This window comes from Lolium perenne, chromosome 3 (assembly GCF_019359855.2).
Source record: "Lolium perenne isolate Kyuss_39 chromosome 3, Kyuss_2.0, whole genome shotgun sequence".
In the NCBI taxonomy this organism is placed as follows: domain Eukaryota; kingdom Viridiplantae; phylum Streptophyta; class Magnoliopsida; order Poales; family Poaceae; genus Lolium; species Lolium perenne.
The window spans coordinates 131,140,303-131,212,391 of NC_067246.2; the positions used below are offsets into that span (position 1 = coordinate 131,140,303).

Genomic DNA, 72,089 nt, shown 5'->3' on the forward strand with positions numbered 1-72,089 from the left:
ATACAAAATGAAGTGTTGCTTTCACGAATAAGAAAATGTCATGCTATAACACTACCCCTATGTCCATAGATAACCGTAGGAAATGAACCAAGTATCAAAATACCTTTTTCTCAAAGTGATAACGAGATCCATAAATCTTTCTACAGGAGGTGTATAGCATACCTCACTTCCACATCAGTATAAAGTTCCCCATTTACCTTCCACTTGGCAAGGTATAAGCAGAACATCATGTGCATTACATGATCATATAACCGTAGAACCTCTAGTGGATTGGTAATATTCTGGGCTTTCCACATTTCCACAATGCTAGATGTTTGCTAGCACAGCACCAAGTAAAATGTAGAGCTGGTAAATAAATTGCACATTGCATAATCACACAAAGTTGGTGATGGAGAATTTCCATTTCCACTCTGTATCTCCAAAACAATCGGTTCAAACATAACCCTATGACCACCCTGAGGCAAAAAAACGCAACAACGAGAAGGAAAACTCTCTCCATGTTCATGCGCACGTGCCCATGAACACAGACATGAAGCAACAAAATAAGGGAAAAAAAGTAGGGACTCGCGAGGGCCGGCCTGCTAGCAGGCGACTTCTAGCGTTTCCAAGAGATTCTGTTTTTTTGTCTCGTTCAAAGGCCCACAAGATATATGCATAAACACAAAATGCGAGGAATTTTTCTGTTGTGCCCCTTTTTAAGGGAACACAACTGCTTTATTAAACCATATCAAGGTTTGTACAATCAGTCTGAAGGTTGTGACTAAGAGAAAAGCCGGACAATCATGCTAGTTACCATTTTTCCATAAGGCATATTTGGTTTGTCGCATTACAGATTCTAAGAATTTTCCTATGGTCCGTCATGCATGCAGTTCTGTTGAACAATTATTGGGCTTTATATTGCTGGCCCATGTGGCCCATCTATGCACCCAAGAGCTGATGTATATATATGTGCCCCCTCACTCCAGAAAACCCTAAGGGAGAGACAGTTGTGCACCCACCTCCAAGGTCAGCCGCCACCTCTCTTCACAACATGGTATCAACTCTTGAGGGAAGAGATGGCGGGGCTGCCAAAGATGAAGATGGAGTGATTGGATCTATTGCAGGCTGCAGCGGATCTGGTGGTTCTGCATCAAGAGAGCACAAGGGGAGTTATGTGGCAAGACTGAGCCATGTCAGAGGACTTGGCCAAGGCTCTGGACAGGCTGGCGGAGCTTCTCACCACCAAAACTACAGAAGCTACTGCTGTGCCCAAGGCAGTAGATGGAGCTTCACAGGCTGAGGGAGTGCAGGAGCTGGAATTGACCCCAAATGAGGTCAAACTTGACGTGGTCAGCAATTACTTGAGCTGGTCAAGGAGAGGATTGTTGCTGCTGAAGATGAAAGCTTTGGAGGGATATGTTCTAGGGGAAGTTGATGAACCTGTAGAAAAGAAGAGTTTTGAGTGGAAGAAATGGAGCACTATTGATTCAGGTATACTTGCATGGTTGTTCAGTTCTTTATCTCCATCAGTTGCTGCATCAGTTGATGCACTCCCTACTGCAAAGGAGGTATGGGAAGCTTTGTCTCAGATGTATTCTGGTTCTTATGTGATGTTGGTTTCTCAACTTGAGGATAGAGTACATGATCTGACTCAAGGTGAAAAACCAGTGGTAACCTATGTAGCGGAGCTGAAACAGTTGTGGGTTGACTTGGATCATCTTGATCCTTTGGTGCTTGCTCATCCTGAGTGTGTTGTGGCAGTGAAGAAATGGGTTGAAGTTAGGCGGGTACTAATTTTTTTTGAAGGGATTGAACCCAAAGTCTGAGAGTAGAAGGGCAAGCCTGATGCATGAAACTCAGTTGCCTTCACTTGAAGCTGCTATAGCTGCTATTGGGCAAGAGGAGACAAGACTGAAGTCCAATGAAAAGGAAGAAATTACACAGAGGCTAGCCTACCTTATGTCTGAGAGGCAGGAGACCATGGACTGCAACAGTTGTGGAGTAAATGGTCACCTAAGCCATCAATGTCCAGCTCCACCTCGTCGTGGCAGAGGAGGTTTCAGAGGTGGTGCCAGGTACAACATGGGATACTACAGAGGTGGTAGAGGCAGAAATGGAGGAATTTACTATCACAACTCGGGTGGTTCACAAGGAGGGGCAAGAGCCAACATGACATTTATGGAGGGAGGTCAGTCTGCAGGAACTATAAATGAAGGAGAAGGGAAGAAAGTTGAACAACAAGGAGAAACAAGCTTTGGGCAGTTTGTCCACTTCGTCTACACCAAAGGTAACATTGACAATGTCTCTCTAGCTGCACATAAGCTAGATTCTGATTGGGTATTGGATTCTGGAGCCTCCAAACATGTTACTGATAATATTAGAGAGTTTGAGATGTACAACCAGTATCCATCTACATATCATCAAACCATTCAAACTACAGATGGTACCTCCCAACCTTCTAGCATAAAATTATCATCTGTCCTACATGTGCATGCATTCCTAGTGAACTTAATCTCACTGAGTAATTTGGTTGATCAGCTTGATTGCCGCATTATACTTAATAAGTATATGTGTCTGATTCAGGAGAGGAGGACTGGAAGGAAGCTTGGGGACGGAATCATGTGTAGAGGATTGTGGTACCTGGACCGAGAGCAACCACAGATGTTGGGATACTTAGTGGTGCTCGCAGCGGTCCAAGGTGACAAGGAGTGCAAGGCCATGATTCATCATTGTCGAATGGGGCACATTTCTTTTGATAAAATGAACAAAGTATTTCCTGATGTAATGAGTGGAGTAGACATGAGTAAACTGAAATGTGATGCATGTGAGTATGCTAAACATACTAGAACATCTTATGTGAGTAAGGGGTTGAGAAGTATAGCTCCTTTCACTCTTGTGCACTCTGATGTATGGACATGCCCCATTATGTCTATCAGTGACATGAAATATTTTGTAACCTTCATTGACTGCTATATACGTATGACTTGGGTGTATATTTTACACCACAAAGATGAGGTGTTTCAGTGCTTTCAGGATTTTTGTGCATATGTGAACACACGGTTTAAGGTGCAGGTGCAAGTGCTTAGAACTGATAATGGGACAGAATATGTTAACAAGAGATTTGGAGGGTTCTTATCACAGAAATGCATCATGCATCATACTTCCTGTCCAGATACTCCGTACAAAATGGAGTAGATGAAAGAAAGAATCGCCACATATTAGAGGTAACTCGCTCTCTCATGTACACTATGAATGTACCTAAATTTTTGTGGAGTGAGGTTGTTCTAACTGCTACCTTTCTGATTAATCGCATGTATTCTCGGATTATGGGCATGAAATCTCCATGTGAGCTACTATTTGGTGAAAACAAGTTCCCTGTTACTCCCAAGGTTTTTGGCTGCACCTGCTTTGTTAGAGATCACAAACCCATGGTGAGTAAGCTCGATCCCAAGGCGGTGAAATACATCTTCATTGGCTATCCTCCTGGGCAATAAGGATACAAATGCTGGAATCCAATTGATCGCAGAATGTTTGTGAGTATGGATGTTACCTTTCGTGAATCTGAACCCTTTTATGGTGAGAAAATAGATTTGAGCATGTTGTTTGAAGGTCTTGATCTTTTGTCCTCTACAACTAATGGTCAAGAGGGGGAGAGTACAGTCACACCAGCATCCGTTGCACCTCATGCAACAAATGGGTAACCTCCTTCTTTGACTATTCTTACCGCTCCTATTTCAGCCCCTGAAAGTGATGATGCCCGCACAATTGCACAACCACGAGGCCAAGAACAACCACTTCAAGTATACTCCAGGAGGAGGCGTCGTGAGAATGTTGCACCGGGGAGAATGTTAAACAAGGGGAGGGCAATAATCTGGTACAGCAAGAGCCACAAATGCAAGAGGAAGACCAATCTTCGCAAGGTAGTCCATCTAGTGCACCGATGGATGAGAACTCAAATGTCACAGAGGGTTCGATAGACTTATCAATTGCACTAAGGAAAGGGATTAGAGCAGCTACAAGTAGACCTGTCAGGAGGTATGGCTTTAATGTTCATGACATTAACAACTATGTGTCGTACAAAGCATTGTCACATTCCTACCGTGCATTTGTTATGTCCCTACATTTGGTGAATATTCCTACTGATTGGAAAGATGCACAACAAGATGTTAAATGGTGTGCAGCAATGAGAGAAGAGTTAGGAGCATTGAGGAAAAATCGAACTTGGGAGTTGACTGACTTACCTGAAGGAAAGAAAGAAGTTGGATGCAAGTGGGCGTTCACAGTAAAACAAAGTCCAGAAGGAAAGATAGAAAGTTATAAGGCAAGATTGGTTGCAAGGGGATATAGTCAAACATATGGAATTGCCTATGATGAAACCTTTGCTCCTGTGGAAAAAATGAACACCGTGAGGATCTTAATATCATGCGCGGCTAATTTTGGATGGACATTGCATCAGCTAGATGTGAAGATGCTTTCTTGCATGGTTATCTACAGGAAGAGGTGTATATGGAGGTGCCACCAGGAATGGCTGCAACTAAAAATGGAGGAAACGTATGCAAACTAAAAAAAGGCTCGCTATGGCCTGAAACAATCCCCTAGGGCCTGGTTTGATCGGTTTAGAAGGGTTGTGCGTAACATAGGATATGGACAGTGTAATGGTGATCACACTATGTTTTACAAACATTCAAATCAAAAGATAACTATTCTACCAGTTTATGTGGATGGCATTATAATTACTGGTGATGACGAAGCTGAAATATTCAGATTGAAGAGGTGTCTAAGTAAAGCTTTTGAGGTGAAGGATCTTGGTCAACTCAAATATTTTCTGGACATAGAAGTAGCACGATCTGAAAGAGGCATAGTGTTGACACAACGCAAGTATGTTCTAGATCTTCTGAACGAAACAGGGATGATGCAATGTTGAGGAGCGGTGATGGCGTGTATTTCACACGTTCGTTGGGCAACCCCAAGAGGAAGGTATGATGCGCACAACAGCAAGTTTTCCCTCAGAAAGAAACCAAGGTTTATCGAACCAGGAGGAGCCAAGAAGCACGTTGAAGGTTGATGGCGGCGAGATGTAGTGCGGCGCAACACCAGTGATTCCGGTGCCAACGTGGAACCTGCACAACACAACCAAAGTACTTTGCCCCAACGAAACAGTGAGGTTGTCAATCTCACCGGCTTGCTGTAACAAAGAGTTAACCGTATTGTGTGGAAGATGATTGTTTGCAGAAAACAGTAGAACAAGTATTGCAGTAGATTGTATTTCAGTAAAGAGAATTGGACCGGGGTCCACAGTTCACTAGAGGTGTCTCTCCCATAAGACGAACAGCATGTTGGGTGAACAAATTACAGTTGGGCAATTGACAAATAAAGAGAGCATGACCATGCACATACATATCATGATGAGTATAGTGAGATTTAATTGGGCATTACGACAAAGTACATAGACCGTCATCCAACTGCATCTATGCCTAAAAAGTCCACCTTCAGGTTATCATCCGAACCCCCTCCAGTATTAAGTTGCAAACAACAGACAATTGCATTAAGTATGGTGCGAAATGTAACTAGTGACAACATCCTTGAACATAGCACTAATGTTTAATCCCTAGTGTCAACAGCACAACACAACATTAGAACATTATGTCACAGTCCCAGGTGTCAATGCAGGCATGAACCCACTATCGAGCATAAGTACTCCCTCTTGGAGTTACAAGCATCTACTTGGCCAGAGCATCTACTAGTAACGGAGAGCATGCAAGATCATAAACAACACATAAGCATAACTTTGATAATCAACATAACAAGTATTCTCTATTCATCGGATCCCAACAAACGCAACATATAGAATTACAGATAGATGATCTTGATCATGTTAGGCAGCTCACAAGATCCGACAATGATAGCACAATGGGGAGAAGACAACCATCTAGCTACTGCTATGGACCCATAGTCCAGGGGTAGACTACTCACACATCACACCGGAGGCGACCATGGCGGCGTAGAGTCCTCCGGAGATGATTCCCCTCTCCGGCAGGGTGCCGGAGGCGATCTCTGGATCCCCGAGATGGGATCGGCGGCGGCGGCGTCTCCGGAAGGTTTTCCGTATCGTGGCTCTCGATGCTTGGGGTTTCGTCACGGAGACTTTTTATAGGCGGAAGGGCAGGTCAAGAGGCGGCACGGGGCCCCACACTACAGGCCGGCGCGGCCAAGGGGGGCCGCGCCGACCTATGGTGTGGCCCCTCCGTGGCCCCTCTTCGTCTCTCCTTCGGACTTCTGGAAGCTTCTTGAGAAAATAGGCCCATGGGCTTTGATTTCGTCCAATTCCGAGAATATTTCCTTACTATGATTTCTGAAACCAAAAACAGCAGAAACAAAGACAGCGGCACTTCGGCATCTTGTTAATAGGTTAGTTCCAGAAAATGCACGAATATGACATAAAGTGTGCATAAAACATGTAGATAACATCAATAATATGGCATGGAACATAAGAAATTATTGATACGTCGGAGACGTATCAGCATCCCCAAGCTTAGTTCTGCTCGTCCCGGCGGTAAAACGATAACACGATAATTTACGGAGTGACATGCCATCATAATCTTGATCATACTATTTGTAAAGCATATGTAGTGAATGCAGCGATCGAAACAATGTATATGACATGAGTAAACAAGTGAATCATATAGCAAAGACTTTTCATGAATAGCACTTCAAGACAAGCATCAATAAGTCTTGCATAAGAGTTAACTCATAAAGCAATAATTCAAAGTAGAGATATTGAAGCAACACAAAAGAAGATTAAGTTTCAGCGGTTGCTTTCAACTTGTAACATGTATATCTCATGGATATTGTCAACATAGAGTAATATAATAAGTGCAATAAGCAAGTATGTAGGAATCAATGCACAGTTCACACAAGTGTTTGCTTCTTGAGGTGGAGAGAGATAGGTGAACTGACTCAACATTGAAAGTAAAAGAATGGTCCTCCATAGAGGAAAAGCATCGATTGCTGTATTTGTGCTAGAGCTTTGATTTTGAAAACATGAAACAATTTTGTCAACGGTAGTAATAAAGCATATGCATCATGTAAATTATATCTTATAAGTTGCAAGCCTCATGCATAGTGTACTAATAGTGCCCGCACCTTGTCCTAATTAGCTTGGACTACCGGATCATCACAATGCATTGTTTTTACCAAGTGTCACAAAGGGGTACCTCTATGCCGCCTGTACAAAGGTCTAAGGAGAAAGCTCGCATTGGATTTCTCGCTATTGATTATTCTTCAACTTAGACATCCATACCGGGACAACATAGACAACAGATAATGGACTCCTCTTTTATGCATAAGCATATAACAACAATTAATAATTTTCTCATTTGAGATTTGAGGATTGTTGTCCAAAACTGAAACTTCCACCATGGAGCATGGCTTTAGTTAGCGGCCCAATGTTCTTCTCTAACATATGCATGCTTAACCATATGGTGGTAGATCTCTCTTACTTCAGACAAGACGGACATGCATAGCAACTCACATGAAATTCAACAATGAAAAGTTGATGGCGTCCCCAGTAAACATGGTTATCGCACAACAAGCAACTTAATAAGAGATAAAGTGCATAATTACATATTCAATACCACAATAGTTTTTAAGCTATTTGTCCCATGAGCTATATATTGCAAAGGTGAATGATGGAATTTTAAAGGTAGCACTCAAGCAATTTACTTTGGAATGGCGGAAAATACCATGTAGTATAGGTAGGTATGGTGGACACAAATGGCATAGTGGTTGGCTCAAGTATTTTGGATGCATGAGAAGTATTCCCTCTCGATACAAGGTTTAGGCTAGCAAGGCTTATTTGAAACAAACACAAGGATGAACCGGTGCAGCAAAACTCACATAAAAGACATATTGAAGACATTATAAGACTCTACACCGTCTTCCTTGTTGTTCAAACTCAAAACTAGAAATTATCTAGACCTTAGAGAAACCAAATATGCAAACCAAATTTTAGCATGCTCTATGTATTTCTTCATTAATGGGTGCAAAGCATATGATGCAAGATCTTAATCATGAGCACAACAATTGCCAGGTATCACATTACCCAAGACATTTATAGCAATTACTACATGTATCATTTTCCAATTCCAACCATATAACAATTTAACGAAGGAGAAACTTCGCCATGAATACTATGAGTAGAAACCAAGGACATACTTGTCCATATGCTACAGCGGAGCGTGTCTCTCTCCCATAAAGTGAATGCTAGGATCCATTTTATTCAAACAAAACAAAAAACAAAAACAAACCGACGCTCCAAGAAAAAGCACATAAGATGTGATGGAATAAAAATATAGTTTCAGGGGAGGAACCTGATAATGTTGTCGATGAAGAAGGGGATGCCTTGGGCATCCCCAAGCTTAGACGCTTGAGTCTTCTTGATATATGCAGGGGTGAACCACCGGGTGCATCCCCAAGCTTAGAGCTTTCACTCTCCTTGATCATGTTGCATCATACTCCTCTCTTGATCCTTGAAAACTTCCTCCACACCAAACTCGAAACAACTCATTAGAGGGTTAGTGCACAATTAAATTGACATATTCAGAGGTGACACAATCATTCTTAACACTTCTGGACATTGCATAATGCTACTGGACATTAATGGATCAAAGAAATTCATCCAACATAGCGAAAGAGGCAATGCGAAATAAAAGGCAGAATCTGTCAAAACAGAACAGTTCGTATTGACGAATTTTAAAATGGCACCAGACTTGCTCAAATGAAAATGCTCAAATTGAATGAAAGTTGCGTACATATCTGAGGATCATGCACGTAAATTGGCTTAATTTTCTGAGCTACCTACAGGGAGGTGGACCCAGATTCGTGACAGCAAAGAAATCTGGAACTGTGCAGTAATCCAAATCTAGTACTTACTTTTCTATCAACGGCTTAACTTGGCACAACAAAACACAAAACTAGGATAAGGAGAGGTTGCTACAGTAGTAAACAACTTCCAAGACACAAAATAAAAACAAAGTACTGTAGGTAAAACATGGGTTGTCTCCCATAAGTGCTTTTCTTTAACGCCTTTCAGCTAGGCGCAGAAAGTGTGTATCAAGTATTATCAAGAGACGAAGTGTCAACATCATAATTTGTTCTCATAATAGAATCAAAAGGTACCTTCATTCTCTTTCTAGGGAAGTGTTCCATACCTTTCTTGAGAGGAAACTGATATTTTATATTACCTTCCTTCATATCAATAATAGCACCAACAGTTCGAAGAAAGGGTCTTCCCAATATAATGGGACAAGATGCATTGCATTCAATATCCAAGACAACAAAATCAACGGGAACAAGGTTATTGTTAACGGTAATGCGAACATTATCAACTTTACCCAAAGGTTTCTTTGTAGAATGATCAGCAAGATTAACATCCAAATAACAATTTTTCAGCGGTGGCAAGTCAAGCATATTATAAATTTTCTTAGGCATAACAGAAATACTTGCACCAAGATCACATAAAGCATTACAATCAAAATCTTTAACCTTCATCTTAATGATGGGCTCCCAACCATCCTCTAGCTTTTTAGGAATAGAGGCTTCGCGCTCTAGTTTCTCTTCCCTAGCTTTTATAAGAGCATTTGTAATATGATGTGTAAAAGCCAAATTTATAGCACTAGCATTAGGACTTTTAGCAAGTTTTTGCAAGAACTTTATAACTTCAGAGATGTGGCAATCATCAAAATTCAAACCATTATAATCTAAAGCAATGGGATCATCATCCCCAATGTTGGAAAAAATTTCAGCGACTTTATCACGAGGCAGTTTCAGCAGTTTTAGCAGTTTCAGTGCAGTTTTTCGCGCTTTGCATTAGAAGTGGAAACATTGCTAACACCAATTCTTTTATTAGTATTAGTGGGAGGTGCAGCAACATGTGTAGCATTAGCATTACTAGTGGTGGTAATAGTCCAAACTTTAGCTATATTCTTTTCTTTAGCTAGTTTTTCATTTTCTTCTCTATCCCACCTAGCACGCAGTTCAGCCATTAATCTTATATTCTCATTAATTCTAACTTGAATGGCATTTGCTGTAGTAGTAATTTTATTATGATGATTCTCATTAGGCAAAACTTTTGATTTCAAAAGATCAACATCAATGACAAGACTATCGACTTTAGAAGCAAGTATATCAATTTTCCCAAGCTTTTCTTCAACAGATTTGTTAAAAGCAGTTTGTGTACTAATAAATTCTTTAAGCATGGCTTCAAGTCCAGGGGTGAACTCCTATTATTGTTGTAAGAATTCCCATAAGAATTACCATAGCCGTTGCCATTATTATAAGGATATGGTCTATAGTTGTTACTAGAATTGTTAGGTAAGCATTGTTGTTGAAATTATTATTTTTAATGAAGTTTACATCAACATGTTCTTCTTGTGCAACCAATGAAGCTAATGGAACATTATTAGGATCAATATTAGTCCTATCATTCACAAGCATAGACATAATAGCATCAATCTTATCACTCAAGGAAGAGGTTTCTTGACGAATTTACCTTCTTACCTTGTGGAGCTCTTTCCGTGTGCCATTCAGAGTAATTGATCATCATATTATCAAGAAGCTTTGTTGCTTCACCAAGAGTGATGGACATAAAGGTACCTCCAGCAGCTGAATCCAATAAATTCCGCGAAGAAAAATTTAGTCCTGCATAGAAGGTTTGGATGATCATCCAAGTAGTCAGTCCATGGGTTGGGCAATTTTTAACCAAAGATTTCATTCTTTCCCAAGCTTGAGCAACATGTTCAGTATCTAATTGTTTAAAATTCATTATGCTACTCCTCAAAGATATAATTTTAGCAGGGGGATAATATCTACCAATAAAAGCATCCTTGCATTTAGTCCATGAATCAATACTATTCTTAGGCAGAGATATCAACCAATCTTTAGCTCTTCCTCTTAATGAGAAAGGGAACAATTTTAGTTTAATAATATCACCATCTACATCTTTATATTTTTGCATTTCACATAATTTAACAAAATTATTAAGATGGGCAGCAGCATCATCAGAACTAACACCAGAAAATTGCTCTCGCATAACAAGATTCAGTAAAGCAGGTTTAATTTCAAAGAATTCTGCTGTAGTAGCAGGTGGAGCAATAGGTGTTCATAAGAAATCATTATTATTTGTGGTTGTGAAGTCACACAACTTAGTATTTTCAGCGTTGGCCATTTTAGCAACAGTAAATAAAACAAACTAGATAAAGTAAATGCAAGTAAACTAATTTTTTTGTGTTTTAGATATAGCAAACAAGATAGCAAATAAAGTAAAACTAGCAACTAATTTTTTTTGTATTTTGATTTAGTGCAGCAAACAAAGTAGTAAATAAAACTAAGCAAGACAAAAACAAAGTAAAGAGATTGAGAAGTGGAGACTCCCCTTGCAGCGTGTCTTGATCTCCCCGGCAACGGCGCCAGAAATCTAGCTTGATGGCGTGTATTTCACACGTTCGTTGGGCAACCCCAAGAGGAAGGTATGATGCGCACAGCAGCAAGTTTTCCCTCAGAAAGAAACCAAGGTTTATCGAACCAGGAGGAGCCAAGAAGCACGTTGAAGGTTGATGGCGGCGAGATGTAGTGCGGCGCAACACCAGTGATTCCGGCGCCAACGTGGAACCTGCACAACACAACCAAAGTACTTTGCCCCAACGAAACAGTGAGGTTGTCAATCTCACCGGCTTGCTGTAACAAAGAGTTAACCGTATTGTGTGGAAGATGATTGTTTGCAGAAAACAGTAGAACAAGTATTGCAGTAGATTGTATTTGGTAAAGAGAATTGGACCGGGGTCCACAGTTCACTAGAGGTGTCTCTCCCATAAGACGAACAGCATGTTGGGTGAACAAATTACGATTGGGCAATTGACAAATAAAGAGAGCATGACCATGCACATACATATCATGATGAGTATAGTGAGATTTAATTGGGCATTACGACAAAGTACATAGACCGTCATCCATTGCATCTATGCCTAAAAAGTCCACCTTCGAGTTATCATCCGAACCCCCTCCGGTATTAAGTTGCAAACAACGAGACAATTGCATTAAGTATGGTGCGTAATGTAACTAGTGACTACATCCTTGAACATAGCACTAATGTTTTATCCCTAGTGGCAACTGCACAACACAACCTTAGAACTTTCACATCCTTTGTCCCAGTGTCAATGCAGGCATGAACCCACTATCGAGCATAAGTACTCCCTCTTGGAGTTACAAGCATCTACTTGGCCAGAGCATCTACTAGTAACGGAGAGCATGCAAGATCATAAACAACACATAAGCATAACTTTGATAATCAACATAACAAGTATTCTCTATTCATCGGATCCCAACAAACGCAACATATAGAATTACAGATAGATGATCTTGATCATGTTAGGCAGCTCACAAGATCCGACAATGATAGCACAATGGGGAGAAGACAACCATCTAGCTACTGCTATGGACCCATAGTCCAGGGGTAGACTACTCACACATCACACCGGAGGCGACCATGGCGGCGTAGAGTCCTCCGGGAGATGATTCCCCTCTCCGGGGTGCGGAGGCGATCTCTGGATCCCGAGATGGGATCGGCGGCGGCGGCGTCTCCGGAAGGTTTTCCGTATCGTGGCTCTCGATGCGGGGTTTCATCACGGAGACTTTTTATAGGCGGAAGGGCAGGTCAAGAGGCGGCACGGGGCCCCACACTCTGAGGCCGGCGCGGCCAAGGGGGCCGCGCCGCCCTATGGTGTGGCCCCTCCGTGGCCCCTCTTCGTCTCTCCTTCGGACTTCTGGAAGCTTCGTGAGAAAATAGGCCCCTGGGCTTTGATTTCGTCCAATTCCGAGAATATTTCCTTACTAGGATTTCTGAAACCAAAAACAGCAGAAAACAGCAACTGGCACTTCGGCATCTTGTTAATAGGTTAGTTCCAGAAAATGCACGAATATGACATAAAGTGTGCATAAAACATGTAGATAACATCAATAATGTGGCATGGAACATAAGAAATTATTGATACGTCGGAGACGTATCAAGCGGCAACACCCATAGATCCGAAATCATAGGATAACAGTTGAATCTGGGGAATTGGTGCAAAATGAAAATTATCAGAAACTTCTAGGAAAGCTACTACATCTATATCATACAAGGCCGGACATTGCTTATGCAGTAAGCATTGTAAGTAGATATATGCATGAGCCTAGGACTCATCACTTGGATGCACATCAAGTTTTGAGGTACCTAAAGGGGACTCGAGGAAAGGGTAACTTAACGGTTGATGGCTACACTGATGCTGATTGGGCAAGTTGCCTTGATGACAGGAGGTCAACTTCAGGATATTGTGTGTTTGTTGGAGGTAATCTGGTGTCATGGAGAACTAAAAAGCAACTAGTTGTATCAAAGTCAACTGAAGCAGAATATCGAGCAATGTCTCAAGGATTGAGTGACATGTCGTGGGTACGAAATCTCTTAAGTGAATTGAAGGTGCTAAGAGATGAACATTTGAATGTTTGGTGCGATAACAAGTCAGCTATATGCATAGCAAATAATCCAGTACAACATGACAGAACCAGACATGTGGAGATTGATAGTTTCTTTATCAAGGAAAAAATAGATGCTAGAATTATCAAGATTGATTATGTGAACAAAGGACAACAAATTGCTTAACAAAAGGGCTGGGAGCAAAGGAATGCAACTTGACTTGTAACAAGATGGGGATGATAGATATCTATCACTCATCTCGAGGGGGAGTGTTGAACAGTTATTGGGCTTTATGTTGCTGGCCCATGTGGCCCATCTATTCACCCAGGAGCTGATGTATATATATGTGCCCCCTCACTCCATAAATCCCTAAGGGAGAGACAGAAGCTGTGCACCCACCTCTAAGGTCAGCAACCACATCTCTTCACAACAAGTTCCAAGGCAAAATCCATGGAGTCCAATCTCATAGAAAAATAATAATTGTTTCTATGACAACTATACCATATACCTAATCCTTAATCTAAGCTATACATTTTTCGTATTTCTTTGTTTGGAGGATTCAAACCAAAAATGTCATATGTTCTTTCAACGTCACATGCGCGAGAGTGACCTTGCACTCTTGCAGTACACAAATAATAACAGTCTGCATCTTAGAGCAGATACACAATGTTTAAGGAAAGAAAAATATACCAATATTACTACATATTCAGGTTCTTGTCTACTTGTCTAGGTTGTAACACATGGTGTGGCGGCGTTAATGCTCCGTCCTGCCCTTTCTAGCGTAGAACGGCCTGAAAGTGAACGTAAGGCCTATAACAGTGAACACGATCAGCATGAAGAACACCAGGTGGTCGCCTGTAAGATTAATTCGCAGCAGGTATCAGCACGGATTAGAGATTTATTAATTTACATTGTATTAACAACATAAAATATTTCCATGTTAAACACAAGCTCAATCTTCCTAGAAAATACATACTCCAGATCAGTGCAGAAGGATAGAAATTTTTGTACATGTAACAAAAAAGGAAGGTATTAAATACCTGGCAGAAATGGAGCTGTTTGACGCTTTTGAGCCCATGAGAATCTACAAGGAAAAAAATGCAATTAACATGATAAGGTGGAACACATTTTTTCATAAAAAATTGTAAATAAAGAAAAGGTGTCCAGTGATTGCATTGCCAATGAACTGAGTCACAAAAGATAAATACAACTATTAGGGGAACTGAGATAATTGCTGTTTGCAATAGAAAAAAATAAAATGCTTAGTAATCTAGGTATTCATGTGAAGTGCTATATTTTCCCCTATGTGGTTACAATACTTAGTAAGTTGGAGCATGGATACTTACATAACTCCTGCAACAGCTGGAGCGATAGTTTTAGAGATGGACATTAGTGTTATAGAAAGGCCATTGGCTGAAGCTCTTAGGTCTTGACTCTGTTATGTGTATCCCAAAGTTAGAGAACAAAATGATATTACCAAACTTCGTGGGAATGAATGAAAGATAGCTATTAATTTTACTCATTTATTAGAAATATCGTAACTTACCACAGAATCATTCATTAAAATGCTGAACACAGTCATGGTAGTTACCTGAAATGTTTTTGGGAGCACGAGTAAATTTTTGTAGGTAGTATTAAAAATGGCTGTCTTGGGTTGAAATATATAAGTCTCTAAGCATCACATATTAGTGATCAGTACGATAAGCAGAGAAACAGTTAAAGTATTTGTCAAAATATGAATAACTAGTACGTATTTGCATTTCCTCTACTATTTATTAACAAAGAAAAGGTGTTCAGCAACAATATCTACAGTTATGCTTAGCCAGCACCAAGATAAATAGACCAGACTCGAAAATTAGACTCGTGATATAATTTACAAAATTATGGACTAATACCATGCCCAAACTTGAAGATCTTTTTCCCAACAACAAAAAATGTAAGATCTTTGCACTCACAGCGAAAGAATTCTTCAGAAAAGATGCACAATTTACTGCCAACTGAAGAATGAACCCTGATAATGCAGGCATGAATGGATAGCTCGCAAGAAGTGGTATTGACAATACCTGCACATCAGAATATCTAATGAGTTTAACCGCTACAATATAACTAAGTTTATCAAACAAGCATCAGATAGTCTTACCGCAATTGCACGGACTAATGTGATGGGGTCTATAGACTTTGCAACCGATGGATAAATCAAAATTTGATATATCAGGAGTAAGAGACCTGACAAGTACAGTCAGTACAATAAACTTTGCATGTTACCAGAAAGCGCACAACACATAAAAAAAAACGCGAAAACGCAAAAGACTTGCGTTTCGATGCATTGATAGGTAAAGCGAAAGGTTATATGTACATGTCCAAGAGAGGACAAACACCCCGCACTACAACTCGACCCAAGAAAGGAAACCTAGTCTAGGGGAGGAGCTGGCGGACACCACGGGCTCCCGCGTTCGCCCACTGTTGCGCTTCGGTCTTGATGTCGCCGAGCAGGGAGGGCACTGAAGGTTGTGCGTTGTCAAAGATCGCAGCATTCCGGTGCTTCCATATCCACCACGCCGTGAGCATGATTATCGACGATGTACCTTTACGCAACTGGCGAGGGGCGGTACGCACTGCCTGCGACCACCACTCCACGAAGTCCCCCTCCGAAGAAGGAGGTTCGGAGGTGGATCGGATCCATGAAAGGACCTCGAACCAAACCGTCCTGGAGAATGGGCAACCAGTGAGAAGGTGTATCATAGTCTCATCGGATTGGTTGCACAGCGGGCATTCGGGCGCATGTGGTAGACCACGACGTGCCAGCCTCTCACCCGTCCAACACCTGTCAAGACATGCCAACCATATGAAGAATTTCACCCTGGGAGGCGCCCAGGATTTCCAGTTCAGCTCCCATGATGATGATATGATCCCTCCCTGAAAGAGGGCCTCATAGCAAGAGTGGGATGTGTACTGTCCATCCGTCGTCCAAACCCAAACCATCGTGTCCTGCTCCACCGAAAGCTGGACGTCCCTCAGCCTGCCCCATAATTGCACATATTGCCATAGTGCAAGGGCACTGGGTGCTCCTGCCATGTCGGGGATCCAGGTGTGGTCAACCAGTGCCTGGCGCACCGTGCGCACCTTCCTGCGCCGTTTAGGGACCAGCGCGTACACCTCCGGCGCCATCTCCTTGATGGAACGGCCGCCCAGCCATCGGTCCTCCCAGAAGAGGGCGGACTCTCCATTGCCAACCCTCATCGAGGTGGAGGCGGCAAAGATGTCCAGCTCCATCTTCGAGAATTGCATGTCCAGCCCACGCCACGGACGCAGGGGTCAGTGCGCATCCTCCACAGCCAGCGCACCCTTAGGCTTATGGCCATACGTGCCAGATCGGGAATCCCCAGCCCGCCTAGATGCAGCGGTCGACACACCCTTGCCCAGTTCACATGGCAGTGACCTCCATTGGCCTCTGCCCGGCCTACCCAGAGGAACCCTCGCAAAATCTTGTTGATCTGCTTGAGAGTCTTTTTGTTCAGTGCCAGGACCGTTATCTGATGCAACGGGATTGCCGCCGGCACGGCCCGGATCAGCGCCAAACGTCCAGCTTGCGGCATCATAGACGCCCGCCACGTCGGCAGCTTGTCAGTTAGCCTATCTACAAGCGAAAGTCTCGGCCGACAGACGCCTTGTAGATAGGGGAATACCCAAGTACTTCACTGGAAAAGGCGCTAGCTGGCACTCCATGTGCACCGCTGCCGCCCCAGCCTCCTCTTCCGAACACGCAATCGGGGATACCGAGCATTTGGCGAAGTTGGTGCGTAAGCCGGAGGCCTGTCCGAACAACTCCAGGATGCCCCGGACCGCACTCAACTCTGACTCGTCAGGGTGGCAGAAGATCACCACGTCATCCGCATAGAGCGACACAGAGGTCGCCAGGTCCCGCCGCGCCAACCGTCGCAGCACACCCAGCTCATATGCCTTGGCAAGCACCTTGTTGAGCGAGTTCATCACTAGGACGAACAAAGATGGCGATAGGGGGTCCCCCTGTCTCAGTCCCCTCCGATGCCATATCGGGGGTCCTGGCTCGCCATTGAGCAGCACCCGAGTACTAGCCGTGGCCAGCAGCAGAGAGACAAGCTCTCGGAACCTCGGGCCAAACCCGATCTTCTGGAGGACCTCCATGAGGAAACCCCAGGACACCGAATCGAAGGCCCGAGCGATATCCAGTTTCAGCATCACCCTCGGCTCCTTCTCCCTGTGCAGGAAGCGGGCTGTTTGCTGCACCAGCATGAAGTTGTCGTGAATGCATCTTTTGCGAATGAGGGCGCATTGGTTGCGGTCCACTAGCGACTCCATCCGAGGTGCAAGCCTAGTAGCCAAGATCTTCGCCACCAGCTTGGCGAAGATGTGGATAAGGCTTATCGGCATGTAATCACCCAGCGCCATAGCATCCGGGCGCTTGGGCAGCAGCACCATCAAAGCCTGGTTAAGGCCTTGAAACCTGCGCCCACACATCGTGTAAAGCTTGTCAAAAGCCGCCATGAAGTCAGCCTTGACCACCCCCCAGCATTTCTGCAGGAATTCAGCCGTAAACCCGTCGGGGCCGGGAGCTTTGCCCGGCGGCAGGTGCTTGATCACCTCCCAAACCTCCTCCTCTGTGAACGCCACCTCAAGCTCGGATAGATCCTCTGGAGTGACCCCCAGAAAATCTAAGTCCAGCGAGTGAGCCCTTGCCCCCGAGGTGCCAAGTAGGCCCTCAAAGTGTGCGAAGGTAGCTTCAGCCATGGCCGCATGGTCGGAGACAACCGCGTTATCCACCCTCAAACTGTGGATCACATTTTTCTGGCGCCTATAAGCCGTGTGCTGGTGGAAGAAGGCCGTATTGGCGTCCCCCTCCCGCAGCCAAGCGATCTTTGCCCGCTGGCGAGCCATCGTCCGCTCTAGCGAGGCCAACCCCAAGTAGGTCTGCTTGAGGTGTGCCCGTAGGCGACGTTCATCCGATGTGAGCTGTCGGGATTCCATGGCAATGTCCAACCTTAGCACGACCTCCCGCGCTATCATTAGCTGCAGCTTGATGGATCCAACCTTTTTATCGCTCCAGCTCATGAGCCGACGCGCCGTGAGTTTCAATTTAGCGGTGAGCCGCCTGAAGGGGTCAGTGTCCCCCTGGACTACCTCCCAGGCGTCCTGAACCACCTCATCGAACCCGTCAAGGCGCAGCCAGAACCGCTCGAACTGGAACCTTCGCCGCCCTCCCGACTGTGAGGTGCAGTCAAGGAGGAGGGGGCAATGATCCGCCACAACCGTCGCCAAGCAGCGCAAACTGCAGCTACTATGGAGTTCCTCCCAAGCCACCGTGACAAATACCCGGTCAAGCCGAACTAGAGTAGGGGTTTCACGTTCATTCGACCAGGTGTAGCGTCGGCCATGCAGGTAGATCTCCTTCAGCTCGCAGTCGTTCAGGAAGCGACGGAAACGTCCCATCATCCTACGGTTAAGGTTACCGTTGTTCTTGTCCTCAGCCCTATAAATCATGTTGAAATCTCCGCAGAGGTCCCAGGGGCCCCGGTGGATTCCGCGGACATCCCGTAGCTCATCCAGGAAGGCGATCTTGTCAGCCTCAGCCTGTGGTCCATATACGCATGTCAGCCACCACCATGGTTCCCCCCAGGGGCGCCACCCTCGCAGTGATGCTGTTAGCACCTATGTGGGCGCTGTCAAGCTGCACCACCCTGCTGATCCAAGCCATAATCATCCCACCCCGAGTATCAGTCGCCGGCAAGCAGAAGTAAGCATCAAAATCCGCGCCAAGCGCTTCCATAACAATGGCAGGGGTTACAACCGCAAGTTTTGTCTCTTGGATACAAACGATACATGCACCTGTGGTGCCTACCACACTCCTAACAGTCGTACGTCTTGCGCGATCATTGAGGCCTCGCACAATGGCCACCATAATCTTAGGTTCGTACAACATTGGACCGACTACGAGGCACACCCTAGGTAGTGGACATCAGGGTCAAGCCTCGACGAGGCGAGCACCCGGCATCCCCAGCATCGGCGGAGAACAGCCTCTGATCGTGGAAAGCGTCCATCCGTAGAACTCAGCGATCGCCTCAATCATGTCGTCCGTCAAGGGTAGCTCGTACATCTTGTGGTAAGCTTCGAGGGCAGCCGTTGACGTTGCCTCATCTCCAGAGAGTAGTCCAAGCTTGCGCATCAGGTTCCTCACCGCTTTCATCTCGGCGTTCATCCCACCCGGTTGCTTTGCGATCCTCGAGCTCCGCCGCGGCTGAAAGTTCAGCTCCACCAACCGTCGCCTAACGGCGAAGTGCGGAGGAGAGCGTCCGAGCGCGATTTTGCAGCTTCAAGGAACTCCCCAAGCGTCCTTGGTCGCGCCAAAGCCGCCGGTACCCTAGGCACCGGGGTTTGTCGCGTTCTCTGAAACACCATCGGTGGCGATGCAAAGCGGCACACAGACGGAGAGGGGGCGCAAGGGGTTGGTGCAGCGCAGCCCTCCTCTTCAGCACTCTGTGGGGCCGGGTCTGCCAGGAACTCTTCATCCACCGCGTCGTCCTCATCCAGGACCTTGCCACCGTCAGCGTCGAGCACCGGCCGCGACAGTGCCAGGGTTTGGCAGGACATCACGGCCCGCGACGGAGAGTCGCTCTCGTCTTGGCCCAAGGGCCCAGCAACGCCCAAACCTAGTCCTCCACTTTCCACAGCCTCAGAAGGAGGTGGGCTTGCAAAAGCGGCTAGGCCCAGGAGCAGCCTGGGGATGAAAGGCCCAGCCAGGTCCTCCAGGGTTAGCCTTTGGACAGAAGGGACCTCCAATTCCCGCTCGATGGCGTGCGGGGACGCGGGAGAGCCATCCAACGGAACGATCAGCCCCCCAACCTGGAAACTTCCCGCGCTGGCGCTGGACCCACCACCTGCCGCAGGGTTTGAATCCGCCGTATCTTTTGGACCAGACCCGTCCAACAGTGCCGACGAATTTGAATCGGGCACGTCCAACAGCATCTGGCCCCCCACCGGCCCCACCATGACTCGGTCCACAGCCTTGGACCGGCCTTTGACCGCAGCCAGGTCCACCAGCTAGCGCGTCGGCGTGTGGACCGCGATCCCATCGTCTCTGGCGCTGGGAGCAGCCGGCCTCTGCGCGTCCAAGGCGGCGGCGCTCACTGCCGCCGGCGTGCGCACCATGACAGCACCAACGGCCACCTCCATCGATTCCGACCCCCTGGCGCTACTAGCAGCCGGGGTCCGCTCCACCATGGCGCCATCGTCCAGCGCTGAAGAGCCCCTCGCAACCTCACTACGAACAACCACGGCGCCAGCGGCAGCCTCTCCGACGGTAGCTCCATCACCGGCGGCTAGTGCAGCAGCGCGTGCCCGCAGCTCGCGAACCTTGCGTCCCCCACGGCTCCTCCGCTTGGTCCGCTGCGATGGCACGGCCACCGACTCGCCCACGACGGCCCCAGAGGACAGGACCCTCGTAGAGCCACCATGGCTCCCGCCAGCTTGTCCGTAGGAAGCAGACGCCTCCTGAACGCCGCCTCCGCCGCTCCCAGGCAGGGTGTCAGGGATACCACGCGTGTAGCTGTAGTGGCGCCGTGTTGGCCACCCCGGAGTGCTTCCATCACCATCGTCCGCACGGCCGCCGGCGTTGTCACGCGGAGCGCCGCGGCGGAAGTCGACAGTTGTGGTCACATGGATGATCAACGGGTAAGCCAACGTGTTGATGTGCGGCGGCACAACCGCCTGTGCCGGCGCCGCCAAATCCTCGAGTGACGGTGGCTCATCCGGTTCGACGACGTGGAGATCAACCTCCTTCGGCATCAGCGCGGGGTCGAGGCACCAGGCCGACAGACGAAACGTACCCATGTCCGCACGGCTCCTCGTTAGCGGGTGCAGCCGTTCCACCCAGGCCGCCGGCGCCAGGATTGCCTCCGCCATCGATAAGCTCCAGGCGTTGGCGGGCACCCCCTCCACCTCGAGCTCAACGTGCACGCAGAGGCCGCCGGACACAGCGTATGTGCGGCGCGCCCATGGCCTGAGCAGCAGCCGAAAGAACGGAGACGCGATAACTTCTTCACCCAGCACCCTGTCTCGATCCTCTCTCCTAGCGAAGAAGATCAGGAAATCCTCAGGGCGGTGGCAGTGTACCGAGAAACTTCCTGCCGGCAGACCGTGGACATCCTCCAGCGCCATGGCCACCTCCTCAGTGGTGACCGCGCGGCGGACGCCGACGATCACGGCTAGCAGGGCCTTGGCGAGCATGTCTTCCGCTTCATTAATCTCAGCCGTGCGAGGTAGCACGCATGCAGCGCGCGCAGGGCGTCTTGCGAGCTCACCGCCCACCGCCGGAGCGCGCAGCGCCAAGGGGGCAACTTGCTGATCCGCACGGCGTGGCCTTGGCACCTCCATGGCACGGCGAGCCAGCGGCAGCACCGGCGCAACGGCGCTGTCACCCACAGGCACCGGCGCCACCGCGCGAGCGTCCCCGGCAGCACCAGCCACCCCACTGCGCACGTGCGCGTCGCGACGTCCCTTGGCTGCCCTTGGAGGTGGGGCGTCCCTCCTCGGCACCGGCACAGCAGCCCGGCGCGGCGCGGCGCCGGCCCTGGGCGGGGCTTACGCACGGCGCGGCGCCACCGTTCTCCGCTCCATCCCATCGGGCGCGGCGCCACGGCGAGCTGGAGGCTCCCTGGCAGCCTGGTAGGTCGCCGACGCACGCGCACGGCGATCACCGGCGCCATCATCCATGCGGCGGCCGCGGCCCCCATCGTACATCCTCTTGCGTGCCGCCTCCGCAGCATCCGTCGGCGGCGACCTTGGCCGCGCGGCCGGGGAGCGCACACTCCCGTGCCATGTGCCCTACCTCCCCACAGCGCAAGCACATCGGGCCGACGGTGCGGTCGGCAACGCGGTGGCCCGGCTGCGTGCAGAGGAGGCAGAGCCCGTGGTACTCATCGTAGGCGCCGACGACGCGCTCGCCGACGACGCGCTCGGGCCGCGCCGCCCGCGCCGCCACCTTTCTCCCTACTCGCCGGCCGCGCGCACGCTTGCGGACACATGCGTGGGCTCCTCCCACGGGTTCGGGTTCTCTTCCTCTTCGTCGTCGATGGGGTCGTCGGAGTCATCCAGCTCGTCAAAGGCGACGCCTTTCTCCTCCCGGAAGATCTCGGATCTCACCTCGCTGCGCGCCCTTGACGATTCCGGCCGGTCGCGATGCTCCGCCCGCCCGCCGCCACCGAGCCCCCCGATCTGCGACCGCGGAGTCTCCTCCGAGTCCGAGCCGCGGCCGCCGCGCCACCTGTCCTCACGGCGGTGAGGTCCCGACGACGGCGGCAAGGGCGGGGTCGGCGATGGGGTCGGCGATGGGGCGGTCGTTGTTGCCATGGCCAGGGCGCCGCCGCGAACCGGGGGAGGCCCTCGGCCCTCACGCAGCACTCCCTCTCGCTGCGCTCCCTCTCGCTGCCAAAGCGCACAACACATGAGACATGATTTTGTGAGTTCCTAGTGAGTTCTCATGATCACATGTTTCATTCAAATTATGGTTCTAGTATGTCTTATTTCTTCAAATTAAGCATATATTTATGCGCCACTTCAAAGTCTGTAGCTTCGAGAAATGCCACTGAAAGCTCGATGTTGTATATTTCCCGACAAGAAAGTTTAGTGTCATATAAATATACAACTGCTCACTTGCTCTAATTGTTCAGAACTTCAGATGCTATATGGTCGCTAAAAATTGGGCAATAGCATATGCATTTGCACTTGTATATATGTAAGTTTCCCTTCATAGCAAAATTCACTGCACCTATCTCAATGATGTTCAAAATTTTCAAGTCTCAATGAGTAAATCTACGGGCCATAAGCTGTAAACACACAATTCCTTGTGTCTAAAATACCTGAGATTGAAAGGACGCTACCCACATCTTGAGATGAAAAGCTTAGTCCACCATATTTTCTATCACTAACAGCCCAAAGAGAAAATACCTGCAGTTTATGTGTTTTCAGAATGAAATCCAGCAACAATAATGGCAATGTAAGCAATGCAAAATAATAATATGCTAAACAACCACATAAGTATATGTCAGAAAATAAATGATACACACATTACCTCTGCGTAAGCCAAGTCCTGCAGAGAGAAAATGCAATATACAGTAATAGCGGAGAGCAATGGCCAGTTTGTGAATAAACTGAGACATCCACCAGCATTCTGTTCAGCATTTGTATCAGAAAGAGATTCTTCGACATCTTCAACTGCATTATTTAAAAGTGTCTTCGGTATGTTTATGCAAAGTTTCCTGCAGCAATGTAGACACGTTAAGTAGGTCACGGTCAGTTCACATGTGCCATGTACATGCTAGGTGTTTTCTCAGAGGGTGCGCTCGTAATCACAGTGGCATTTATAAGAAAGAGAAAGAGTGTTTGGGAAATGCAGAGTGGCTCTCGGGTGCCACACACCCCCATACTTGGAAAAATAAAAATAAAATAAAAGGTTAAAAAAAATTGAACTTTTTTTTGAAATAAAAAATGGTCAGGTATTATACGTGTATAAAAATATTTTCCTAGGAAATTACTTTTATTGTATCCTAGGTAAAACAACAAACTCGAAACGCGCCATGACCAGGTACTATTCACTTTATATTCATCATAATTTGTTTTCCCCCTGAAGACCATGGGAATCATTTCTTTTCCAAACATTTTTTTTACGAGTACAAACTTGATCATCCTTGGTTTCCAGGAAGATTTTTTTTTCTTTTTTGAATTACTACAATTTTTTGGGTGTCTCTTATTATTGATGCTCCAGATAGTTAAGGCTGAAACTTCTCCCTTTGGTGCATCTGAGAGGGATACCTTGAGGGATGCAAACGAACGCTTATCTAAACTTAGGCACGATGAAGAGACTAAGTGGGATCAATTTGCTAAAGGCAAACATGTGTAGGAAGGAGGAAATAATACAAAGTATTTCCACCTGATTGGAAGGAGAAAACATCGCAAGAAAAAGATTTTTAACCTTGAACAAGACGAGGGGACAATTGTGTGGGAGAAAAACTTAAAGGTTTACATATATGAATGCCATAAGAATTGTTCGGGGAACCAGCAAAGAACAATTTTTCTATACGTGAAGATAGTATTGATGATATACCGCAGAGGAGAATAGTATTCTGACTGCTGAATTTACAGAGAATGAAGTAATCTCCCATATGGAACATAATAAGGCTCCGGGACCACACGAGTTCCTTATGAAGTTTTACCAAACCTTTTGGGAGGTCATTAAGAATGACTTGATGGCGATGTTTAGGCAGTTACAAGGAGGAGAATTGCCTCCGTACAAGGTTAACTTTGGAGTCATCACCTTGTTACTCAAAAAATAAAATGCGGTTGAGATTCAGCAATATAGACCGATTTTCCATTCAAACGCAAGCTTTAATTTTTTTATAAAGGTTAGAACAAATCTCGGTACCTTGACATCGACCCAAGGCTGCACTGTCAACGATATTGGCACCTTGACATCGACACAGAGAGGTACCACGTCGCCTAAGAAACTCACCAGCTTCCTCTATAGTCCAAGCATTCGCGCGGCTACGCCGTCCACGACACTCCTGCTACGACTACAGGGGATGTCAGCCCACAGGTTTCTACTTCGATATCTCTTTAGTCTGATCGTTTGTGCGGTTCCTGTTGTTCATGAAGGTACCGCTAATATTTGAGATATATTTGGTAGTTAGAGATATTATGGGATTAGATTCGAACTATTTCTATACTATCTTTAGTAGGCTTCTTTCCCTCCAAGTCTTGTACTTACCCAAGAGGCTCCATGCAACAATCCAACGCATTACACCAATACTCATCCTCTTTCAAAAATAACAAAATGCACACTGCTTGTAGATAAAGTCAAGAATGGTTCGTCGCATTAGCATGTGCGCCCATATTAACGAGTCAAATGAAAGGTTAAACTTGGGATTGTCATACCCGAATAGGCGGAGCTTCGAGCAAACACCTTCAACAAGGACATGATGCATGCACGTCAACATTGTCTGATATGAGATCTTGTTTTTCCACCGGGGTACGCATATATTTTTGCCGAAAATGCCAGTGCCTACAACCTCTCACTAGCCGGCTCCCAATGCTAAGAGTTCCCTGACCCTCAGACAATGCTGGAGAAGACGCTGGGCAGCATGTTAGCATGTTGAGGCACTCGTGTCTCCATTCTGGGGTTGGACGTCTCCGTCACCTTGACCGCTATGAAACCACCAAAACTCGGCCATGCCCAGACCATCTCGCCGCCAAAGTCGGAGAAAAATGCCAGACACGACACCCATGGCCATCGATCTTCCGGTCTGATTATAGTTGCAGATACTTTCCATGAAGTTAAAAATTAACGTAGCAATAAAATTAAGGTTGTATGATCCAGTATTTGAGTCATGAATTTAGCAATCATGTAAAGTGTTGTGGAATTGTTCCACAACTCACGCTGTCCGAAACACCTCAAAGAAACGGTGTAATCAAACCTAGTTGGACATGGTTTGATCGATGATGAGCCAGTCATATATATCATTATCATTTTAGGATTACAATCTAGAAATGGCAGCTTTCACACTAAATAGGATACTGTCTAAATCCATAGTTAAGACACCATATGAGATATGGACTAAGAAGAGTCACAATTTATCTTTTCTAAAATTTCGGATTGTGAGGCGTTTATCAAGTGACTTCAGTCAGACAAGCTCACACCCAAGTCGGATAAATGCAATTTCATGAGATGTCCGAGGGAAACCATGATATATAACTTCTACAACTGAGAAGAGATCAAAGTGTTTGTCGCTCGAAGCGTTGTTTCCATAAAGAAAGAGTTTCTCAAAAGGGAGACAAGTGGAAGAACAGTGCAGCTTGAACAAGTTGAGAAACGTGTGGCAAAGGAAGCACCACCATCACTTAGTTCGGAAAGGCTCCGTAATGCGCAAGAAACATTATTCTTAGACAATGATGAGCCTACGACATATGCAAAAGTAATGGTAGACCCAAACTCTCATTAATGGCAGTCATGAGATCCGAAATAGAATTCATCGGATAAATCAAATTTGCAACTTGGTTGACCCACTGGATGGCGTTAAAACCATCGTGTGCAAATGGATCTACAAAAAAAGATTGATATGGAAAGAAATGCTCATGTCCATAACGCTGGAATTGTCACAAATGGTTTTGGCAAGTTCAAGGAGTTGACTAGGACGAGACCTTCCTTGCCAGTAGCATGCTTAAATCTGTACGAATCAATCTAGCTATTGATGCATATTTCAACTATGAGATATGGCATATGGATGTCAAAACGGTTTCCTTACAAGAAATCTAACTGAGGACGTGTACATAATACAACCCAAGGGTTTCGAAGATCCAAACTGGAAATATATGCAAACTTCAAAAGTCCTTTTGAGGATTGAAGCAAGCATCTTGGAGTTGGAACATTCGTTTTGATAGAAGTGTTCAAAGAGTTTGGCTTGATCAGAAACGAATAAGAATCTTTTGTTTACAAGAAGGAAAGTGGGAGCTTGCTCTTATTTAAGTTCTTATATGTGGATAGCATGTTGCTGAATATAAATGACCCTATAAAAAGCTTAAATTGTCTATTTTTAGATCTATAAAACTGACTAGTTGCATAGCTGCATTTTGGTTCAAGATGCACAATACATATTGTTACATAGTTCAAATGCCCTATCAATGTCGTATCTCAACTTTTGAAAGGGATAATTTACACACACCGTCCTTCATTTTATTTATCTTCACCAAATATTACGTCATGACACTAACAAGTGTTGGTCCGAACACAAGATTATAGCTGCCATTAATATCTAGAAACATTTAAAACCTACAGGAAGCATGCAACTCTATGAAAAAATTAATTGAGATTTTATTTATTTTTTACTCCAATACGATGTTTTCTTTGACAGAATTGGAACATTAATTGTATACATCTAGGAACAGCAAACTCACCGGAAGCCAGAAGCAAGCAATTAAAGCAGCAACGGAAAGGAGTGATATACAAAGGCAGGGGAGAAAATACGGAAACCTAAAAAAGTGCATGTTAAATTAGAACTAAAATCAGAGAATAAAGTTCTATCAAAAGGATACATAAAGAAGGAAAAAAACAATATGCTAAGGAGGATTCACCCAGAGAAAATGCTTACCTCCCAAATATGGAGTTAACGGAGAATATGCTTGGATATTTATCTGCAGGCTACAATCCACAAGCAAAATTAGCTTACAGTTTTTTAATCACAAATGTCGACATTAGAAAGTTGAAACAATGAAAACAGCTACTTTCCGCGCATGTAGCATAGCAGTATAATGATGAACATGATTAACCTTATTCATTCATGTTTTAGCAAAATCTCTACTATATTAAAGGGCAATAGGTGGTGTCCATGATGGTTGGTTGGTACGTCACCCGCTCACCCTGCGGGACGGAAAGAAAATCGAAGAACCTCAGCCCCTCACACCCCACACGCTAAAAAACCACAAATGTCCACTGAACTGCACACCATACATATGACTTAGGAAAAAACCGACCAATAGGGAGATGGTGGCACGTCCGTCCACACGGAAGAAGAAAAAAAGTAGAAAACATGCTGCTAGTAAATCACCCGAATATACCGTCCCCACTCCCCTGCTCCCAAGTCCCAACTCATCCCCTCAACAACCACGGTGTTTGGTTAGGCTTATTTTTAGCTTTTGGCTTGTGGTTAAAAGCCACAAAAGCATCTAACTAAGTGCTTTTGATTTTGGCTTTTGACTTGATATTTTTTGCATGATAACATAAGCCAAAAGCACCTAGGTCCAGTTCTTTTGCCAGCTTCTCCATAAGCTAGCCGGCTTATTGCTTAGAGCATCCAAACTATTTATCTCATAACTAATTTAGAAACTCAAGGAATGAACCATATTGTTATGAAAAAAGCTGGAGAGGGGGCTGCTTATTTTTTTTAAGCCAACAAGGTGCTCTTGTGGCTTATAAGACAAAATCCAAAAGCAAAAAAAATCCCAACCAAACAACACTGTACATTCCCTTCTCTACGCCACCTCCTCCATCTCCTGCCGCCGATCCAAGCTCCGACCATGCCGGCACCTGCACCTCTGGCGCTCGGCTTCGCCATCGCCCTCCGCGCCGCTTCGACCTATTACCGGTGTCGCCTCCCCAATCCTCCAGCACCGTCTCCTCTCCCATGGCAACCGCTGCAGCTTCTAAAATGTGCAACCGCCGGTCAGCTCAGGACGTGGGGACTGACGAGCGTGGTGGCTTGAACCTCACCCAGTACAAAACGCCCCAAGCCCTCAAAGATCCTCACTTCCTCTCCTCTTGCCTCCCGTCGCCTCTCAGACCACAGAAACGTTGCTGACATCGCCGGCACCGGACACGCCCCCTTCCGCCACGGAAGTGTTAGTCTGCTCCACTCATCCATATGTTCTCCACGCTACTGCTACATGCTCGCTCTTGCAGGTGGAGGCGGTGGTTCTGGAGGGGGACATCATAGCACCGCGGAGGCGCTTGCGAGGTACACGGCAGAGTCCGGCGTCAGCAATCTTCTGCTCGGATCCATTTCCTTGAGCTGGGTCAGTAGGTAATAGAAATTTGTGTATTCATTACGTCTCAAGTTCAGTATCAGAGTGAGTACCCCTGCTGCATACACAACGAGTTCTCATGCTTTCTGTATCAAATGTGAATTATGTATTTATAGGGCATACTTAGAAACAATTCGAATTGTCTGATGTGTTCTGGAAAGTAGGATGCACCCCTTCAAACAGTTGGATGTGTCTGTTGTGTTTTGCAAACTAAATAAGTACTTTTGACTGAAACTTGTGCTTGATACATTGAAGCAGCAACACATTCTTTGTTTTTTCACTTAGTTCTTCCTAATAATGGAACCTACCATGATTCTAAAAATAAATAAAAATGGATCTAAAGGACAAGTTAAATGCCATCTACCTGGAGCTTCTGGATTCCCTGCAGTGTAGCTCTGTAAGCAAGAACGAGTGTCCTAAACCAACACTCGAGTTTCATTTACATCCTTATATATTTGATTCATTGTTATCGGTAGCTTCATGCTTAAAGTATGTACAAGACCATTCTACACACTAGAATTAGCTGTAAATTTGAGTCATCAGTTCATTCTAAAATACACCAGCACATTTTTTCAGTTAGGCAGATACAAGTATTGGGCTTATTGTGGCTATCTCTTGAACGAGAATTTCATATATATATAATAATGTATCAGATAGAAATATATTTTTTCTCAAAAAAAAGATAGAAATATACTTGACAGCATTTGTGCTATAGCTTCTTTTTCAAGTAACCTGTGTTATAGCTTAGTTTCATACAGTACACTTGTGTGGTGAATAAACTGGAGAATATGCCAAGCAAACATGAAAGTGAAATCTGTAGCGAAGAAATGTGTCATGGCCTATGTTTAACGTATCAATGAATGGCCTCACTTTAAACGACTGTGGCATTAGCAAAGCAAACCCTGCCAATGATATTCCTTACTGCTTCATTGTTTATTTTCAGTGGCTGGATCACAACAGTAATACTTGACAAACTGAAAAAGGAAGTGTGGATATACTGCTTTAGAAATTTTATTGGAGAGGGTGCATACATTTGTAACTGAATTGTCAAGTAGTACAGTATGTCATTTTCAAGATAATACTTCGACCTCGTAAATAGCTATCTGTCCTAAGTATGCCATTTTTTTTGTTTATTTCTGCAGGTCACACCAATACTCTGACTCCGGCAGTGATTGAGCTAACTGATATTGCTTATTCTGTAAGTGCTTTCTTTATATTTTCTGTGCGATGATTCCCTATGCATTTGTTGTGAATCCTGCACACAAGAAACAAATTCATTATAGTTTTAGTATTTGAATCCATGAAATTTGTGATCTTGGTGGCAGTTGTACGTTTTCTGGTAGGGCTTGTTTTTCCTGCTGCTGTGATGTTAGGATGGGGTTCACAGGTTTCAGGTGGACTGGAATTTGTTGGAGTACAGATCAGTGGAAACATACAAATCTGGATTTCATGCAAATTGTTATTCAATAATTGTTGTCCTGAGATGTTTGTGATTGTTCATATTATTTTTGTGCAAATTGTTATTCAAGGCCTGAATCAGGCGCTGCTAATCCTGCTGCCTAAGCGCCCAGATGTAGCGGCGCTGAGTGATTACCGCCCTATCAGCCTAATCCACATCTTCTCTAAACTGGTAGCGAAGACGCTGGCAACAAGGCTGCCCCCAGATGGAGTCACTGGTGGATGGAAATCAATGCACTTTCCTCAAGAAGTGCTGCATCAGTGACAACTTTATGTTGGTTCAGGCGTTCAGCAGATGGCTAGACTCCTCCATAGGTTGAAGGATCCACGGGTGATGCTCAAGTTGGACATAGCACGTGCCTTTGACTCTGTCTCATGGGGGTTCCTTGTCCAGATCCTCCGTAAGATGGTCTTCGGGCCGAGGTTTTGCGAGTTGGTCGCCATCCTCCTTTCCACCACGAGCACTAGGGTGATGCTCAATGGCAAGCCAGGCCCCCCTATCCAGCATAGGAGGGGACAAGGTGACCCCTTGTCGCCAATGTTATTTGTGTTTGTCATGAACACGCTTAACAGGGTGTTGGCTAAGGCCATCGAGCTGGGGATCCTTCGGCGCCTAGCGCGGCGGGATTTGGTGACGTTTGTGTCGCTTTACGCGGATGATGTAGTCATCTTTTGCCACCCGGATGAGACGGATATGCGTGCTGTGCGCGGTATTCTTGAGCTCCATCAGGGCTACACACCAACTTTGCGAAGTGTTCAGTTTCCCCCATCGCCTGCTCAGAGGAGGAGGCCAATGGAGCGGCAGCGGTAATGAAGTGCCAGTTCGCACCCTACCCTGTCAAGTACCGGGCATTCCACTCTCGATCAGACGGCTCTCGGGTGAGGCTTTCCAGTCGGTGGTGGAGCGGATGGCGGATAAGTTACCTACCTGGAAGGTGTCGATGATGCCTAGAGCGGGACGCTTGGCGCTCATCCGCTCCGTGCTTGTGGCAATCCCGATGCACCAGCTTATTGTGCTAAGTGTCAACAAGAAGGCTCTCAAGCAGGTGAACAAGATCCTTCATGGATTCTTGTGGGCTGGTAGGGTGGGAGCCAATGGCGGCCACTGCCATGTCTAGTCCAGGGTTTGTTGCCCACTTTGGCATTTTGGCTTGGGGATCCCAGACCTCACACGCACGGCCATCAGCCTCAGGGTGCGCTGGCTTTGGAGGATGCGTACCGACCCCCAGCGACCTTGGCGCGGGCTCATATGCAGTTCTCCGAAGAGGAGCGGGCCGTCTTCGATGCTTCTACCTATATGTTGGTCGGCAATGGGACATCAGCATGTTCGAGGAGGATAGATGGTTGGATGGGGAGGCCCATCAAGGAGACAGCGCCGGACCTCTTCGCGCTAATCCCAAAGCACCGCAGGAAGCGGCGAACGGTGCAACAAGCGCTGGCTGAGCGCAGTTGGATCACCGACATAGTTGGCGCCTTGAGCCCGCTGGCCTCTGGCAGTACGTCCAGTTGTGGACCCGGTTGAGGGACATGCAACTTTCGACGGACCCGGATAGGTTGATCTGGCGTTGTAGGATGGATGGACGTACTCCTCCCTCTCTTGCTACAACACCCTCTTCCACGGGGCAGTTATATCAAGCTCGTGGGAGCTGAACTGGAGGTCCTAGGCGCCACCTAAGGTGAAGTTCTTCATCTGGCTGGCTTGACGAGTGAGCAGCTTGCGCGACGTGAGCTACCACACGTGGCCCGTTGCCCACTATGTGACCAGTCTAAGGAGATGACCCACATTATTACTAGATGTCCATTCTCTAGGACGATCTGGTATGAGGTCCTGTCGTGGATTCGGTCCACCGTAGGCCCTCCGATGGGTAAGGGTGCCTTCGCCAAATGGTGGTCACTAGTGGTGCGAACCACCCCACGCCAGTTGCGCAAAGGCACCTCGTCGTTGATCATGCTCACGGCGTAGTGGATCTGGAAGCACCAGAACGCTGCAGTCTTTGACAATGCTCGCCCATCGGTGTCTTCCGTGCTCGACGCCATCAGAGTGGGCGGACGCGGGAGCCCGGGGTCTTTGCCAACTGCTCCCTTAGACTTGGTTTTTGGGTTGAGTTGTATGGCGTGGTGTTGGTCCTTCTTTGGACTTGTACATACAACATTCTTTCTCTATCAATGCATCGAAACGAGCGAAAAAAGAAGTTTCTAGATTAAACATGGTTTGACGTGCACACATGATGATTGAATGAACTAAGTGCTCAATTGTACATTCAACAATAAGGATGGGTAACATGCTACCGTGAAGTCGTGAATCTACTCACGTGCTACACTTTTTTATCTATCTTACAATTGACTCCATGCCTAGCAATAATAAGCTGAAAAATAAATGGGAGGTGGTTCATATCCCACTCTATTATTGTGAGAAACATCTGGTTCATCCCAAAGAAATTAGTGAAAGCTCAGTGAGGGATGGGGGTGGTACTGACGTCAGAAGTGAGATGTACTGTAGCAATGCATAAGTACGAACTAATGGATGTCTGAAATGTTAAAATGATCTCTAAAGTACTATCCTTGGGTCTAGAGGCTGCATCCTTCTGTCTGATAATGATACCTTAAAGGAATCTATTGTTTCAGATATATGTATTGCTCGTCAGATTAATGGTTATTGGTTAATGGTTTTTATTTGAACTAATGCAGCTATACCATTTTCATTCTGTCAGTTACATGATATAAATATTTTTGTGCATAAGCAGGAAAAGGGGACGAAGTAGTAGCCAATCCAATTCAAAATCAGCGAACTTGGTATACATGCTAATTCGATACCAGTACATATGCTACTCTTCTTTCCATGATAGACATGATATTGTCAATTTGTAACTAGATGCTCAAAATAATTTTTGAGTCAAGTAAAAAGACCATGGAACTAGGAAACTACAAACTATATCTTAAGTTTACTAGCTGAATGCCCGTGTGTTGCTACAGCCCCTAGATTATATATATTTTGACAACCGATATAATGACATAGTTTGAAGCACTCAAGTAATTATATTGTATTAACTAATATCTACTCCTCGATGTTTCTTAGATAATCCCTCTGTTCCTAAATATAGGGTGCATAGTTTTTGGCACGAAAATTAATGAACACTCATGGAGAGAAAGTTACACCAGTTTTGGGCAAGATTACTCCTGAATGTGACGTGAGAAATAAAGGAGTTTGCATGAGATAAGAAAATGCAATCCAATTCCTAAAAAACTCCATATGAGTGGTGCAACCCAATACACCTTATATTTCAGGTTTTTTCTCAAAAAATTATATGGCTTATATCAAGGAATGGAGGGAGTATTCTTACAATGTTAGGGATATTGTCTTTTGCTTCATCTTCATTATACTTGAGCAAGCGTACCAAAAATTTATCCGCAGCTAGTAACCATCCCCGTTGAAACATCAAACCCGAGTACAATGTTATGACATGATACTCATCTAACATGAACACGCAACAAACACCAACCAACAAAAGTCCATGGAACATATGGAAGCAAATATTTTAACATAAGAAAATGGGTCTAAGTAGTAAGGATCAAAGTGTGAAAAACAAACGATCTATTATTTCCATACTACCTTAAGTTGATGTATCCAATACACTAACATGATAACGATATAATGAACGGGCAAATGGCGGTTCTCTGTGGAAGGGATCATGTGTTCCTTGCGGGAGTATCCGCCTCCTTAGAGACGATTTTAAACTCCTCCAGTTAGTCATAAAAGCAATGAGGTCCTCTGCATTTCCTCAACCTCCTCAATCAGTGGGACTACTAGGCCTCCTTAGGCACCATTGCTTCTCATCTCAGCAGCAAGATTATTCTCTAAGTTGACTATATGGCATCCAACTCTTCCATTTGTATAACCCTCCAATCCATCCCTACACGATCTCCACTTGTCATGTTGGATGTCCCATCCTAAAAGCGCCACTCAAAGGAAGAATCCTAAGACGTCTCCTAGCGGTAAGTCCGCACAATGCGGGTCACTGGCTCCTGCATGACCATCTCTACGCCACTACCTCTCTCCCTGTAGAAGACCATACCGTGCGTCTTTGTCCTCTTGCATTGGCCTCAATGAGACAATAATGATCGTCGGGTGATGTGGTAGGTAGTTGCTTTCCCTTGAACTCGGGTGGTGAAAGTCCTAGCAAATTCGTCACGTCTTGTGACCGAAAGGTTGCTATCACTTTATTAGGGGGTTGCCACCACAATGGACTCTCCAAAGTCCCCCATCCACATTTTGAAATAGAGAAGAGTGTGAGATTTTGGTAATGACAAGTTATGAGTAAAAGGAAAACAAATGCGGTTGAATCGCTCTACTTCAGCAAATCCTGAACGCTTGCTTCGATTTTTATCCCATGAATGTGTTTGAGCAGAAAGGTAAAGTAGTGATAACACAGGTTTACCTTTTAGCAATTTATCAATAGTGTTTGATAATTACAATTTTCTCCATAAGAACAAAGGAAATGTTGCCACCATATTTATTAGAAAGAAATTTCACTTCTACCCTCACGCAAATGCTTCACCTTGAGTAGGTATCGCCATACTCAATATCATCAAAATCCTTAAATGTATTATAAAGAGTTTAAGATGGTTAATAACTTTTTGAATAATTAGAAGGTAAACCAAGACTTGGCAAAACCCCGCCGACACCTATGTTAGTTTAACTTACCTTCTCATCATTCAAAAAAAGTATTAGCCATCTTACATTGTTTACTATAGATTTAAGGATTTCAATGATATTGAGTAAGACGATACCTACTCAAAGTGGAGCATCTGCGTGAGGGTAGAAGTGAAGTTTTCTTTCTAATAAATATAGTGACAACATTTGCTTTGTTTTTATGTATAAAACTGTAAGTACCGAACACTTGATAAATTGCTAAAACATAAACATAGGTTTAGCACAACCTTACTTTTCTACTCAAACACATTCAAAGGGGCAAAAACCGAAGCAAGCGTTTGGGAATTTGCTGAAGTAGAGTGATTCAATCGTATTTGTTTTTTTACTCATAACTTGTCATTCTCATAATATCATACTCTTCCCTGTTTCAAAATGTGGATGGGGGACTTTGGAAAGTTCACTGTCATGTGAACCCCAAACCCCCAGAATGATGAGCCTTTCCGGTGACCAGTTTGGCGACCCTAACAACTTCGCTACCACCACCAGAGTTAAAGGGCAAGCAACTACCTCCCACAGCACCCGAGATCATTGTTAGCACATTGAGGCCAATGTGAGGGGACGTGTGTCATGCCAGAGACGCGTGACAGGGAGAGCACCGTGCAGACTTACCGCCAGGAGATATCTTAGGATTATGCTTTTTATGCCTTTTAGAGGCACTTTTAAGATGGGACATAACAAGTGAAGATCGTGTAGGGATGGATTGGGGTGTTATACATATGGAGGAGTTGGAGTGCCACATAGTCAACTTAGAGGATAATCCTAATGATGAGATGAGAAGGAATGAGACTTTGAAGGTTACCGTAGAGAACCTAAAGAGAGGAAAAACGAAGTTGACCATGTAGCTCTATGATATAGATGACAAAGTGTGCTTGCAAGAGATACTGAGACCGCACACCTAAAGAAGAGAAGACCCGACAGCAGTCCCAATGGTCCAGGAAATGCAGAAATAGGAAAAAGATCCAAAGGAGCTCATTCTTTTATATGCCTAGTGGAGAGGAGTTTTAGATCGTCTCTGAGGAGGAGGAGGAGGATACCCTGCGAAGAACACATGATCTCATCCACATAGGACCATCATCACTAGAACCTACCATTGGCTCTGTGATTAGATCGACCACCATTTGCTCGTTCACTAGATATTGTCATCGTGTTAGTGTATTGGCCATACCAACTTAATGTAGTATGGAAATATAAGTTTGTTTGTTTTTTGCACTTTGAACCTTATTTCTTAGGTCCATTTGCTATGTTAAACTAATTGCTTTGATATATTCCAGGGATGTTTGTTAGTTGATGTTTTATGTGATGTTTGGTGTGCGCTAATGTTATACAAATATCATGTCATAACATTGTCATCGATTTTGATGTTTTAACGAAGATGGTTATGAGTTTCAGAAGATTTTTTTGGTTTACTTGCTCAAGTATCATGGAAATCAAACTGAAGACAATGTCCATAAAATTTTACAAAAATATCTAAGGAGCATTGAGGAGTAGATATTAGTTAATAAAAAAAATAGTCGAGTGCTTATTTCATATTCAAACGATGTCAATTATATCTGTTGTCGAAATAAGTACTTTAAACGAGGTAGAATTTTTTCATACACGTGAATTTTTGCATGTAATGTATTGACATACTGGAAGAAAACGTAGGGGTCGTAGAAACACACAAGCATTCAACTAATTTAAATAAAGGGGAAATGATTTGCCAACTGATTAAAATAAATGGAAAATCATATGTTAAAACAGATTTTGATGACAATAGATAAATTAGTTTATCTAGATATATTACCTGTGCAAGATAACCACCAATAGCTGGTCCAACAATAAGGCCTATGCCACGTGAGGAAGTGATCTGATGAAATAGGTGACATTATATCATGACACAATAAAATTGGAACTTAGGAGTAATAGAAGAATTTGAAATTTGAAATAACATCATACAAGTGATAACGCCAGGTGACCATGTTCTTTCCGGCATACTTCTGTAGCATAAGCCTGAAAATATACAAATAAGTCAAACAAAATTTAATGCAAAGATGCGTTCGATTTTATAGACAACTGAAGTACTAATCACCAACATCACACTCATGAAATCCTGCTGAATTTAATTTGTTTTCTTGGTGTGACAATGGGTAGTCCTTAAACTGTTTTGAGAAATGCAAAATCGGTGCATGTAAGAATACTAGCTGGTTGGCTGAAATTCACCTGGTGTGCAGCCATCGTAAACATTCTAACGATTGAAACACTGTGTGCCATCATTCTCTCGTGAAAGAACGCCAGAAAATTAAGTCCAATGAGATAAGAGTATGACTTGGAGTACCCGAGCAGTTAATCAAGGAAGTGTTGATATATGATCCTGTTAGAACTAATGGGCTGGCCCATTACATAGTTCTGGATAAATCCCAAAGGCTTACTCATGCATGGCAAGTGGCACTGGCGAACCATCACCGCCTTCAAAGGAGGTGCCGGTTTGGTTAGACCGGGCCAAATTAAGCTATTGGCCCAATTACTGCTCAGAATTTAATGCCTTGATGAATATTATGGGTCAAAATGGCTCACTAATTTATTTTCACAGTTTTGGAAGACCAGGCCATGGCCTAGTTGGGTCCCCAAGACGTTCCGCCAGTGGCAAGTGGTAGAACTAGTTTAGTATCACATTGCTAATGGACAGCTAGTTGGACATTATTATAAGGGTTGGTGTTCTAACATCCAATAGGAGCTTAAGAAGAGAAGTGGATCAGGCGCTCCTCCTCCTCCTGTCACCAGCCTCGCCACGCTCACGTCGTGTTTTGTGAATGAGCCGAGCTCAGATCGATGCAGAGTGTGTGCTTTCTTTTTTTTCTTCTCGGGAAAGAATTAATTGTGGTTAATCACGGAAGGACACTCCAAAGCTTTCCGTCGCCTCTAGGTGTTCTCCATCCCGCTTCTCGGCATGCACCGCGATTCGGGAGAACAGGCTTCTGGAGCCATGTCTCTCTAGAACCTGTACAGGAAAGTCAATGAGATTTTTGGGGCACTTGCTTGACTGCATCGACTACTTAACCGGTGTTGCTAAACAACTCCATGGCTGCACCGGCTGGCACCAACACTTCCACTGTGGCGGAGTCCGTGTGAAGGTTCTTCTATATGTCCTCTTTGTCAATACAGGGACAGAAAGGGGAAGAACATTTTTTTTTATTGAATTGAAAAGTCGAGACTTGAACCTAAGATCTCTAATCGATACTATGCTGAGCTCCTTGCACTATCCAACGCAACCAAAAGTCTGTCCTGATGGGATGGGCTGGGTACTCAAAGAGGCCAACACATGAAAAGAAGAATATCACATAAGACACAAGAAAGCCTATGTGGACAGAAAGGAGGGCCAGAGCAGTAAAATATTCTATATGTCCAGAGTTGGAGATCCAATGCATCAAGGCCATCAAACCAGGTCAAACTAATGGTCTAGATCGCTCCAATGTTGGAACCAAACACGTTTAGCACATCCCAACAAAACTTCTCCCGCAATGATGCCTAATCTCGTTCTAATCCGCTCGATTTTGGAAAAAAAACGGCACGACAACCTGTAGCAGAAGGATCTCCGAGTCTGAAATTGACTCTCCATAGCAGAGGGAGAGGATGCTGGATCTGAGTACATGGGGAGGAACAGGAGAGAATCAATAAGGCAAGAATTTCGTTGATGTTAATTAATTCGTTACTCAGTTTCTGCATGATGATATTAGCTAACTGCTGAAATGTGAATTTTCGTAGATGAAAGGGTTGTTTCATCCCAGGAAGCAAGGAAAAATTGATCCTTTTTGTATCCTGACCCAATGATTAGAGTCACTTACTTTACCAATGTTTCCAATTCATTTTATGTAGACGTGCTCTAAAATTTGTGCAGAGTATGTAGGAGCACAAGATTATAGTGCTGAAGTTATCAGTAGGGTGCAAAGTATCTTGATAGAAGCTCAGAAGTGCTGAAGTGTATTACTAGGTATAAAATTTTCCTACCAATGAGAACTATGAAAAATATATTCCAGTTGTATGTTCAATTCCAAAAGGCAGTGATACAATGATTATTTTTTGCAGTGATCGTACGAATCTTACACGGTACTAGAAGCAGTGGCGGAGCCACGTCTAACTTGTGTACTCAATTGACCACAGATTTTTGGCAATACAAGCTGAAAGTATGTAAAAAAAAGAAAAACCCATACAAATACATGTATTTGACTGCACAACTTCAAACTGGCTACATATGATTGATGTCCTCACCCCGCCACTGACTAGAAGCATCTTCGATAAAATGCAAGCCATGCTCATTTTTATTTACCATTAAGAGTTGAATAATTATTCTCTAAAATATAGTTGTTTGCTACAATTATTTTTACCATTAGCTAGAAACATTCTCTTCTCACTGTGCTGCAATAAGAAAATATTTGGAAGTGTTCACCGCGACCTATATTTTTATGCATGCAGGTCTGCAATGGGGAGAATAATTCCAGATGCTAAATTTAGAGTCCCTGTAATATCCAGTGTCTAGTCTGTAGACACTGGTTAGGATCGATATTTCATTATTGAGTATCCTTTGCTTTGCTCCTCTATGATCAATGAAAAGCAGCTGCGATCTGCCTCTTCGTCAAAAAAGTTCTTCGGTATATACCATAAATTCACTCTGCGTTATTTTTAAGTTACCATGCGTTCTTTTGGTAGCAACCATCACAAGATTACTTGTTGTTTAGTACTGTTCCTAGCAAGATTCTGTAGTTTGTTTGAACATTACATATACAAGTTGGCTTCTATATTGCATTATCTATACTCAAAACTGATGGTGGTTGTGTGCGGAGGAGCTGAAGGGATACCTGCGTTGTTTGGATTTCAGTGGTTATTGTATTCATTTTTTAACATGAATGCTTTTTGTTTGCTAACGTGCGCGGTTCGCCTGATTGTCCCATGTATCCATGCTACGAGAATTTGCATTATTTTCCTTTCAGATTGTTTTTTATACATATATACTCCATCTCTTCCTTTCTATGGAAGTTTGTGGCACGGAAATATGAAGAAATGTACCGCCAGTTTTGGGCAGGCTTACTCTTGGCTAATTTACGTGATAAAATAGAGGAGTTTGCATTAGATAAGAAAACATAATTAAATCCGTAAAATATTCTCCAGACGAGTTGTGTAACGCAATATATCTTATATTTTGGATATTTTTTCTCAAAAAACTATAGCCACTATAGAAAGTTAGAAAGTAACAGAGGGAGTACAATATTCGACGTCTAGGTATTCATGTTATTTAGCATTTTGCACTGATTTCCTTTGTCAGGATTTACTAAAGATCTAAGTGCCATAGTCCATTTTGATATGGATATCCACGGTGATCTCGAATTGGGTGTAGATTGTTGGATTAGGTTAACTATTGCCATGATTAATTTACCAACTACTTGAGACGTGCATTGCAAGTACATGATTACTAGTATATATGTGGCGAGAAAAGTCGTCTATAAAGATTATATAGTAACGATGGCCCGCTTTCAAAGCAAAGGCAACCAGACCTTAAACAATTGAAATAAATGAGATCAAAAGGATGCTCAGACACTACCGTGAAGATAGGGTAACCGAATATGTTTACCAAGCCTACAACCCATACAATTCAGAGAAGTCACTACGAGAAAAACAGGGGCTGCCGTGCAACAAATCATTGCCGTGAGCCCACGCGCGGCAAAGACTTCTTTATCGTGCGCACCAACCAAGACTTCTTTGTCGTGCGCACCAACCAGAACGCACGGCAAAGAAAATGTGCACGGCGACATCTGAACGGAGCGCACGGCAAAGAAACCTTGCACAGCAAAGTCGCACGACAACGAAACCTTCACGGCAATGACCCAACATGCTGCACGGCAAAGACTCACTGCACGGCAAAGGCTTGGGCATTGCCGTGCCACTCCCTTTGCCGTGCACGCAACTTGGATGCACGGCAAAGGCGTTGCCGTGCATTTTTTTTCCTTTGCCGTGTGCCATATGACATTTTCTTTGTTTTTCTTTCTACTTTATTGCATCTAATACTTATATTTATTTTTTAATTAGTTTTACTTTTGATGACTATTTATTAGTGTTACTTAAAACAATGTGCAATACAAAAGTACTCTCCATCTTCATCCCCCACATATATCAGGGTTTCGGAGCAATCCGCGCTTCGGAAAATCTGCTAAGTGTTATCGCCCAAATGTGAGGAAGGTCACACCGGGGAGCTATTTTTGCACCATTACACCTTTCACCACACTTTCACACATATCATAGGTCCACATGCAAGATTTGGTGGGATTCCGATGCTCCGGCGGTCGTTCTCCCCCTCCTCCCCCCAAAAACAGCGGTATATGTGTGTGCCCGGCAGGTCTACCCCTAGATTTCTCCGCGCGAGGTTCCACCAATATGCAACGCCAAGGCGCACGGCAAAGAAAGCAGACCGCACGGCAAAGCATCATCGCACGGCAATGATGCGGGCGCACGGCAGAGAGCTAGCCGCACGGCAAAGATCTCGTTGCCGTCGAGATCGTTGCCGTCCGAAGTTTGCCATGCGGCATCGCACAGCGAAGACTTCGCCGTGCATGCCGGGCAACTCGTCGCATGGCAACGAGCTGTTTTCCCGCAGTGAGTGTTTCCGGAGACAAACCTCGATATACCATGATGAACTAAAGACGAGAGAAGAGAACTACATAAATGTCCGAGGCGATTATACCACCGCTGAAAAGAGCTGATAGATGCGGCAGCAAGCACTGAGAGGCCAATCAAACTCCAGAGGCCATCATAGCGTCGGGGCCAGCACCAAGCATAGTGAACGTGAACCGATTCTGAACAGAACACAGCTCAAAGTCGAGAATTACCCTAAAACCAGAGTCAACAAACTGACCAATGGAAACGAGTTGCATGATAAGTCAAGAAACATGAGCAAAATAAAGAACATGAAACGATGAAGTGCTAAGAGTGTCTCAACTATCGATTGAGAGGGGAGTACCATTAGTAGTATGGACACGAACAGGTGACTCGACAGAACAGAGGTCAAAGCAAAAGAATGAGTAGAAGGTAAGTCAGTCATGTAACCTACAAAACATATGCCGGTGAGAAATCCTAAGTAGCAAGCAGGTATCGAGGTTGCGCAATCTCATGCATAGGCAGAGGCAGGGGCTATCCAGTCATCCCGTGGCGGTGCCATGGGTGCCATGGCACCCCCTCCAAAATACAGTTTTTCCTACTTATATACAAGTATTAGGACTAATTCTATGCTAGATCAGGTATTAAAATGCTAGATGATCAAATCTTTGTGGTCAAATTAATCTTGGCACCCCCACCTATATGATCCTAGATCCACCACTGGGCAGCAAAAGATGCCGGGTTAGAAACACCTACCAGCGAAGAGTGGTCACCACCACCCGTGGAAACCGCGTGTAGAGTCGGCACAGTGCAGACACCGTGCAAAAACCGTGAGTAGTCGATGCAGAGCGGTGAGTGTACGTAGAGAAGTGACAAACATCATGGGAAATCGCAGGAGGATTCGTCGTATAGCGGCGAGTCGGCATAGAGCGGTAAGTCAACGTAGAGAGGCATATGGAAGACACCAGAAAAGTCGACATAGAGCGGCATTTGGAAGCCACCAGAAGAGTCGACGCAGAGTTGCCAATCGCGAGCGGAAGCCAACAGAGGGAGTCGGCGTAGAGAGGTCACTATCACGGTGTAGTTGCCGCTTTTTGCGTCGTCGTCATCGGAGAACTCCCAGTCGTCCTCCTCCTCTTTTGGCACCAGTGGTGGAGAAGGAGCGGCGGCGGCGAGGTCGATGAAGTTGCCGGAGTCCTTGGCGGACCACAGCTCCGCCTCCTGCAGGTTGTATGTCACCTTTCGGTAGTCCCCGTCGAGGGAAGAGCCGACGAGCAGGTGCAGCCCCGGCGCGTCCTCCGGGTCGTCGGGGCCGCGGTAGGCTGCCTGCGCCTCGAGCTCCATTTCCCACCACTTTTTTGTCGGCGGGTGCACGGCTTCCTCCTTGGGGTGGTGGAGTTTGAGGCGCTCGCGTGGAAGCGAGTCATGCGCCTCCTTCACCGGCGCCGTCCTTCTCGTCGGTGCGGACGAGTTGCCTCGCAAACCGCCGCGGATAACGCCGCTGCCGGACGGCCTTGCCTACGGCGTGGAGTGCTGCCGGCCGCCAGACCCGGACGAACCGGATAGAGAAGCGCCCGACGCCACCCGTGTCGGTGCGCGCAGGCGGCGCCATGTGCTGCGCCTGCGGGAAGTACAGCGGCCAGAAGGCGGGTCGTCGTGCCTCTGCGGCCGGTAGTCGTACGCCGCGAGCGTCCCGTCGACGTCGCGGCCGAGCCACCAGCTCCGGCAGCCCATGCGGTTGAACCGCCCGGCGTTAGGGCCGAACACGTCGTGCCATTCCAGGCTCGTCGGTGCCTATTCTAGGAGGCGGCGCTGCTCGCCGGTCCATCCGAAGGAGGCAGCACCACGTAGCCGGCGGCGGACAGATGCCTGCCGTGCGGCAGGTGGTACTCCACCGGCACCGGGATGTGGTGCCGGTAGAGCACATCCGCCTCGTTGAGTGTGAAATGGTGGGAGCGCTCGCCGCCGACACCGCTTCCGCTGGCCTCGTAGTTGTGCGCCATGGATTCGAGCAGTGTGTTTGTTGTGTCAGCGATGGACTCGAGCGGTGGTAGCTAGGGTTGGGCGAGACGGTGGTGTCGACGGGGGTTTTAAAGTAGCCGCAGCGGCCCGCATTGATGCCACGTGGGGAGTTAGGCCGCTGCCACGTGGGCGTCCGTACGGCGTCTTGCCTCCTCGCCGCCTCGGTTTCCAGCGACGACCTCCATTACACGTCTTTAAAAACACGACCAGTGTCATGTCTCGCTGACGGGCGGGGCCCGCGAACGAAGTCTGACGTGGCGCGAGGCGCTAGCGCGCCCATTCGGCACCCCGCGCGAAGGAACCGACACGGGGTTGTGAGCGGTTTTATTGGGCTCGAAACGGCGCCGGCGCTTTATTGGGCGTGCTGGTGTGAGCCTAATTTTGCTGCCAGCCTCCAAATTGCTATTGGGACGCTATTGGACTCCCCAATGGAGATGATCTTAGGGATTGTTTGTAGTTTTGGATATGCCATTTTTATCTTACTTGCCGAGTTACATATGTAGTTTGCTTAGTATCATTGAAATGTTTAATCTGGATAGATTATTTACCATGTCATGTCTAGTCTTTTTTTGCATTAAATATAATGCAAAATTGTTCATGTATTCAACTAATATGATTGAAATGTTTAATCTGGGTAATGCAACGGTGTGCAAGATGAGGAATCATGATACCTGCTGATTACGATGACAAGTGAGTTTCAGTTAATATGTTTGAGATTTACTTGGTGTGTTGAAATTTATTTTTTCTCGAACACACGCCTAGACGTGTGTCGTTGTATATTAGAAGACCATCAAGATGATGAGAAAGTTACAGCGTTGGTAGCAAGGCTACAGAAGAAGGCAAAAAACAAAGAAACAAGAGAAGAACACAAGAGAATTTAGTCCAAGGGATTTCCGGCTCACAGTGGATATTTAATTGCTGAATGAGATTGAGTTTATTGTTAAGCGAGATGAGTTTGTTGTTAAGGGTTCTTCGTAGTGGACTAGATTTTCACGAATCAAATCACATCGTGCCACCAAATATTACCTCGTGTATGCATAACGGGGTGGTTTGATGACTCATTGTTAACTCCTTAGTTTGTAAACGCTATCCTAAGACACGCCCGTGGATTTTCCCGCAAGGGCTTTCAACAGAAAAATTGATGTCTCCAATTAATTTATTTCAGTTTATTTGCCTGTCGATTTCCGGAAGCTACAAAACCATGATGGAAAGTTCTAATAACTGAAAGGAAAGCACACTCTACGTACTTCTGCGTACCTTAACTGGTCCGAGCATACCAGATAACAACCCAAGCAAACCTCTTGTGGTTAATGCCATCCAGTAACTTGAGCTGAGTCCAAAGAGTGTATTGAATATAATTCTGAAATAGATGAGAAAACATGCTTAAATTCTAGGTGCATCTATCAGAATACACCAAAGAAAAGCTCAGCAGACTACAGTTTGTTGAAAGAATATCCTTACACGGAAACAAGGGTGATTACAAGAACTGGTTTCCTCCCGTGCTTGTCAGCCACAAGTCCCCATATTACAGAGGTTAGTGCTCTCCCAAGCATATATGAAGCGCCTACATTAATAGAAAAGGCACCATAAGTTTACCGTTTGCAGATAAGGCTGAGGCATACCCCTTACAAAACAATGTCCTCGTGCATCAAAGTTGAAGTGTTTCAGAAGATAAACACAAAAGAGGAACTGTGTTTTTAACAAAACTCACCAACAAAACCAGCATAAAATCCAATATCTTCTTCTTCTTTAGCAATGTGAAGGTCCCTTATCTGCAAACAGATATCCAGTGTTGACAGTCGATAATGACTAATGAAAATAGTACAGTATTAGCGATGATAGTCTACTTGAAGAGAAAATTTTAACTAATAGTATTGGAAGAAAACAAAACAACAGGAAACAACAAATCTATGAGAAGAGCAAAGCTTTGTTTCCACCACTAGTCATTGTCTCATGCAAAGATTATATCATTGCTCGACATATAGAGCATTCCAATTTTATACTACTTGTAACTCAAAAGGCAAAATCACACTGCACGTTTTAAAAAGAAATTGAAGTAACATTGCTCACCATAAAGTACAAGAATGGAAACAATGACTGTATCGGCAAGGCTGCAAAATCCAAATTTACAAATATCAGTTCCTGATGAATAATGAAGGGATAACTTGAATAAGACATATAACCAAAAACATCTGAAATTTTCTATATCTGAAATGAACGTCAGAGTAACGGAAGAGTCATCCAAGTCTCAGGTAAGCAAATAGAAACGTCATCAGCACAAAAGTAGCATTCTGGCGCACAATGACATCAATACCCACAACTAGTGTCAGTAGTTACCTGATACAGTACTTGTCTTAGTATCTGGGTAATTATTTTCCAATGACAAACAGAAAGAACCAAATTTGACATGTCCACTAATAGAGCTCATTGTAAACAACCATGCATGTGCCGTAATTCTATTACGACTATGAGAGCAGGAGTGTGTTTCCAATTCAACCGTATATTTCTGAGTTGCCAAATGGGAATGCAATAGACGTCAGGTGATGCAAAGTTCCAAGAAATTGCTTTAAAAAGATTCGAGGAAACAAATGCACGGAGACAACTAGGGGAAAAGAGTCCATTATTTTTTTTTTCCAAGGGACCCGGCGAAGGGGTCGATTTTCATTACCAAATAGATAACGAAAACATGGCCAGACAGCCCAGTATCACCTAGAAAAGAGTCCATTATAAGCGTGGCATGTGTGGCGCGTGTAATTTTGGGAATAGCTGGTCCCAGAATCGAAGCTTTGTAGGTGAGAGCTGAGAAGAAAGATACAAACACTTTTAAACAAGGGACTGACGAAGGCAAGTTTGAGTCGACAGCGTTGCCCGTGCTGTCACATCACAACTTCAGAACTAGCAGCAGTGGAAGTGAGCATTCTTCAGGCCAAACCTGCCTGCGTGCTTCAGCCAAAGCTAAACAGATGCAGAACAATGAGAAGCTGATGCGCGGATATCAGAGATATATGGTCCACACGCGGGGCAAATCAATCACGAGGAACGCGAGAATTAACCCAACATTAGGAACGAAAAAAAGTAACATTATAGCTAGAAAAAAGCAGTTACTCGAGCTGATTAGAATGTTCGTGGGGGGATAGAAACTACAGTAACTTGGTTCCAGGTGCCTACACAAGGATGATATCGCCCAGCAATAGTACTAGTACTTCGTGGAAGTAACGGAAATCAACTGAAGTGAAGAAATAAGAGACAAGAAGGAACGGGAAGGAACGGTGATCACGCACAGGAGCAGATGGTGACGAGCCACAAGCAGGAAATCTCGGTGAAGGGGAACCCCTCCCTCTCCTCCTTCCTCCTGTCCACCCTGCACCCGGGACAGTTGGGGTGGTACCGCGCTCTCTTCAGCAACGGCTCGGACGCCCCAGCGCCGCCGCCTCCGCCTCCGCCGCCGCTGGCATCATCGCCCATCTCCCTCGCTCGCCCACCCCAGTCACCAGACAGACAGGGACGGAGAACACAGGATGCCCCCGACCTCGAGGAGGCGAGGAATCTTGGTGCGCGGCGTGCGCTGCTTTGCTCGCGGCCTTTTTGGCTTTCCCTGCGGAACGACGCGGGCTAAAAGGCAGGACAACGGACGCACGTACCAAAAGAAACTGCCCCACCCTCGGTAAAGAACGTGGCCCGTTTTTTCAGCGGAATTGCTCCACACACACGACGATTTAGGTACGATCGCTGTACGATGCTGTCCATACCTTTAGTTGAGCATCTCCACCGGCGCCCCGTGTAACGGACGATAGCATTTTCGGGCCGGCAGCAAAAATGGACTTACGCCAGCGCGTCTAAAGTAGCGCTGGCACTTTTTCGAGCCCAATAGAAGCGCCGGTAACCCCGTGCCAGCCTCTTCGCGAAGGACGTGAATCAGGCGCGCCGACGGCTCGCGGGGCGAAATTTTTTGCACGTTGGAGCCGTCTGTCAGCCACACATCCCGAAATTATACATCTTTTCCACCAAAACCTCGTCCCCTCCGCCGCTAATTTCTCCCGCCTGCCGCTCCATCTCCCATCCAACCTCCAACCCGAAAAACCCTCGTCGCCGCCATACCGCTGAAGAAAAAGGCTTCGGCGAAGGCAGCGACGCCGCCAACGAAGGCACCATCGAAGCCACACACCGTGATGCCGAAGGAGAAGGCGGCGAACATGTCGCATGAGAAGTGGGAGGAGGAGAAACGCCGCTGCTCCTTTGTGACGGCTGACACGCGTACAGCACGCGACCGTTGGGAACCCCAAGTGGAAGGTGTGATGCGTACAGCAGTAAGTTTCCCTCAGTTAGAAACCAAGGTTTATCGAACCAGTAGGAGTCAAGAAGCACGTTGAAGGTTGATGGCGGCGAGATGTAGTGCGGCGCAACACCAGGGATTCCGACGCCAACGTGGAACCTGCACAACACAAACCAAGTACTTTGCCCCAACGAAACAGCGAGGTTGTCAATCTCACCGGCTTGCTGTAACAAAGGATTAGATGTATAGTGTGGATGATAATTGTTTGCAGAAAACAGTAGAACAGTATTGCAGTAGATTGTATTTCAGTATAGAGAATTGGACCGGGGTCCACAGTTCACTAGAGGTGTCTCTCCCATAAGATAAACAGCATGTTGGGTGAACAAATTACAGTTGGGCAATTGACAAATAAAGAGGGCATGACCATGCACATACATATTATGATGAGTATAGTGAGATTTAATTGGGCATTACGACAAAGTACATAGACCGCTATCCAGCATGCATCTATGCCTAAAAAGTCCACCTTCAGGTTATCATTCGAACCCCCTCCAGTATTAAGTTGCTAACAACAGATAATTGCATTAAGTATTGCGCGTAATGTAATCAGTAACTACATCCTCGAACATAGCACCAATGTTTTATCCCTAGTGGCAACAGCACATCATAATCTTAGAGGTTTCTCTCACTCCCCCAGATTCACGGAGACATGAACCCACTATCGAGCATAAATACTCCCTCTTGGAGTTACTAGCATCAACTTGACCAGAGCATCTACTAATAACGGAGAGCATGCAAGATCATAAACAACACATAGACATGAATTGATAATCAACATAACATAGTATTCTCTATTCATCGGATCCCAACAAACGCAACATATAGAATTACAGATAGATGATCTTGATCATGTTCGGCAGCTCACAAGACTCGACAATTAAGCACAATGAGGAGAAGACAACCATCTAGCTACTGCTATGGACCCATAGTCCAAGGGTAGACTACTCACACATCACTCCGGAGGCGACCATGGCGGCGTAGAGTCCTCCGGGAGATGATTCCCCTCTCCGGCAGGGTGCCGGAGGCGATCTCCTGAATCCCCCGAGATGGGATTGGCGGCGGCGGCGTCTCAGTAAGGTTTTCCGTATCGTGGCTCTCGGTACTGGGGGTTTCGCGACGGAGGCTATTTGTAGGCGGAAGGGCAGGTCAGGGGGCCACACGAGGGGCCCACACTACAGGTCGGCGCGGCCAAGACCTGGGCCGCGCCGCCCTATGGTTTGGCCACCTCGTGGCCCCACTTCGTCTCCTCTTCGGTCTTCTGGAAGCTTCGTGGCAAAATAGGACCCTGGGCGTTAATTTCGTCCAATTCCGAGAATATTTCTTTACTAGGATTTCTGAAACCAAAAACAGCAGAAAAACAAGAATCGGCACTTCGGCATCTTGTTAATAGGTTAGTTCCAGAAAATGCACGAATATGACATAAAGTGTGCATAAAACATGTAGATAACATCAATAATGTGGTATGGAACATAAGAAATTATCGATACGTCGGAGACGTATCAGCATCCTCAAGCTTAGTTCCTGCTCGTCCCGAGCAGGTAAACGATAAACAAAGATAATTTCTGGAGTGACATGTCATCATAACCTTGATCATACTATTTGTAAAGCATATGTAGTGAATGCAGCGATCAAAACAATGTATATGACATGAGTAAATAAGTGAATCATAAAGCAAAGACTTTTCATGAATAGTACTTCGAGACAAGCATCAATAAGTCTTGCATAAAAGTTAACTCATAAAGCAATAATTCAAAGTAAAGGCATTGAAGCAACACAAAGGAAGATTAAGTTTCAGCGGTTGCTTTCAACTTATAACATGTATATCTCATGGATATTGTCAACATAGAGTAATATAATAAGTGCAATATGCAAATATGTAGGAATCAATGCACAGTTCACACAAGTGTTTGCTTCTTGAGGTGGAGAGAGATAGGTGAACTGACTCAACATTGAAAGTAAAAGAATGGTCCTCATAGAGGAAAACATCGATTGCTATATTTGTGCTAGAGCTTTTATTTTGAAAACATGAAACAATTTTGTCAACGGTAGTAATAAAGCATATGTATCATGTAAATTATATCTTACAAGTTGCAAGCCTCATGCATAGTATACTAATAGTGCCCGCACCTTGTCCTAATTAGCTTGGACTACCGGGATCATCGCAATGCACATGTTTTAACCAAGTGTCACAAAGGGGTACCTCTATGCCGCCTGTACAAAGGTCTAAGGAGAAAGCTCGCATCGGATTTCTCGCTATTGATTATTCTCAACTTAGACATCCATACCGGGACAACATAGACAACAGATAATGGACTCCTCTTTTATGCATAAGCATGTAACAACAATTAATTTTCTCATTTGAGATTGAGGATATATGTCCAAAACTGAAACTTCCACCATGGATCATGGCTTTAGTTAGCGGCCCAATGTTCTTCTCTAACAATATGCATGCTTTAACCATAAGGTGGTAGATCTCCCTTACTTCAGACAAGACGAACATGCATAGCAACTCACATGAAATTCAACAAAGAGTAGTTGATGGCGTCCCCAGTGAACATGGTTATCGCACAACGAGCAACTTAATAAGAGATAAAGTGCATAATTGCATATTCAATACCACAATAGTTTTTAAGCTATTTGTCCCATGAGCTATATATTGTAAAGGTGGAGAATGGAAATTTAAAGGTAGCACTCAAGCAATTTACTTTGGAATGGCGGAGAAATACCATGTAGTAGGTAGGTATGGTGGACACAAATGGCATAGTGGTTGGCTCAAGTATTTTGGATGCATGAGAAGTATTCCCTCTCGGTACAAGGTTTAGGCTAGCAAGGCTATTTGAAACAAACACAAGGATGAACCGGTGCAGCAAAACTCACATAAAAGACACATTGAAAACATTATAAGACTCTACACACCGTCTTCCTTGTTGTTCAAACTCAATACTAGAAATTATCTAGACCTTAGAGAGACCAAATATGCAAACCAAATTTTAGCATGCTCTATGTATTTCTTCATTAATGGGTGCAAAGCATATGATGCAAGAGCTTAAACATGAGCATAATAATTGCCAAGTATCACATTACCCAAGACATTATAGCAAATACTACATGTATCATTTTCCAATTCCAACCATATAATAATTTAACGAAGAAGAAACTTCGCCATGAATACTATGAGTAGAGCCTAAGGACATACTTGTCCATATGCTACAGCGGAGCGTGTCTCTCTCCCACAAAGTGAATGCTAGGATCCATTTTATTCAAACAAAACAAAAAACAAAAATAAACCGACGCTCCAAGAAAAGCACATAAGATGTGATGGAATAAAAATATAGTTTCAGGGGAGGAACCTGATAATGTTGTCGATGAAGAAGGGGATGTCTTGGGCATCCCCAAGCTTAGACGCTTGAGTCTTCTTGATATATGCAGGGGTGAACCACCGGGGCATCCCCAAGCTTAGAGCTTTCACTCTCCTTGATCATGTTGTATCATCTCCCTCTCTTGATCCTTGAAAACTTCCTCCACACCAAACTTAGAACAACTCATTAGAGGGTTAGTGCACAATCAAAATATACATGTTCAGAGGTGACATAATCATTCTTAACACTTCTGGACATTGCACAAAGCTACTAAAAGTTAATGGAATCTAAATATCCATCGAACATAACAAAACTGGCAATGCGAAATAAAAGGCAGAATCTGTCAAAACAGAACAGTTCGTATTGACGAATTTTATCGAGGCACCAGACTTGCTCAAATTAAAATGCTCAAATTGAATAAAAGTTGCGTACATATCTGAGGATCACTCACGTAAATTGGCATAATTTTCTGAGTTACCTACAGAGAAAAAAGCCCAGATTCGTGACAGCAAAGAAATCTGTTTCTGCGCAGTAATCCAAATCTAGTATGAACTTTTCTATCAACGACTTTACTTGGCACAACAAAACACTAAACTAAGATAAGGAGAGGTTGCTACAGTAGTAAACAACTTACAAGACACAAAATAAAAACCAAGTACTGTAGTAAAAAAAACATGGGTTGTCTCCCATAAGCGCTTTTCTTTAACGCCTTTCAGCTAGGCGCAGAAAGTGTGTATCAAGTATTATCAAGGTGTGGTGCATCTACAGCGGGGTGCGGAGTTTTCTCAACTATGCATTTTATCTTTTCTATGTGAGTTTCAGAGGCTCCCTTTTCATTAGTCTTGGGCTTGCTACTCTCATCAAACAAATCTTCAGGAACAATCCAACCAAAATTCTTTTCTAGTGCCTCACACATTCCCAAGAGCTTGCAAGGTATTGATGTTTTAATATCCCCCTCATAATTAACTTCATTAGTGTGCTTTTGTCTATCCTTTTCCATCTTTTCAAGGGTACTGGCAAAGTTGGTATAAGAGCCTAGCATATTATATTTAGTGAAGACTTTTCTAGCTTCTCTCGCTATTCCCCCAAATTCTTTAAGAAGGGTTTCTAATACAAAATATCTCTTTTCTCCTTCTTCCATATCACTGAGTGTAAGAAACATATGTTGAATCACAGGATTAAGATTAACAAATCTAGCTTCCAACGCGTGTACTAAAGAAGCAACAGCAATTTCATAAGTAGGGGCAAGTTCTACCAAGTGTCTATCTTCAAAATCTTCAACCGTACTAATATGAGTGAAAAAATCTTCTATATTATCTTTCCCAAGGATAGACCCTCGGCCTACCGGTACATCTTTAAGAACAAACTTAGGAGGAAACATGATGAAATAAGTAAAGTAAATACAAGTAACTAATTTTTTTGTGTTTTTTGATATAGCAAACAAGATAGCAAATAAAGTAAAACTAGCAACTAATTTTTTTGTATTTTGATTTAGTGCAGCAAACAAAGTAGTAAATAAAACTAAGCAAGACAAAAACAAAGTAAAGAGATTGGGATGTGGAGACTCCCCTTGCAGCGTGTCTTGATCTCCCCGGCAACGGCGCCAGAAATTTAGCTTGACACGCGTACAGCACGCGACCGTTGGGAACCCCAAGTGGAAGGTGTGATGCGTACAGCAGTAAGTTTCCCTCAGTTAGAAACCAAGGTTTATCGAACCAGTAGGAGTCAAGAAGCACGTTGAAGGTTGATGGCGGCGAGATGTAGTGCGGCGCAACACCAGGGATTCCGGCGCCAACGTGGAACCTGCACAACACAAACCAAGTACTTTGCCCCAACGAAACAGCGAGGTTGTCAATCTCACCGGCTTGTTGTAACAAAGGATTAGATGTATAGTGTGGATGATGATTGTTTGCAGAAAACAGTAGAACAGTATTGCAGTAGATTGTATTTCAGTATAGAGAATTGGACCGGGGTCCACAGTTCACTAGAGGTGTCTCTCCCATAAGATAAACAGCATGTTGGGTGAACAAATTACAGTTGGGCAATTGACAAATAAAGAGGGTATGACCATGCACATACATATTATGATGAGTATAGTGAGATTTAATTGGGCATTACGACAAAGTACATAGATCGCTATCCAGCATGCATCTATGCCTAAAAAGTCCACCTTCAGGTTATCATCCGAACCCCCTCCAGTATTAAGTTGCTAACAACAGACAATTGCATTAAGTATTGCGCGTAATGTAATCAGTAACTACATCCTCGAACATAGCACCAATGTTTTATCCCTAGTGGCAACAGCACATCCATAATCTTAGAGGTTTCTCTCACTCCCCCAGATTCACGGAGACATGAACCCACTATCGAGCATAAATACTCCCTCTTGGAGTTACTAGCATCAACTTGGCCAGAGCATCTACTAATAACGGAGAGCATGCAAGATCATAAACAACACATAGACATGAATTGATAATCAACATAACATAGTATTCTCTATTCATCGGATCCCAACAAACGCAACATATAGAATTACAGATAGATGATCTTGATCATGTTCGGCAGCTCACAAGACCCGACAATTAAGCACAATGAGGAGAAGACAACCATCTAGCTACTGCTATGGACCCATAGTCCAGGGGTAGACTACTCACACATCACTCCGGAGGCGACCATGGCGGCGTAGAGTCCTCCGGGAGATGATTCCCCTCTCCGGCAGGGTGCCGGAGGCGATCTCCTGAATCCCCCGAGATGGGATTGGCGGCGGCGGCGTCTCAGTAAGGTTTTCCGTATCGTGGCTCTCGGTACTGGGGGTTTCGCGACGGAGGCTATTTGTAGGCGGAAGGGCAGGTCAGGGGGCCACACGAGGGGCCCACACTACAGGTCGGCGCGGCCAAGACCTGGGCCGCGCCGCCCTATGGTTTGGCCACCTCGTGGCCCCACTTCGTCTCCTCTTCGGTCTTCTGGAAGCTTCGTGGCAAAATAGGACCCTGGGCGTTGATTTCGTCCAATTCCGAGAATATTTCTTTACTAGGATTTCTGAAACCAAAAACAGCAGAAAACAAAGAATCGGCACTTCGGCATCTTGTTAATAGGTTAGTTCCAGAAAATGCACGAATATGACATAAAGTGTGCATAAAACATGTAGATAACATCAATAATGTGGCATGGAACATAAGAAATTATCGATACGTCGGAGACGTATCAACGGCCAACCGCAAGGCGTCGGCGTCGCCGCTAACGACAAAGCGAAAGCGGTGGTTGCTGCGGAAGTGTGCCTCAGCTTGGTTGGCAGCCAGCCCAAATGGAGCCAGCAGCCCGCCGGCCACAACTTCTCGAGCTCACCGTCGTCGCCGGGTAATACGCCGGGTACTACGCAGAGGTGTCATCGCTCTCGCAGATGCGGTTGTCGCAGATGGATGACTGCGCCTGCTACTCCCCCGAGTACGCGGACATCGACATGAACTTTGACCCCAACGCGTCGTTCTTGCCGGATTCGGCGCCGAGGGGCAGCGGCGCCTTTCACTTCCTCGCCAATCTAAACTCGTCGCCTGACCTACGCCGCCCGGGAAGCACCGACGGCCACGTGACAGACGACACCGGCCTTCCCCGCCACCTCTTCCCCAACGAGGGCAGGAGCGCCCACCAGGTGTTCGGCAGCACATTCGGCGTGTCCATGGGCGAGGACGAGATGAGTTTCCTTACTTTTTATGTGTTATGTGCATCATAGACACCGGCGGCGACTCAAAGTAGGTAACTTGTTGCGTAGATTGCCGCCGGGGACGAGATCCTCACTGGCTTCATACGCGGCTGATGCGCGTAGTTGACGTATGTCTTTCCGTTCAACACGCGACCGTTGGGAACCCCAAGAGGAAGGTGTGATGCGTACATCAGTAAGTTTCCCTCAGTAAGAAACCAAGGTTTATCGAACCAGTAGGAGCCAAGAAGCACGTCGAAGGTTGATGGCGGCGGAGTGTAGTGCGGCGCAACACCAGGGATTCCGGCGCCAACGTGGAACCTGCACAACACAACCAAATTACTTTGCCCCAACGTGACAGTGAGGTTGTCAATCTCACTGGCTTGCTGTTACAAAGGATTAGATGTATAGTGTGGATGATGATGTTTGCAGAGAACAGAGCGACTATTGCAGTAGATTGTATTCGATGTAAAAGAATGGACCGGGGTCCACAGTTCACTAGTGGTGTCTCTCCCATAAGATAAATAGCATGTTGGGTGAATAAATTACAGTTGGGCAATTGACAAATAAAGAGGGCATGACCATGCACATACATGTTATGATGAGTATTGTGAAATTCAATTGGGCATTACGACAAAGTACATAGACCGCTATCCAGCATGCATCTATGCCTAAAAAGTCCACCTTCAGGTTATCATCCGAACCCCCTCCAGTATTAAGTTGCAAACAACAGACAATTGCATTAAGTATGGTGTGTAATGTAATCAACAAATATATCCTTAGACATAGCATTGATGTTTTATCCCTAGTGGCAACAGCACATCCACAACCTTAGGGGTTGCTGTCACTCCCCTAGATTTAATGGATACATGAACCCACTACCGAGCATAAATACTCCCTCTTGGAGTTACAAGTAAAAACTTGGCCAGAGCCTCTACTAATAACGGAGAGCATGCAAGATCATAAACAACACATAGATTGATTGATAATCAACATAGCATAGTATTCCATATTCATCGGATCCCAACAAACGCAACATGTAGCATTACAAATAGATGATCTTGATCATGTTAGGCAGCTCACAAGATCCAACAATGATAGCACAATTAGGAGAAGAAGACCATCTAGCTACTGCTATGGACCCATAGTCCAGGGGTGAACTACTCACACATCACTCAGGAGGCGACCATGGCGGTGAAGAGTCCTCCGGGAGATGATTCCCCTCTCCGGCAGGGTGCCGGAGGCGATCTCCTGAATCCCCCGAGATAGGATTGGCGGCGGCGGCGTCTCTGGAAGGTTTTCCGTATCGTGGCTCTCGGTACTAGAACTATTATCGACGAAGGTTTATGTAGGCGGAAGGGTAGGTCAGGGGGCACCACGAGGGCCCCACACGCCAGGGCCGCGCGGCCAGGGGCTGGGCCGCGCCGCCCTGTTGTGTGGGCGTCTCGTCGCCCCACTTCGTTTCCCTTTCGGTGTTCTGGAAGCTTCGTGGAAAATAAAGATCCTGGGCGTTGATTTCGTCCAATTCCGAGAATATTTCCTTACTAGGATTTCTGAAACCAAAAACAGCAACTGGCTCTTCGGCATCTCGTTAATAGGTTAGTGTCGGAAAATGCATAAATATGACATAAAGTATGTATAAAATATGTGTGTATCATCATAAAAGTAGCATGCAGCATAAGAAATTATCGATACGTTGGAGACGTATCAGCATCCCCAAGCTTAGTTCCTACTCGTCCCGAGTATGTAAACGATAACAAAGATAATTTCTGAAGTGACATGCCATCATAATCTTGATCAATACTATTGTAAGCACATGTAATGAATGCAGCGATTCGCAGCAATGTAAATGCAATGAGTAAACAATTGAATCATATAGCAAAGACTTTTCATGAATAGTACTTTCAAGACAAGCATGAATAAGTCTTGCATAAGAGTTAACTCATAAAGCAATAAATTCATAGTAAAGGCATTGAAGCAACACAAAGGAAGATTAAGTTTCAGCGGTTACTTTCAACTTGTAACATGTATATCTCATGGATATTGTCAACATAAAGTAATATAATAAGTGCAATATGCAAGTATGTAGGAATCAATGCACAGTTAACACAAGTGTTTGCTTCTTGAGATGGAAGGAAGTAGGTAAACTGACTCAACATAAAAGTAGAAGAAAGGCCCTTCGCAGAGGGAAGCATTGATTGCTATGTTTGTGCTAGAGCTTTTATTTTGAAAACAAGAAACAATTTTGTCAACGGTAGTAATAAAGCATATGTATTATGTAAATTATATCCTACAAGTTGCAAGCCTCATGCATAGATTACCAATAGTGCCCGCACCTTGTCCTAATTAGCTCGGATTACCTGGATTATCATCGCAATACATATGTTTTAACCAAGTATCACAAAGGGGTACCTCTATGCCTCCTGTACAAAGGTCTAAGGAGAAAGCTCGCATTGGATTTCTCGCTTTTGATTATTCTCAACTTAGACATCTATACCGGGACAACATAGACAACAGATAATGGACTCCTCTTTAATGCATAAGTATTTAGCAACAAATAATATTCTCATATGAGATTGAGGATAGTTGTCCAAAACTGAAACTTCCACCATGAATCATGGCTTTAGTTAGCGGCCCAATGTTCTTCTCTAACAATATGCATACTCAAACCATTCAACTCATGGTAAATCGCCCTTACTTCAGACAAGACGAACATGCATAGCAACTCACATGATATTCAACAAAGTGTTGATGGCGTCCTCAGGAACATGGTTATCGCTCAACAAGCAACTTATAAGAGATAAGATGCATCAGTACATATTCAATACCACAATAGTTTTTAGGCTATTTGTCCCATGAGCTATATATTGCAAAGATAAAGAATAGAAATTTTAAAGGTAGCACTCAAGCAATTTACTTTGTAATGGCGGAGAAATACCATGTAGTAGGTAGGTATGGTGGACACAAGTGGCATAGTGTTTGGCTCAAGGATTTTGGATGCACGAGAAGTATTCCCTCTCAATACAAGGCTTAGGCTAGCAAAGTTATTTGAAACAAACACAAGTATGAACCGGTACAGCAAAACTCACATAAAAGACATATTGTAAGCATTATAAGACTCTACACCGTCTTCCTTGTTGTTCGACCCTTACTAGAAAATATCTAGACCTTAGAGAGACCAATCATGCAAACCAAATTTTAGCAAGCTCTATGTATTTCTTCACTAATAGGTGCAAAGTATATGATGCAAGAGCTTAAACATGAGCACAACAATTGCCAAGTATCACATTATTCAAGATATTATACCATTTACCACATGCAGCATTTCCCGTTTCCAACCATATAACAAATTAACGAAGCAGTTCAACCTTCGTCATGAATATTATGAGTAAAGCCTAAGGACATATTTGTCCATATGCAACAGCGGAGCGTGTCTCTCCCCCACATAATGAATGCTAGGATCCAACTTTATTCAAACAAAACAAAAATAAAAACATACAGACGCTCCAAGTAAAGCACATAAGATGTGATGGAATAAAAATATAGTTTCACTAGAGGAACCTGATAATGTTGTCGATGAAGAAGGGGATGCCTTGGGCATCCCCAAGCTTAGATGCTTGAGTCTTCTTGAAATATGCAGGGATGAACCATCGGGGCATCCCCAAGCCTAGAGCTTTCACTCTCCTTGATCATATTGTATCATCCTCCTCTCTTGATCCTTGAAAACTTCCTCCACACCAAACTCAAAACAACTCATTAGAGGGTTAGTGCATGATCAAAATTCACATGTTCAGAGGTGACATAATCATTATTAACACTTCTGGACATTGCACAAAGCTACTGAAAGTTAATAGAATAAAGAAATCCATCAAGCATAGCAAAACAGGCAATGCGAAATAAAAGGCAGAATCTATCAAAACAGAACAGTCCGTAAAGATGAATTTTATAGGTGCACCAGACTTGCTCAGATGAAAATTCTCATATTGAATGAAAGTTGCGTACATATCTGAGGATTACTCACGTAAATTGGCAGAATTTTCTGAGTTACCTACAGAGCCTACTGCTCAAATCCGTGATAGCAAGAAATCTGTTTCTGCGCAGCAATCCAAATCTAGTATGAACCTTACTATCAAAGACTTTACTTGGCACAACAATGCAACAAAATTGAGATAAGGAGAGGTTGCTACAGTAGTAACAACTTCCAAGACTCAAATATAAAACAAAAGTGCTGTAGTAAAATCATGGGTTGTCTCCCATAAGCGCTTTTCTTTAACGCCTTTCAGCTAGGCGCAGAAAGTGTGTATCAAGTATTATCAAGAGACGAAGCATCAACATCATAGTTTGTTCTAATGATAGAATCAAAAGGTAACTTCATTCTCTTTCTAGGGAAGTGTTCCATACCTTTCTTGAGAGGAAATTGATATTTAATATTGTCTTCCTTCATATCAATAATAGCACCAACAGTTCGAAGAAAAGGTCTTCCCAATATAATGGGACAAGATGCATTGCATTTAATATCCAACACAACAAAATCAACGGGTACAAGGTTATTGTTAACCGTAATGCGAACATTATCAACTCTCCCCAAAGGTTTCTTTGTAGAATTATCAGCAAGATTAACATCCAAATAACAATTTTTCAATGGTGGCAAGTCAAGCATATTATAGATTTTTCTAGGCATAACAGAAATACTTGCACCAAGATCACATAAAGCATTACAATCAAAGTCATTGACCTTCATCTTAATGATGGGCTCCCAACCATCCTCTAACTTCCTAGGAATAGAAGCTTCGCATTCTAATTTCTCTTCTCTAGCTTTTATGAGAGCATTTGTAATATGTTTTGTAAAGGCCAAATTTATAGCGCTAGCATTAGGACTCTTAGCAAGTTTTTATAAGAACTTTATAACTTCATAGATGTGGCAATCATCAAAATCTAAACCATTATAATCTAAAGCAATGGGATCATTGTCCCCAATGTTGGAAAAAATTTCAGCAGTTTTATCACAGGCAGTTTTAGCAGTTTTAGCAGTTTCCGGCAGTTTTGCAGGCTTTGCATTAGAAGTAGAAACATTGCCAACACCAATTATTTTACCATTGATAGTAGGAGGTGCAGCAACATGTGGAGCATTAGCATTACTAGTGGTGGTAATAGTCCAAACTTTAGCTATATTATCTTCTTTAGCATTTTCTTCTTTTTCCCACCTAGCACGCAATTCGGCCATTAATCTTATATTCTCATTAATTCTAACTTGGATGGTGTTTGCTGTAGTAACAATTTTATTATCAATATCCTCAGGTTTGGCAGCCATTTTATTAATTAAGGAAGATTGTGACGCAGACATGTATGAGATTCAGTTTTCAGCATTTGCAAGTTTAGTTTGCAACCCAGAGATCTCCATATTCAGATTTTCAAGTTGATTTCCTATATTTTTCAACAAGGTAGATTGTTCATTCATAGTTTTAGTAAACAATTTATTTTGCTCATATTGGGATTGCATAAAGCTCCTAGTAGATCTTTCAATTTCTAACATCTTTTCCTCATTAGGTGAAACATATCTACTATAAGAGTTACCATTAGCAGGATATGGCCTAGAGTTATTGTAATTATTATTTTTAATGAAGTTCACATCAACATGTTCTTCTTGAGCAACCAATAAAGCTAACGGAACATTATTAGGATCAACATTAGTCCTACCATTCACAAGCATAGACATAATAGCATCAATCTTATCACTCAAGGAAGAGGTTTCTTCGACAGAATTTACCTTCTTACCTTGTGGAGCTCTTTCCGTGTGCCATTCAGAGTAATTAATCATCATATTATCAAGAAGCTTTGTTACGGCGCCTAGAGTGATGGACATAAAAGTACCTCCAGCAGCTGAATCCAATAGGTTACATGAAGAAAAATTCAGTCCTGCATAAAAGGTTTGGATGATCATCCAAGTAGTCAGTCCATGGGTTGGGCAATTTTTAACCAAAGATTTCATTCTTTCCCATGCTTGGGCAACATGCTCATTATCCAATTGCTTAAAATTCATTATGCTACTTCTCAAAGATATAATTTTAGCAGGAGGATAATATCTACCAATGAAAGCATCCTTACATTTAGTCCATGAATCAATACTATTCTTAGGCAGAGATAGCAACCAATCTTTAGCTCTTCCTCTTAGTGAGAAAGGAAACAATTTTAACTTTATAATGTCACCATCTACATCCTTATACTTTTGCATTTCACATAGTTCAACAAAATTATTAAGATAGGCAGCAGCATCATCAGAACTAACACCAGAAAATTGCTCTCTCATAACAAGATTTAGTAAAGCAGGTTTAATTTTAAAGAATTCTGCTGTAATAGCAGATGGAGCAATAGGTGTGCATAAGAAATCATTATTATTTGTGTTTGTGAAGTCACACAACTTAGTATTTTCAGGAGTACCCATTTTAGCAATAGTAAATAAAGCAAACTAGATAAAGTAAATACAAGTAACTAATTTTTTTATGTTTTTAATACGGCAAACAAGATAGTAAATAAAGTAAAACTAGCAACTAATTTTTTTGTGTTTTGTTTTAGTGTAGCAACAAAGAAGTAAATAAAATAAAGCAAGACAAAAACAAAAATAAAGAGATTGGAAGTGGAGACTCCCCTTGCAGCGTGTCTTGAGCTCCCCGGCAACGGCGCCAGAAATTTACTTGTTGCGTGTAGTTGACGTATGTCTTTCCGTTCAACACGCGACCGTTGGGAACCCCAAGAGGAATGTGTGATGTGTACAACAGTAAGTTTCCCTCAGTAAGAAACCAAGGTTTATCGAACCAGTAGGAGCCAAGAAGCACGTCGAAGGTTGATGGCGGCGGAGTGTAGTGCGGCGCAACACCAGGGATTCCGGCGCCAACGTGGAACCTTCACAACACAACCAAATTACTTTGCCCCAGCGTGACAGTGAGGTTGTCAATCTCACCGGCTTGATGTAACAAAGGATTAGATGTATAGTGTCGATGATGATGTTTGCAGAGAACAGAGCGAGTATTGTAGTAGATTGTATTCGATGTAAAAGAATGGACCGGGGTCCACAGTTCACTAGTGGTGTCTCTCCCATAAGATAAATAGCATGTTGGGTGAACAAATTACAGTTGGGCAATTGACAAATAAAGAGGGCATGACCATGCACATACATGTTATGATGAGTATTGTGAAATTCAATTGGGCATTACGACAAAGTACATAGACCGCTATCCAGCATGCATCTATGCCTAAAAAGTCCACCTTCAGGTTATCATCCGAACCCCCTCCAGTATTAAGTTGCAAACAACAGACAATTGCATTAAGTATGGTGCGTAATGTAATCAACAAATACATCCTTAGGCATAGCATTGATGTGTTATCCCTAGTGGCAACAGCACATCCACAACCTTAGGGGTTGCTGTCACTCCCCCAGATTTAATGGAGACATGAACCCACTATCGAGCATAAATACTCCCTCTTGGAGTTACAAGTAAAAACTTGGCCAGAGCCTCTACTAATAACGGAGAGCATGCAAGATCATAAACAACACAAAGATTGATTGATAATCAACATAGCATAGTATTCCATATTCATCGGATCCCAACAAACGCAACATGTAGCATTACAAATAGATGATCTTGATCATGTTAGGCAGCACACAAGATCCAACAATGATAGCACAATTAGGAGAACACGACCATCTAGCTACTGCTATGGACCCATAGTCCAGGGGTGAACTACTCACACCTCACTCCGGAGGCGACCATGGCGGTGAAGAGTCCTCCGGGAGATGATTCCCCTCTCCGGCAGGGTGCCGGAGGCGATCTCCTGAATCCCCCGAGATGGGATTGGCGGCGGCGGCATCTTGTAACACCCCAACTTTAGCAACCTTGTTTAATTGTCCTGAGTGCAAAAATTAGGGGGAACAAAAACTTTTTCTATAGACTAATAAAGGTGAATTGCCTTGATCTGTTTGCTATGATGAATTGCCTTGATCTGTTGGTAGATGAATTGTCTTGATTTGCTTGTTGAATTTTGTCTTGAGCTACCTCATAGAACGACACCCCTAGTGGTTAAACAAGCAACTCACCAAATAAAACACATGTGTGGCTTAGGAAGAATTGTTTTCCTTCTTACTACATCAAACCTCTCTCCTGATGACAACATGGGTGTGCCATCTTGATTTTTCTCTTTGTGGTACAAGATAGCTCAATCATCCTTAATTCACAACTTGGTGATCTCAATGCATGGATCTCATCTGTGCATCTCCCTCTACAATTTCCACATCCTGCATGTCTCATTCTACCCTTGCATCACATATATTCAACTTGATCTTATACCCTATCCAATGATTCAACTCTAGATCACTTCCTTCACTTTTACCTCTTGTTTTTATTCAAGTTTAATCTTCACAAAACCAAGAGTGGGAATGATGGATACATTTTGTAGCCACCATCTACCCTTGAGAACACTCCTCCCTAAATTAGTTTCCCTCCTCAAAAATCCTACAGTTTTCCTTCTCTAGTTTTGATCACAAAACTACTTCTAGTTTTATTAAAACTTTCCAAGATTTCTCTTCAAAGAAAACAAGGAACTGAAATGGGTTTTGTTTTTCATCCCATTTCTACCAAGTATTGATTTATAAAACATTATTTCTATTTTGCTTTGTTTTAACAAAAGGCTTGTTTATGGTACCCATACCATTTCTTGTTTACTTTAAATTTGAGAAAAACTCTACTTTACTTGAGAAAGTAGAATATGTTGAACCCCTATGTTCCAACTAGTTTTCTCTCAACATCTTCAAAATTCCATTCCACTTGAGTTCATTCCCAATTGTGTCTAGACAATTGAGGTGTTCCATATACTTTTCAAATGAATCCTTTCTCAAATGGCAAAACTTGCACATCTTATGCACATCTCTGATCTACCACATTGTATCCCCTCCATCCTCCAATTCTTGATCAAATGGATAATCATTTGATACTTTCAAATCACTCCCAATTGACCTCTTATTTGAAGAGCAACTTATATTTCATTATGCCTATGTCACTCCTCTATTATTTTCCATCATCACCTTGACCTCATGAATTGATGATGTATGTCAATATATTCATCCTTGTGAGTATATGGTTACTTCACTCACCATCTCTCCTAGCCTTGCTCTACCATTGTCTAAATCACCATCACCACCATCATCTCTTGGGCACATCTTTTATCGTGTCGAATGTCACCACCATCTACTTTAGCACCCTTGTGCATTAGTATCACTTTGCCTAAAATTGTATATATTTTTAGGCCACCATTTTAGTAATTTGTGAGGCACTCAACCTTGGGTGTCATGCATGTGTAGCAATTATCTCTTGTTGATCACTTGTGCATGGCCAAAAATATGTGGCCGGCCATGCCATGGCACACATGCATCATGCCTCTCCATTTCCCTCTCTCTCACATAATTACTCCACCTTGGGATGCCTCTCCTCCTTTGTCCCTTCCCAATGCCACAAATAAATTCAGCTTGGGTCAAATATCTCTTCCCCAAACCAGCCTCCCAACTAACCCAATCAATGAAGAGGCTACCTCCCAACCAACCCAATCAATGAGGAGGCAGCCCACCCCCTCTCCCTCTATATAAAGGGGCTTGGCAGCCCACCCCCTCCTCACTTGCTCTCACTTTTCCACTCCCCACTCTCTCCTCCACTCCCACACACTCTCCTCCTACCTCTCCCCACGAAATTGCTGCTCCTCCTAGCTTCATGGCCGGCCATGGCCATGGAAAGCTCACCAAGATGCAGCTCCTTCCTCCCTCAAGCTCATCCTCACCATGAGAGCCTCCCCCTCCATCTTCTCCCCAACCTTAGATGGTTTAATCTCCTCTTCTTCTCCCTCCTTTGCTAAGATTGGATCTTGATGCAGGTGCATGTTGGTCCAAGCATGGAGAAGGTTGAGCTATCCTCAGATCTGAAGTTCTTGAGCAAAGTTCGTCCAAAATCTTGCAGTAATTTCTGTTTCTTGCTGTTTCAGATTCTGGTACGATCTTGTAAAATCCGCCAAATCTCGTGTGCAGATCCAAATCGAGTGGTTCAAAGTTCTGCAGATAGGTATTGAAAATATCTACAACTTGGCGTTGGTCTCATCCTCAAATTCGTTACGGATTTTTCATGATAAATAAAGTTCTGCAAACATGCAGAATCATTGTTTGTTAGATTTCTTCCGCTTTACAAAACCTTTTTGAGCAAACTCAATTTTGGGTGAAAGCCCTCTCCAGTACCTTCATTTTGGCGTTGGGTTCACTTCAAATGACCTAATGGAATTGAAATGGTTCACAGATCAAATCTGGTCAGATCTGACTTTGTCGAATTAAATCAGGAGCTTGGAAACGAATTTTTGAATGAAACCAGTTGGGTAAGAACCACCTTTACAATACCTTTCAGATGCAGCTGACCTCATATTTTTATGAGTTGTGTACGATTTGTGGTGAATTAAACTTATTCTGTGTGTTCTGCAGACATGGCTGTTAGCTTTTAATTCATCAAAAATCCATTTTTGAACCTAATTGAGTGATTCCACTTCTGTAGGATTGCTGAATGTTTTCTTAATCATCTCAAACAAGTTTCAAACCTTTATCTGTTCTGCAACTCCATAGTTAAAGCAAATGGTGAAAACATGCAGTGAACTTGTAAATCCATTTGTGAGAGTTTCAGAAATATTTTGAACCCAAATCCAATTGCGTGTGAATCTCTGTTTAATTACCTTTCAAATGCCAGTGGCCTCATATTTTTAGGATGTTTCTACGATTTATGGCTTACAGATCTTGTTTTCTGTACAGTAAGATTCAAAGAAATTCCTAAAATTGTAGGTTTGATATTTTTGGGTGTTTCCAATTGGGTTAGTCTTGTATTTGTACTGGCTACCTTGGAAAAATATTGTTAGTCTCTGTTCACACATATTTTTTGCTGTTAGTAATGTTTATGTGTGACATGCATTGTTGAAGCAAAACTTTTCGGTTTATTTAAAACCCTTGACAAACTCTTTTTAGTAGAGTTGGGCAACCTTTGTTTTATGCTTGCAAAACAAAACCTCTGCAACTTAACATTAGCTCTTTTATTTTGCTTAAGTTTCCAAATGATGTGGAATATGGTTTGATTCCTATTTTGGATGTAGTGTTTTGGGAGCAAATTAAATTGGGAAAACTGATTTCTACTCTTCCAAAAATGTTTGAAATTGTATTGTGTATGTGTTTGATGCCAAACTAATGCATTTGTCCTCTTCATGATGTTATCTACCAGGGGATATTTGGTTTATACCATGGTGATAACCGAGAGAGGCAATTGCTAAGTTGTGACGCACTCATACCTCTACTAGGTAAATAAATGTGGTTTTCTAAATTAAAACTCTTAAAGTTGTTTTGTGGTATCTATAAGTCCTTAGTATGTTATACCTTGGCTGCATGGTTATTGTTGTTTGTTGAATGTTGTTTTGTTGGTGCAATGTGTTTATTGTGTTCCTTTTATATTTTCCGACGATAGATGCGAACAATTCCGGAGAAGAAGAAGAAGTGGTTCGGACAAGGATTTTATTTATATTGACGGGATTCTTATATTGATGAAGTTGAAGAAGTCCAGGGACAAATAAGCCAAGGCAAGCCATCTTTTGATCTCTGTTTTGGTGTCTAGTTGGATGTCATTTGTTGATGTCCAAAGCACCTTGAATTCTATGTGTGTTATTCTCTCTATTTATGTCATCTATGTGTGTTTCCAAGTGGGGTACTCCCTAGTGGTGATACTCCACCTTTGTCTTGTGATTATGGGATACATGGCATCATGGCCGTGCTACTCCCATTGGTTATCATGTATGCCCAACTTGAGCATGCATAATCTCAAGAAAATAACTTACATCACACCCACCCCCTTTGTAGTATAGAGGTGTCTATGTCATGATCTTGGTGTATTCTCCAATTGAGAGGAGTATGCCGTGCACCCTATTGGAGAGTATGTTGGATAGTAATACTCCACTATCTAAGTTGTATAGTTACCACCACAAATCTGAGAGTATATTCCTCCTTGTGTTGTCATAATACATGCTTACCATAAGCAAGTATGATTCACTCCACTACACCTTTATACCCCTCTATGGCGTGATGACTCTCATCTCGGCCGTAGTGCAATAGTAGTTCAGCTCATGAAACTTTAGGTTGGGAACCCCTCAAGGTTTTACCTTGTTGTAAAAGTTTTCGATAAAACCTTGGGCATGATGTTTTCCCCAAGTGAGAATTTATGAAAGGAAAGGATTTGGTAAAAATGATGAGGTTATGAAAAAGGTTGGGTTTTATGAAAACTTTGGCGCCTAAGTACTCACCCATGACAATTAACTAGCGCAACCACAATATCCAAAGTGGGCACGGGCTTAGTCCGTAGTTTGTTGAAGTTGACATGAGATACCTTCACCACTCTCTAGGAGGGTCACGATGACCTCTGACACCGGGTTGCGCTCTAAAGGAGGCAATACACTGCATTAACTTGCAGCCGGACGATTACTGAGGGTCTTCTGTCATGGCGCCGGAGATACGCTCAAAAGGAGGTATGCTGCCGGGGTGCCGGGAAGGGGTAAGCCCGCAGGGAAGGACTCATGACAAGGGAGACAGGCGAAAGGCTATGACTGATTATCCGAGACTCGCATACTTTAGTATGACGAACCGGGGATGATCTCGGCCGATTTATCGGTTCTTGTGGGGAAAGTGCGCACACTCTGCAGAGTTAAATCTATTCGAATAGCCGCGTCCGCGGTCATGGACGGTTGGAATGGCTGTTGCTTAGCCTGATGAGTTTTGGTTTACAAAATGGTTTGGCAAATGAAAGGAAAGAACTTGTTTTGATGTACCGGAAGGGTACGGGAAAGGCTGTGTCGACCATATGGAGATGGTCGGGAAGGACAAATAAATTGGGTTGCTCCCTTCCTAGTGTTTCATGTAGAGGAACTTTTCTTTAACAAAGATATAGAGATGTCATAGGACTTCCCTAGCAATCCCTTCAAATGAGATGGTGGTATGCTAACTCTTCTTTAACAAAGATATAGAGATGTCATAGGACTTCCCTAGCAATCCCTTCAAATGAGATGGTGGTATGCTAACTCTTCTTTAACAAAGATATAGAGATGTCATAGAACCACCATAGTGTCCGCATCACTTGAGATGCCGGTATGCTATATCAACAAGAGAAACTATTTCTCTTTCACATGCTTTATCCACGAGAGAAACTATTCTTCCTCTCTTGTCTCCTTTAGTTAGAATTGTTATCACCTTCTTGATGGTTTGCGAGTACAATTCAAATGTACTCACGGCTTTGTCCCTGGCTATTTACTTGGCCAGACTTGGAGGAACATGATGGATGAAGAAGGAGTTGACGACGTCTATGCGAGCTAGGAACGTCTTCCCAGTCAGTTGCCTGTAGGGTTTAAGGCGAATGACTTGGGCTCCGCGCTGTTGAAGTGATGATGCTACTCTGATGTTTAGTTAGGCCCTTCGAGGCTATTATGTAAGTAATGGTCATGTGACATTATTGTAATTTTCTTATTCCGCTTTGTAATGGATGGTGTAATTTGATATCAGTTCGGTTATGTGTTCACGGTGCACTGATCATGGGATCGTGAACTATATACATAACAGGGTATTTCGGACAGTTAGTCCGGGGTCCCCACACATCTCTTGAAGGTTTTCCGTATCGTGGCTCTCGGTACTGGAACTATTATCGATGATGGCTTATGTAGGCGGAAGGGTAGGTCAGGGGGCGCCACGAGGGCCCCACACGCCAGGGCCGCGCGGCCAGGGGCTGGGCCGTGCCGCCCTGTTGTGTGGGCGCCTCGTCGCCCCACTTCGTTTCCCTTTCGGTGTTCTGGAAGCTTCATGGAAAAATAAGATCCTGGGCGTTGATTTCGTCCAATTCCGAGAATATTTCCTTACTAGGATTTCTGAAACCAAAAACAACAGAAAACAGCAACTGGCTCTTCGGCATCTCGTTAATAGGTTAGTGCCGGAAAATGCATAAATATGACATAAAGTATGTATAAAACATGTGTGTATCATCATAAAAGTAGCATGGAACATAAGAAATTATCGATACGTTGGAGACGTATCAGCGGCCAATCCTACGAACCCCTCGTCGATGATTATGAAGAAGAGGCGGAGGAGGACGAAGGTGAGGAGGAGGAGCTGATCGACGCTGACAGCGGCGTGACCACGACGAGGATGACGACGCGCAGACGTTCCGGTGGCACTCGTGGTCCGAGGTGGAGGTCTTTGGACGATGAATGTCTCATCGAGGCATGGAAGCAAGTGAGATTTTGCCCCATCACCGGCGCCAACCAAACCAGAGGCAAATACTACAAGCGCATCCTCGATTCCTTCAACGAGAAGAAAAACTATGGTGACTGCGCCACCATCAACATGATCCGGAACAAGGGCGCCCTCTCCCACATTGGAACGTCATCAAGGCGGCGTGTAGCAAGTTCCATGGCTACTATGAGACGATTAAGGGCCTGAAGGAGAGCGGCAAGATGATGGTGGATTGGGTATGATCTACGCCCATTTGGTGATGTCTATTTCATAATGCATCATAGTGTATCTATTTGATGATGCATCTTGTTCTATATCTTGTTATTGCATCATGTAATGTTAGATGCTCAACGCCCTCGAGATGTATAAGTACGAACACGCGGACAAAGACTTCCCCTTCATGCATTGCTTCAACAAGCTACAAGGTTGCAAGAAATGGGACGACCTCCGCCACACTCTAAATAATGACGGGGTAGATGGGCCGGTCGATCCAGTCGGCGCCTCCACGGGGCGCCCCATTGGCAACAAGAAGACCAAGGCCGAGAGGAATGTGACGCCGTCATTGTCCACCATGGATGCCTCCCTCGAGAAGATGATAACCTCATTCTCAATGGAGAACAAGGAAGTGGCGGATAGGGCCGCCGCCATGTGGAAGGCAATCCACGACAAGCAAGACATGAAGATCGAGTTGGAGAGGGAGAAGGTGGAGGCGGCGAAGATGGAAGATCAAGCCGCTGCCATGAAGTCCACCAATGAAGCGATGCAGCTTTCAATGGCCAAGATGTCTCAAGAATCTAAGATCTTGATGGCCGACATGGAGAAGATAGACCCGTTGGCGCGGGAGTGGCATGAGATGTACCGCGAGCGCATCGGCCAAGAGGTGCTGGAGGCGCGAGCTGCATCGACATCTCCCCTGACACCCTCGACGTTCAGGTCTCCGCCGGCACCGTTGACGTTCATGCCTCCCCCGACGATTGTGGATCCTGTTGCAGCGACGGAGCTGCCGCTAGGGCTCGCTGACGATGGGGAAGTCATCAAGGTTGAGCCGCCCATGACCCCGTGCATCTGATCAGTTGGCTTGGAAGCCGAAGTTGTTTTTGCAGCCAGAGACGGCGATTCGGTGGCCGTATGTTGGACCAAACTTCATATTGGAAAACCTATTCGTATTTGGTGGCCATGTGTTGGCTCAAACTTGAAATTTGAAAACTTATTCGGATTTCTATGCTTTTGTTTGTGTTTTTAATTCAAATCATCTATCGGTGATATCGTATGAGGCACGCCGGTTGATGGGTTCGTTGCATGGAAAACAAAAAAATTCTACCGTGAACAAGAACAAAACCAAGATCCAATCTAGGAAGAGCCAAGATCTAATATATGAAGATCGGAGCAACAAGAGATATGAGAGACTAACCCTCAAAGATCCAAAGCCTTACGAGATCAGATCTCATTGTTGATGTAGTCGATCGTCCCGGTGCTGCAATCCGGCAACACTTCCGTACTCGGTCGTGCGTATGATGTCGATGAAGTCCTTCCTCTCCCCATTCCAGCAGGCAGCGGAGGTGTAGTACATCTCCTCGGAATCCCAGCAGCACGACGGCATGGTGGTGGTGGTGGAGGAGAAGATTCTGCAGGGCTTCGCCTAAGCCGGGGCAGATTGCGGTGGAGGAAGAGGGTGGCTAGGGTTGGACAATGATGGAGGGCTGTGCCCCCTGCCCCCTCCCCTCTTTATATAGGGGAAGGCTAGCCAGGGTTTGCTTGGCCCCTCCTCCAAACCTTGTGGCCGGCGGCCAAAGAGAGGGGGGAGAGAAATCCCCCCCCCCACCCCCAAGTCTCCCCCTATGGTTTTGGGGAAACCCTAAGGGGTGGCCGGCCTGGGCCTTGAGGGCTTGGTGCACCTAGCCCATTAGGGCAAGGCAGCACCCCCTCGGCCCAAGTGTCCCCTCCCAGGGTCATGGGACCACTAGGGGTCCCTCCGAAACCTTCTAGAACCTTCTCGGTCTTCCACCGAAAAATCCTAAACTTTTCCGAAACCCTAGAAATTAACTTCCCTTAAATGAATCTTATTCTTCGGACCATTCCAGACCTCCTCGTGTTGTCCTAGATTCCATCCGAGACTCCTAAAAACATTCGGTCTCCATCTCATATTCCGACTCTACTTATACGAGATCGAACCTTAAGCGCGTCACCCTACGGTTCGTGAACTATGCGGACATGGTCGAGACTCCTCTCCGACCAATAACCAATAGCGGGACATTGAGATCCATAATGGCTTCCACACATTCAGCGATAACTTAGTGATCGATTGGACCATTAACATACGATACCGATTCCCTTTGTCGCGCGATACTTTACTCATCTGAAGTTTGATCATTGGTATCTCCATACCTAGTTCAACCTCGTTACCGACAAGTACTCTTTACTCGTACCGTGGTATGTCATCTCTTGTGACCTTGTCACATGCTTGCAAGCAAAT

At 44.5% G+C, this 72,089-nt stretch overlaps 1 protein-coding gene, 2 long non-coding RNA genes and 1 pseudogene across 7 annotated transcripts; 2 read left to right on the forward strand and 2 right to left on the reverse strand.

Moving 5' to 3' along the window:
- Positions 1–13,925: 13,925 nt before the first annotated feature.
- Positions 13,926–47,528, reverse strand: LOC127342444 (probable peptide/nitrate transporter At3g43790; annotated as a pseudogene).
- Positions 20,548–22,889, reverse strand: LOC139838485 (uncharacterized). The gene has a single exon (XM_071828145.1). The coding sequence runs from the start codon at positions 21,890–21,892 to the stop codon at positions 20,561–20,563; it is 1,332 nt and encodes a 443-aa protein (XP_071684246.1). The 5' UTR covers positions 21,893–22,889; the 3' UTR covers positions 20,548–20,560.
- LOC127342445 (uncharacterized) lies at positions 28,497–33,498 on the forward strand. 2 transcript variants are annotated; one of them, XR_007876649.2, is made up of 3 exons: positions 28,497–29,085; positions 30,229–30,284; positions 33,289–33,498. It is a non-coding gene; the product is annotated as an uncharacterized lncRNA (long non-coding RNA). The 2 variants fall into 2 exon arrangements; XR_007876648.2 differs by lacking the exon at positions 33,289–33,498 and having other exon boundaries at positions 30,229–30,402.
- Positions 47,529–64,793: 17,265 nt separating the features above from the next.
- Positions 64,794–68,909, forward strand: LOC127342446 (uncharacterized). 4 transcript variants are annotated; one of them, XR_007876650.2, is made up of 6 exons: positions 64,794–65,229; positions 65,311–65,387; positions 65,616–65,691; positions 66,576–66,651; positions 66,816–66,927; positions 68,654–68,909. It is a non-coding gene; the product is annotated as an uncharacterized lncRNA (long non-coding RNA). The 4 variants fall into 4 exon arrangements; XR_007876651.2 differs by having other exon boundaries at positions 64,820–65,265; positions 65,354–65,387; XR_011755409.1 differs by lacking the exon at positions 65,616–65,691 and having other exon boundaries at positions 64,816–65,229.
- Positions 68,910–72,089: the final 3,180 nt, after the last annotated feature.

Excerpts from the sequence above, each read along its gene's own strand:
- LOC139838485 (XM_071828145.1), bottom strand. The coding sequence starts at position 21,892 with ATGGAGGTGCCAAGGCCACGCCGTGCGGATCAGCAAGTTGCCCCCTTG.